At 39.6% G+C, this 54,353-nt stretch overlaps 1 protein-coding gene across 1 annotated transcript; it reads right to left on the bottom strand.

Moving 5' to 3' along the window:
* Positions 1-11,532: 11,532 nt before the first annotated feature.
* On the bottom strand, positions 11,533-50,514 carry LOC119904997 (fibronectin type III domain-containing protein 5-like). The gene is made up of 7 exons (XM_038721654.1): positions 49,711-50,514; positions 27,082-27,197; positions 22,013-22,114; positions 20,077-20,179; positions 18,015-18,104; positions 17,674-17,840; positions 11,533-14,811 (listed from the first exon to the last, which is right to left on the bottom strand). Exons 1-7 carry the CDS (start codon positions 49,796-49,798, stop codon positions 14,770-14,772), a joined length of 708 nt encoding a protein of 235 aa, XP_038577582.1. The 5' UTR covers positions 49,799-50,514; the 3' UTR covers positions 11,533-14,769.
* Between the last annotated feature and the right edge of the window lie 3,839 nt (positions 50,515-54,353).

The following is a 54,353-nucleotide window of genomic DNA, read 5'->3' as shown; positions in this document are numbered from 1 at the left end:
CTTAGAATGTCCTCTGTCTGGAGACACTGGGGAAATGCAAAAGCGTCCGTAGGTTGATGAACACCGAAACACAAACACTGCAGCACATGCTGTAATGTGAGCCTGAAAAACTGTTGCTGCAGAATCCATTTGTTGAAGAGAGAGATATGGATCTTAATTGCATTTCTGTCACTAGATCCTCAGAAATATTACACACTGAACCTTTAAGATCCACTTTCTTGCTCAGAGTTACAGAAAAGATTGAGACCACTTGTGTCTGTACGTTAAATATGTAGCTGGAAGCAGCGGCCAGTTTGCTTACCTTAGCATAAAAACTGGAAACATGGGGAAACCACATGTCTACCAGCACGTAGCAGTCTAGCACATAATTGTTGTTTTTACGGATTTAACAAATGTGATATATTGTGTTAACAGTGAGCTTTAGAGGTGCTGGTAGGTGAATTTTGTTGCCTTTAGACAGAGTTAAGATAGCTGTTTCCCTGTTTCCAGTCTTTATGCTAAGCTAAGCTAAGCGGCTGCTAGTTGATGCTACATATTTTACCGTACAGTCATGAATGCTCTCGATCTTCTCACGGATTATATGCAAGAAAACAAATAAGTGTTCTTCCCAAAATATTGAAGTATTACTTTAGGAAGCTCTTGTCTTAAGTTACAATGTTTTAGGAAACGCCTCTTCAGCTTAGGAAGGTTTGTTAGGTTTAATTTGCAACCATGTTACTGTCACGATGCAGCTGAACATCCAAAAAAAAGGCACACAATTTAGACACAATTTACACAAACTAGACTGAATGAAGAATAATTGAAAAATTATTGATTTACTTGGTTTAAATGGAGCTGTTCTTTCAAGGAAAAACTGTTTTACTTGCGATTAGAAACAATTTACGAGTTCTTTCCAGGAAACTTCCTGTGAACTAGTTAATAAATGATGGACCTCTAAAATAAAGCCTCACCGAGCTGAGTTTTTTCTGATCTTCGCGTGTTACGAGCACTAGTCAGGTAATGTTAATGGTCTTTAAAGCACTCTGATATGTTTCTCAGGCCTGTTCTTATCCCAGAAACATTATTTTTAAGCTGATCTGGGATAAGGGTGGGAGCAATCTTACATCGTCCTGTCTACTGTGTTTTCCATAAATTGCACTACCAACAAATTACTGATGATTCTGTGGTTTACATTACAAGGTCTCCAGCTTTAACGTTACTATAGCGAATCACTGCTACTTATATTATATATTATATTTTTAATTATTTATTCTCTTTGCTCGTGTCACTGCAGCCGTTTACAGACAGAAATACATTTTAATATATTGCATCACAAAAGCAGGATTGTTGGCTATGTTTGAGTAATTTCTATTAGATGGATCTCATGCTACATGTTAACTATATTCTCTAAATAATGCAAAGCAAAATGTTTATTTTTTACAACTTGTGCTTGAAGTGGACTTTTTTATTTTTATTTCTGTGCTTGTGGAGAGATCTGAAAATGCTGTAAACGCACATAACATGTCAGAATATGTAACCCTGCATGCTGTTAGCTGATGATATTATTGTTTATATGACAAAAAGTAAGAGATTTTTAATCCAGCATGGGCATTTTATCATGTCATAGCAGGTTTTATCTTCAGCTTTTGTATGATGTGTAGGAGTGAAATTTAAAACACAATGCACTGTATGAATGTATGATATGTGCCTTGATGTGCCTAAGATTGATACTTAATCATTTACCCTCTTTTTCACGATGCTACACTCCATGTTTAACAAATACGGATTTTATGTTAATGTAAAGATATGTATATAACAGTTGTTATATAAAGAATAGTATTTATGTAATGTATGCCAATTTTTTTTTTTGAACAGAGGTCTCTTAGAAAAGGGCATGCTGCCATGTTGGAGGGGTTAACGACCAAAATTTGGCCAGCGGGAGGTTTGTAGGGCAGGAGTTATATTTTTAGTTTGGTAATTTGAACTGTGGAAGTCAAAAGGCACACACATTTTGTAGGGCTGGGTGTCGAACCACAATATCTTTTGGACTGAGTAAATACCCTTTAGAAATGTAAACGTGTTCACTTATTTTATGATCAGATAGTACCTCTTTTAAATCAACATTATTCAGGCTTTAGAGTATTTTATTGAGGCAAAGTTCTTGTGGAGTTCAACATAAATAAACACTGTCTGCCAATACTTTTGGATACTTTACAGAGATTTTCAGTATTTTTTGTGTTTGTCTGAGCTATTCTTACTGCAATCAGGATTGGGCAACATATATCAATATGTGATGACAATTTGAAAGAAATTGTTTAGTGGTTACATTCTTGTAACAACGTGGTCAGACCGACTCGAGCCCTGCGTGGAGCACATTCCTGCTAGATTACTTTCCAACATGAATAGAATACTTCTGCTCTGTGCCTTGCAACTGTTGCGACAAAAAGATAAAATATTTGCTGTGGGAATTTGTAGTAAAACATAGTATTGTGCTGAGGTTTTGATCTCTTGCTCAAACTGGACTTCCAGCACACCACTATAGTCGTGTGTTTTTAACACACAGCTGCTATCAAAAATGTAAAAAAGGTGAAATTGCTGTATTAGTAATACCAGAGTTTTTGGTACTGTAAGTCAGTTAATGTATCAGAACCAGTGTCAAAAAATAACCAAAAGACAAAAACCCAGTACTTTTTATTTAGTTTTTGTACTATGCCAGTTTAGAAACAGCATTCCGACCATCATATGACACTAAAATTTCTGAGTCCCAAATAATGCAATCATTTTTCTGTTACTGCTGGTGCTCCCACCCTGAACAGAAAAATAAATAAATTCTCATTGTTGTTTTTATTCCTCCGACATGGCAGACCTCCCTCTTCCTCAATACAGGCCCCTGTTGAAGGTTTTATATTGTAAAATAAGTGTGGGCAGACTGTGCTTCCTTATTGCCTTCATGTTATGATTTATATTCAGATTTTCTGTGGACGTGCAGTAAATAGAATCATTCCATAGGTTTCCTCCCATGTACCAGCACTGTAACTGTTACTGTAAGTGTGTGTGTATCAGTGTGTGGTCACAAGGGGGTTTGGCTACAATACCGCCAACACTGAGGACCCAAACTGCCAACGCCGGCCTGTCAAGAATAGCTCATGGGCAGAACGACTTAAATCGCGATGTTTGATTGTCTTCTTCAGATGAAATTACAGCTTTATCCACGCTCAAAGGGAATCATATTCCTCGTTCTTTTTTCTTTTCCAACAGTACTGTTAGAAAACTTTGAGTCAGTCTTCAGGTAAAAAAGAAAACAAAAGCAATTATCTAATTAAATGTATCTGGTTACTTGCAAAGCTTTGTGTTGTTTTTTTTTTGTTGTGTTTTCTTGTCATTTATACCTGGCGTGATCACAGTGGAGAAAAGTCAACAACAGGACAGAAAAGACATGGACGTGTTTACTGTGTGAAGAGGTTTTTTATTTTTATTTTATGTATTTGTTTGAATCTATTTTAAAATTATGAAATTATTTCTTTTCTAAAATTGGATCTGTAGGATTTAAAAATAAACAGGTAAATTAATTTACAGGTAAAGTTTTATTTTGGGGTGGGAATAATATATAATATGCTTAATTGCATTCTTGCCAAGATTAGGTATAAAGATTTATACCGCTGTCATATCTGTATGTTACATATGGAGCTAGAGCGAGCAGACAGCTTAGCAGAAAGACTATAGCCTGTCTCTGTCTCAAGGTAATAAAGTGCCATGTTTGCACTTTGGTAATGATTAAACAAACAAGATAAAACAAATTAATAATTGAGCTTACGAGGTGCTGGTAGGATGATTTTAGCACTATTGTTTCAGAGCCAGGCTAGCTGTTTTCCCCTGTTTCAAGGACTTATGCTAATCTAAGCTAACAGTGTCCCGGCCGTAGTTTCATATTTAATGGACATGGGAGCAGTATCAATATTCTCATCTTACTCTCCAGCCAACAAGTACATTTCCCAAAATGTCGCATTATTTCTATAAGGCAAGGTTAGAACATAAATGATTGATGTGGATAGAACATTTGTTTATCCTGACCCCAATTCTAACAATAACCTCAAACTGAGGTCCATTTAGTAGCTGTTGTGGTGATCACATCACACACGTCTTCATCAGAAAATGGCGATTGATGTAATGTTCAAATTTCAATTTTTTTATTGAGCACTTTAAGGACTTCTTGTTCACACTGAGTTGGTCTTCACTTAAAAGATGATGATGAAGTAATGTAACATGATTGAAAGCACCTGAAAGCTACTTAATGGACCTTGTAGTGAGATATTTTAAACCTAATGTGAAAGGAACTCACTGCTGACCTCCATTGTTTAGAGTGAAAACAACAGCTACTGTAAATGAAATTAGTGATGAACCTTTAGTTTACGGTTTATATAATGATGCAGGTGGATTTACTATCCTGTTAAGTGCTACCTGTCTTTAATTGTAAAACATTGGCTCAGGTTGCATCTGGTAAAAATATCCTCACTCAGATTGGTTCTCACAAGGGTAGAAGTACACACACAAATGTGCTAAACTTCATCCAGTCGGCTCCCTGCAAACTGGGTGAAAAACAGCCTTTTCTCCCAAAAGGTCACAGTGAAATTTGAGTGACAGCTTTAAGTCCTCCGCTCATATTACAATTTGCAGTGAAGACGTCCACAGAGCGGTGCCTTCCTGGGAAAAGGCCGGCAGTACGGGGAAGCAATTAATAGTAATGAATAATGGGACAAATCTGGTTGGCATATGACCGCTAATGCTCTTTTTCCCTCTCTCTAGAGGATTAGGACAGTGATGCCAGCTACGCCGAGGTGTCTGCCTGCACACTAATTGAATAGTGTGGGGATGATGGGAGGGGGGTATCAGCTACTGTCTTCCTCCATTTCTTCCTTTACTTTTTCAAAGGGAATTTCTGATCAGAATGCATCAAATTTGTCTTCTTTGTTTTGGAGGAATTGTTCAGGTCCCCTGGCTAAGCCTGCAAATATATTATAAGCCTATATCATGCTGTTTCAGAGCCAAGAGAAGAAATGTGAAATCCAAAAAATACAACAATATTTTGGGGGGGACTAAAATGGTCAAATTTAAAGAATTGAGCCTGAAAAGTGTAACTTGTTCGCTAAAAGCCCATTCCCCCAAAACTACTCTCACTACAACTGTCAAGCTTTTAATTGGATTAAAAATTCTGCAGTTTACAATAATAACTAGCTAGATTTTTCACTTTCTACACCTTGTGCATGTGTAGTAATTTTGGAAACACAGAGACATGTTTTAGATTGATTGTGTAAAATGATCATTGGTCATGAAGATTACTGTTATCTGAGCACTATGAATCACTCAGAATCAGGTAGTTGTAGTCTATTATTTGCATTTGATTACGGAAGGGATTACTTCCTTTTCTTTTCCTCTGGTTTAGCATTTACAACAACAAACACAACACAACAAACAAAGCTTCTTTGCTTTTGTATGTTTAAACAAGTTTTTTAGCTGGATACGACAGGTCATAAATTGTGTGGGGGGATACTTTGTAACCCCATGACTCCCCTCAACGACTAATCCGGCATGCCCTGCATCCGCTAGCAGTGTTAGCACCTTCCCCAGCCCATGAGCTCGAGTGCCAGTGTTAGAGATTAGAAACTGGTGAGTGGAAATGATCAGCCATTCTGATGGTTTCAATAAACAAGTTGTTGCAGAAATAATGATGTTTTGATGAGTTTTAATTAGAAGTGTGAGGAAGAGCGCTGGGACCAGACAGTCCCGCAACGACTCATCAAACCCTACACTTATTCAGCTAATAATTATGGTAAATAAGATGATAATTAACTGGAGAAAATTAATCACATTGACCTCTTGCAAACAAGTAAAAGTTCAAATATTGATATGGGAGAGGGCAGGTGAGGGAACTGACTAATTTAATAAATCATTATTTGGTGTTATTTGTGCCTTTAAAACTAATTGCAAGTGAAAATCATTAAATAAGGATTTTTTTAAATACGAAGCACTACCTGTAGTCTAAAAGTGGTTCTCCGGGGTACTGTTTCAGACTTTGTGATGGCTGAAGGTTTGTAAGGTTTCAGAAGTAAGGGGGAAAAGCATAACGAAACTGGTGAACCTTGAGAAATCTCCACTTTATGGGGGGAAATAATGGTTCAAACCTTTCTGGGCCACTCTTGAACGTCCTCCAGTCGAACAAAAAGACATTTTATAAAGGTGTCCTGACATTTACCTGGGTCATTCACAGGCTTTGTGCCTATCAGTGTGTGGACAGGAAGCTCTTTCAGCTGCATTTCAATGGACACCTGCCAATCAACCCAAACAGGGAGAGAATCTTAAATTGCTGTTCTTCCTCAAACCCAAGAAGATGAATATTAACATCAATAAATCAGTAAGATTCCTCTTTTCCTGTAAAACAGAGCCCGTTTGTTGTCCAGCTTGCGAGATCTTCATGAAAGGAATGTGTACAGCAGTTACAGTGTGTTTTGTGACGGCAGTAAATGTGCAACTCGTTCCGATTCCTCCTACGCAGGAAAGATTAAGCAGACTCTTCGTGAAATGCTTTCTCATTTCCGTCTTCCTCAGATTGTGGTGCAATGTTGTGTTTCTGCCTGGCAACAATGCTCCCTTTCACACCGCAATCTGTGCACATGAGTCATTCCCTTGAATGTCGCTGGCTGTGAGTGATTTTGAGTGGGCTGAGATATGAGAAATATCAGCTCTGTCTCTTTGGAAGAGTCTAAGTATGTACATATATAATGCTAGCACACTGATTATTATCGTATTTTATTCCACTTTATTTTTTAATATCTGGTTTTACATTTATTCATTTAGCTGACACTTTTTATCCAAAGCAACTTGCAATTGCTGTATATGTCAGAGGTTGCACGCCTCTGGAGCAACTAGGGGTTAAGTGTCTTGCTCAGGGACACAATAGCGTCTCACAGTAGATTCAAAACCAGGTCTCTCACACCAAAGGCATACGTCTTATCCACTGCGCCAAATCTGGGGAACAACAGTCCACCAGGTGGTGGGGGCAAGAAGAAAAAAGGGGAAGAAGGGAAAGGAGAAAAAAAGAGGAAAAAATTACTAAAGCACTTTGTAACTTTGTTTTGAAAAGATCTGTATACATAAGGTATTCATTATGTTTTTTATACTGCAATGTTAATGTTCTTAACAGATGGTATTCTCTGTTTCTTAGTGACTACAGATGTAAATTAGCTTATAGCTAACTCTGGTACAGCTAAGAAGCTATGCACCATTCCTGTCAAATAAACAAATAAATCCATCCATCCATCCATCATCAACCACTTATCCTGCGTACAGGGTGGTGGGGGGCTGGAGCCAATCCCAGTTGGGGGGAAAAAAGGGTACACCCTGGACAGGTCGCCAGTTAAACAAATAAATATGTAAAATAAATTATTATATTATATTAGGAGGGATTTCACTTGTGTACTACTAAGACTAATGCTAGCAGCTCTGTGAGGCTGTTCTTAGACATAGTTGTGCTTTAAGCTAAATGCTAACATTAGCTTGCTAACATGCATTCAATGACTAAATTGTTGATGTTTAGCTGGTGGTGAGCGTGCTAATATTGCTAATTTGCATGAAACACATGGAACACGAGGAAGCCGATTGGAATGTCATTAGTATTTTCTGCAGGTATTCAGTCATAAACCAAAGATAAAAAGGTCAGATGAACAGCAAAGTGATTACAATTCATCCCGAAGGTAATGCAAATGTCTGAACCAAACCACAACAATCCATCCAACACTTGTCAAGACATTTCAACCTTAATGGTGGCCCTAGAGGACAAGTGAGGGGCTCATTTGTGCACAATGTCATGAAAGTCTGACTGAAAAGCTTTAAAAATGAAACTTTCACTTGCTCGGTGGCTTCTGGTGTGAGCACACTCCTCCAAGATTATTAGGTTGTTTGCTGTGAATTTTCATTGCTAACACCCAGAAAGCCTGAAAAGCTGACACAGTGATGGATTTAGGGTCTCTGGCCCGGTGGCTCAAGCTGTTAGGTTCCTCTTCAGGTGGACATGGGTTTGATCACTGGACAGCTCAATTAATTAACCCAGAGTGGGGTCTCAAAGCGCTCAGAGAGCTCTTAAAAAAAGAACCAGCATGGTGGCTCAGTGTGTTAGAAGAATCAGCACAGTTCTGAGATTGTGGTTTAATGACTTTTAAAAGTCCAAAACTCAGAGGAAAGAGTGAAATCCTTTCAAAATTATTTCAGTGTGTCTGGTTCTGTTGCCCAGGTTGTTGGATTCCTCAATTGTGTTTGGAGGATGTGAGTTCAGTTCTCACTCTAATCAATCAATTTTAAAGTTGGACGTTCACAGAAAAAAGTGAAGAGTGGTGAGATGTCTCATGCCAAATAGCTTAGGGTGTTAGAGGACTAGTCAGAAGGTCTGAGGCTGTGGGGTCAATCCTTGTGAGACCCAGTGAATTTTAAAGTTGGATGTTTAAAGGAAAAGGTGAAATGCTCTAAGAGAAGTTAAGTGTCTCAGATGTGATAGTTCAGGGTGTTGGAAGACTGGTCAGACATTCTGAGGATGTGGGTTGTCCTTATTAGTCTCAGTGAATTTTAAAGTCCAACACCCAAAGTGAAGAGATAAAAGCGCCCAGAGAGAAAGTCCAAATGCAAAGGGGACTTGGTGTGGTGGGTTTGTTTGTGACCGTAAGGTGTGACAGCGTTGGAGTGTCTGGTTCAAATCCTGCCCATGGCCCGTACCTGGAGCATCAAAACCAGGTGATGGAGGAGCCGATGTTCTTAGAGAGATAGAAGCTGGGGGTTATGGGATGGTGAACCAAGACTGGCTTACATTTTACTGAAAGTTGTGATGATGCTTGTTTAGAAATGTTGCAAAAGTTTTACAACTACACTACTCACACATACTGCTGTAGCCACATTGTGCGCTCTGTTGGCAACAAGGATGGGGGCGCACGCATCAAACGCTCAGGTAACTGTGATTGGATATCAGTTAATGTATAAGATAAACATGTTTGTGTAGTTATTTCATTGGCTTGTAGATTATATACATACTGAACTAAGTTGTAATCAGATGTTAGCTACATTTGCATGCTTTAATCCCACTTGTTGACTGACACAAGTTTATTGTCCTGAACTGTTGTTTGTCATTCCAATTAGTTAAAACAGATGACATGTCTGCTTTCAAAATTCACTGTGATCCTAAGGCTACAGACCCAGACCCATTCAAAGGGTTGTTCTCAAAACTTTTCAGCCCTACTCTAACACTATATTCTGTAAACCTGACTTGATTGCAACTTAAGGTGATTTTGGACAGCGAAAGCAAACTGTGAATGTGGACATAAAATGAAGCCTGAGCGGAGCCTGTTCTTCTAACAGTGTCTAACAAAAAATGTCAGTCAACAAGTCCAGGGCCAAGTATGAACAAGTGGGACTAAGCATGCTTATTTAGACAGTATTTTTAACAGTTTAATGTATTTTCTGGTTAGTTCAGTGCATATAATGCATGTAATCTACAAGCCAATGAAACAACTAAACAAACACGTTCAATCATATGCATTTAGACATTCAAATTCCTCGATATCTAATCAGTTACCCAAATGTTTGTAGCATGTGCTCCCATCCTTATTGCCTCCAGGTAAAAGTGCCAACTGTCAAACAGGAAGTGGTGGAATCCAATTTGGTTTATGCAAGGGGGAACCCAGACTGTACTAAGTGGGATAGACAGCATTTAAACAACATTTATTTTAATGTCAAAACAGAATATTTTAAAATTTGTTTTCATTGCCACCATTGGGTTAGTTATGCACCTGCTTTAGCTCCACTGTTGTGGGAATTAGTATTGAGGGATGAAACACCATTCACCATTGTGTTAATTCAATCTTCACACTTTCATTGTACAAAAGTCAACAATTAGCCTACCTAATTAGCACTAAACTTAATCTGAGGGGGATATGCATCAAATTTCATGGCAATCCCACCAGTAGATGTTGAGATATTTCACGGGGTAAGTGAAAGCTTTGACCAAGAACGTCTAAAAACTGTGCAAAATACCTTTCTGCAAATTATAACACTTTCTGGCGGGTGGTGTGACACTTTAACCTTGTCGAAAATGTCTGTAATCATATTAGTGTACTTTCAATAGTGTGCACCTCGTTCTCACCCATCACCACTTAATGACTTCTTTAAATGTCACCGTGGAGGGTGCTGTTATATACGTCGGATTAAAATCTCATTAACTCAGAATGAGATCCTCCAGTACCTGCTGAGAGCCATGGTACACTATTTTCCTACTTGAAAGAAGAGCATTTACCCACAGTCAGTGATTCAGTCAGAACACTTGATCGATCTTGTTCTGCTAGCAGCAGCTCTCCCTCTTCCCCTCAATATTACCCCTGACTTGTCACAAACTCCCTCAGAGCATCAGAGACGATGACGAGCCCCGAGCAAGCGGTGATATTTCAGTCTGTCGGTGAGGATGACCTGCCCTTTACATCACCTCTTGCTAAGGATTCCTCCACTCCTCCATCCTTCATTTCCTGCCTTTTGTTTTCAGTGTGAATGAGCAAAGGAAAGAAGGGACTGAGACTGAGCCCAAAAAACAAAGACATAATATAGCAGAAACATTTTTTACTTTAAACTCTGAAGGTCAAGGAGTGCCCGCAGTGTCTCATCTGGACGTCCTTCCTGTGACCTCTGACCCAGGAAGCCCTACAGCTGCAACTATTCACTGTGGGGTGAACGGTGACATTTGCTTTTATTCAAATGAACCTGAAATATATGCAATGCTTGGAAAAATATGCTTAACTTATCCACTTCAGATTCCAGTGGTGCTGTTTTCCTGCTGACCACCTCCACCTGCAGGGTGCTCTTTTACTGTGAATACAAAAGGGGCCACAGCAGGGGGAATGTGGATGACCAGGGGAAAATATCAAGTAGAACTGATTTCTGTAGGAAAATAAGAGAAAAATGTAATCACTTTACATGGAACAAAAAAGTCTCACTTCATTCTATTTTCATGGATTGTTTTGACAAATAAAAACTGTTTCATTTGTGCAGGTAGTGTCTGTATGGTAAATATGTTGCTTAACTATAACAACTTAGCATAAGCTAGCATAAGCTAGCATAATAACTGCAAAGAGGATAGCACAGATAGAATTGTTGTTTTTACAATGAGTTTTGAACAGATTAAACAAACAATATATGAAGTGTTTATTGGTCATCTTTAGAGCTGCTGGTAGGCACGTTTTGTTCCAAAGATATTTCTTGCTTTTCTTCTTAATGCAGTCATGTTATTTCATAAATATTCATATTTTTTATGAGAAAGAAATAAGAGAAATTATGCTCTTAGTGCAAAGAGCCAATTAGATTAGTTAAGGATAAAAACTCATCACAATATAACATCATACACTTATTTTTAGATTCTGTATGACTTACACTAACACGAGTTCATAAATCCATTTAGAAATCATAGGAAACAACAAGCTCCTTATAAATGCAGAACGTGGTTAGGAATCACCACATTTTTAAGAATTCTTCAGTTTCAAAGTAATCCAGTGAAAGTTGTCTCTACATACATGGGTGCACTGCAAACTGGAAGTGATAATAGCTTATTTGGCGCACTTTTAATGGTGCCAATTCTCCACAATGTATACAAATAGTCTAAAATAAACTTGGTTCAAGTTGTAGCCCACAGCTACCTCAATGATACCATTGCAATACTATAGCTACTTCCTGCTTGCATTGCACAAAAACCCTAAAGGGAGGGAATAAGTGTATTTTCCCTTCAAGATATGCAACATCTCAACTACAATTTAACCTCTTAAATTCCGCTGACACATTTTCTTGACTTTCAAATGAACACAATCCATGTTTTCTATATATTATCTCCTTGCAGCACACAGCCTGCATCTGATGGAGTTCAGGCGCCATCTGTTGTCCAAACCACACCTTGACAGAAACAACACTGCTAAAAACTCTGATGTCCAGTATCATAGGTGTTATTGATAACACACAAGGTGCACTGTCCTATTGACAGTGTGACAGACAGTGCAGTTTCTTATTGCAATGGTGGCTGGTGATACTACTACTACAACAGTATTTGAGTTTTTATTGAACCTGGAGAATACAGCGAGTCAGAAATGATAATCACTTAATATCTTTGCTTAGTTTCGAATTACCATCCAAACTGAAGCAACACACAACAATAACAAATGTGTGACAGTGGAAAAAAGTCCTGACATTGTAACTCATATTTTCCCACCACTGGCACAATAACAATGAAGATCTCTTTATGACTTTTACCCATTATCTTGATACTGATGTTTTGTGCGATTATATGGCAAGACATACTCCTCCAAGATATACCCAAACTGGTTGATTATGACATTAGAGATAACAAATATAGTGTAGCTTAATGTACTTTGCATTTCTAAATACATGAGTTAGGTACCCGACTTGTATAAACTACAAAAAACTTGAGCAAGAGAAAAACAATATTTTTCTTCACACCAGAGACACACAGGTCTGAAAGGTGAGCAATGAATCAAAATCACAGAACCTCACTGTTGAACAACTTGAAGGTCAACATTGTACATTAAATACACTTAGTTAATCCATTCTGCAGCAGATTTGCACTGGTAGTTTGTAAATATCAACGTTTTTTTCTTCACTATAGTGGTATGGTATAACTGTAGTACATTCAAGAAACAGCTGTCAGTGATAATAACCTCATGACCCATAAATCATATCATATATATGAGAAACATCCTACCTCTTAAAGAATAATGTAGGTATTTGTAGACCTGGGCCCTGGGTGTCGAAATAACTTGTAGATTCTTTCAGGGAAATTGCGCTGGTCAAAATTATGTCCACAAAAAGTGTCTTTTTGCCACCAACAGACTCAGACTGTGATACCAGGAGTCTGACAACATCATGGAAATGATCCCTATCTGATTCCCGGTGACACCCTTTGTTTTTAACCAGTAAATTAGGGTCTCGCTCAATTCTCGCTCTGAAATCTCATGAGAGGAGAGTTGTTGCAAAGCTTTTTGTACCTAGTAAGTACAAAATGAAAATAGGGCTGCATTTGCTTCTTGTTTGTGAGTTGAACTTGTGTGAGGGGGCGGAAAAGACATCTCACTCAGGAAGTATTGATTGTTGCAGTTTTAGGATATCCCTGTGTGTGTAACTGCATTGGCTGAAAGAACTAAAGCAGCAGATATGCTTGTTTGCTTAGATTTAACATGGAAGTTTCAGTTAACCTGATCCTAAACACCAAGAATTCTGGTAATATATAATGTCTTTCCAGTTTATTACAACATTTAAATTAGTTAATTGTGACATCTACCAGCAACACTGCTAATTTTGTCAAACTGAGTTTGACAGGACAAGAAACAGGAATGGCCGGTATATAAAGTGTGTATGAGAGATGGATCTCTTGTGTTGTAGCCCCACTTTTTGTTTTACGTGAATAAATGTTACTGTTATAGCAGCTTTAATTTTTATAATCTGGTTAAATTGCTATTACACTTGTATTTTTATGTGATGTACAGTCCAAAAATACCATGCCAGCGTGGATAGCTGCAGTGATTTAAGTTAAACTGTTATTATTTCAACATAAAACAGGCTGTTTTACAGTTTGAGCTAATGAAGCCTTCAGTTATGTTGAAAGAATTTCAACAGGCTTGATTTATGGAGACTCTGAACTCAAATACAGCGGGAATTGAACAACTTAATTTGATGGGTTAAGCAAACAATCAGTTGGTCATTCAGTCATCAATTTGAGACTTTAACTCAAGTTCTGAAATGGTTCTGAAAGTGATAAACAAAAATTTGATTAACTTCATGGTAAAATTACGAGTTGATTTAATCAAATTGATGAAAGTTTACAGTGTAAATTCAACACCATCATCTCATACATTCAAATATTTGTTTGAATTACACTGAATTTGCTAATTCTTTTAAATTGACCTATGTACATATTCTAATTCCTTATAATATACTCTTTTAATTTCGTACAGTAGTTAGTACTCTACATTTTATTATGCACCCACGCGCACACACACACACACACACACACACACACACACACACACACACACACACACACACACACACACACACACACACACACACACAGGTCTTAATGTTAAACCAAAAGTTTTGATTCTGTAGTCACTAAAGGAGGTTGTCATTTAGTTTTGTAGCAAATATCAATAAAACGCCCTGGAAACCAACATAAAAGCAACATCCTCTTGACACACAGACCTTTTGAAATGACAGGACTTGGCACAACAGTTGGCTGACATGCTGGCAAATGTTCACAATTAGTCTCTGACATCAGAGAGAAGAGGAACTGAAATAAAAGACAGGAGAATGACTTTGGCCGCAGTTCAAAATGCGTTCTGTTCCGCAGAACTCTTCTACATTCACATGATTTCATATCAGCTCACTGAAAGCTCAAAAAACTGCAAGAGGCCGCTGTGCATCTGTATGCTGCAGTCTTCTGCCACTAGGGAGCAGTAGTCATCTACTTCTTCCACAGTGTAACTCCTCAATTTCGTTTCAATTAGATTTGCATGAAGTGCTTCTTCTTTTGCCCATATTTTACAATAAATTAGACTCTCAACTAGGTCTATAAATTCCCCATTTGTCACAATAATCCCATTGAAAGTTCCTCAGGCATATGTCACTTGCTGTTGCACATCATCAGCTCCACTCGTCCCGCACTGTAAGCTGCTGCCGAGTCCCAAAACCAAACATCCAAACTCACTAGACTCTAATAATGCTGATGGAGGAGGAGGCTCTGTGAAGCTGGAATAGAAAGAAGAAAACAGTGAGCAGGAGCTGGATTCATAAACACGAGTCATAAACAGAGAGGGTCACAAAAATGACTCATATACAGGAAGCCAGTGTGTGGGCCTGTTCACATGCGCTGCCACGTGCCATCATACACTTAATCTATGATGTATGTCAAAGACAGATTGGTAAATCTATGTGCATGTGTCTGTGAGAGCTTGACATTAAATGCACAAATCTAACTGCTCCGAACTGCTCCAAATGGGCTCCGCTAAAGTTCTCACTTAATTGCGTTCAGCTTTGGCTGAAAACGGTCAGCAATTTGAAATAATTCTCACTGTGGGGAGAAGATGAGGCTCCCTATGTTATGGAGGCAACCAGACAAATGATAAATAGTTTTAATTTTTAACCTCTTATGTCATTTTAAACTTGTGCTGTGTAGCCAAACTTTATTCAACTGGACAGAACATTATTAAAATTCAAGCAAAGATAGTAAGATACCAAGTTTCCAAAGATACTAAATATGTCAGACTTATTTTGGGTGAAATGTGTCTAAACTGATGTACAAAACATCTACAAGTCATTCATTTGATGGAATAATGTACAATTAAGAGTTGGATCAAGCAGATACAGAATACATATGATACTGTCTGACTGTTTGTGGAGTAAAATGACTCCTTCAACCTTAAAGCTACTTATAAAAATACTGTACGAGAGAAAAACTGGATGTTAATGGATTAAAAATCTCCTGTCCCAAATGTAGCTGATTACATTAGAGCTGAAGTGATTAGAGGAGTGACTGATTACAGCATCAAAAGAAAATTAGCAATCATTTTTGATAAGTGATTAATCATTTAGTAGGCTAATGTTTAAACAGAAATGCTGAACAAAATCTCTGGTTTCAGTTTCTTGAATGTGAATATTTTCTGATTTTGCCTACATGTCTGTCCTACTATAGTAAATTGAATACTTTAGACTGAACATACTAAACAATCATTAGATTAATTGATAATTAAAACAATCCTTAGTTGTAACTGTACTGTAACAGTATATTTGGTTATTAAACCTGCAATAAATTACATTTTGGCCACTTGGAGGCAGCAGAAACTATTTGTGAACGCAACAAGACAGCTTTGAAATTGATTTTGTGAACCTGTGAGCATAGCAGAACCAGTCGCCCATTTACACATCCATTGTTATTGTAAAAATAACACTGAGAGACTGTTCAGTATTTATGAGAAGAGGGGGAGCAAAACGGGGGAGGGATGTAAAATAGGCATGACTCATGTTTTTTATTTTGGCAATAGGGGAGAGACATACACCTTTAAATGGTTGTACTTTATGTTTATTTTAAATATGTTTTTCTTTTCAAAATACTAAACTTATCCGTGAAGTTGTCCGGATAATAAACAATCTTGCCTTCCTCACTGAGATCGGATCTCTGTCCTCCAGAGCAAAACCTGCATGTGAGGAATTTGAGGTTGTGGCAAATCCGCCCAGACTCCTTAGGAAAATCATATGGTTTTGTTAGCTGTTGAGTTAGGGGTAACTTTAGAAACTTTTTGAAATGCTGTCTATGATGAATTCTTAATTATTTCCCCCCATCCCCATATATACCTTCCACATCGAGGGGCACCGTCAGGGCCTATATTCCACAAAATAATATTATAAAAGTCATCAGTTCTAATTTTATTTTTAAGGCTGCCGTGCCAGCTGATATTATTCTGGCCACTGCTGCCAGTGTTGTGTACGTTCCATTATTGCAGTACTATAGGAGAGGACACAGTAAGTTGGGCTGGCAGTTTGCTTTTTTCCCCGCCGAGGAAATGTGGGCCAGAGGGCCAAGGTTTAACAGCCACTGTTTGCTATTACTTGTAATGGTTGGAAAAGGTCAGCCTTTACTTTATATTTTCTCCAACACTAGCTACCTTTGGTGTGAATATCATAAAAAGACGGTTATTTATGGTGGAGGCAGTGTCATTCATTTTCCCATAGTCACTCAGGAGGCTCAAGGAAAAATATTTGTAGCTCCGGGGAGGGAGGGTCAAGATCAAAAACAAACAAATAATGAGAAGTCCCTTATAGTTGCTATAAGTTTTACAATATACAGGTGGCTATAATTCCCCCACTTCACTCACTGACAGAATGATTACAACATTTTCCAAGATTGCCATAAAGAAAAGCAAAATTACCCAATTTTAAATATGGACATGCATTATGACTGCAAGTAGAAGAAATCAGTCTCATCTGCAAACATCATGGAGGACTGGAGGACTTTCTGTCATGCATTTAAAGGGATAAAAGAAAGTCCTTTAAGAAGTAACCCATTCATGATTTCTGTGTGATCCTGGCCTTGGTTTCAAGTGTTCTAAGTATTATAAAATACATTCTGCTGTTCACGTTGCTGGTCCTCAACTCTTAGGTAACAAAAGCTGCAAGCCCCTTTTCATCATGCATCTGACTGATTCTATGTTTGTACTGTAGCTAGCCGGCAGTCACAGCAAGACACTCAAAGCTTTTTAGACAGACAGAAGTAGTTTATCGTCTCATCTTCTCATCTTGTCGGAAACAAATCTACCACTTTTTCTGAGGTGAACTGATCCACAGCAGCAACCTGACAAGCATCTGCAGCTAGCTCTCTCTCTCTCTCTGTTTCCAGCCTGGCTGTTATATTTAGCCATGATGGCAGCAGCTCTGGTTGCTAGGAGATCCTCTGATGCAACTACAAAGGCTCTTCAGAAGAAACAAAATACTCCTGGCAGCAAAAGAATGATCATGCATTATAGAGAAGCACTGCTACAAATGAAATCTATGGAGAAGTTTAAAATGATGCAGTTTTCTTCATGAAGTTCAGGGCTGGGAGAAGAAATGAGTCACCCTGCTGCTGCGTACGGCTCCGTTGTGGTAGATGGGTGAGCTGCCGGCTGAAGTGTTGTAGTAGGAGGAAGTGGCGCGGACCAGCGGCCTCTTGGTTTTGTCCTTGGTGCTGTTGGAGTCGTTGTCTTTTATGATGTCATACTGTCGGCAGAAGAGGGCGATGACAGCTTGGGTTGGAGGATGACGAGGACGTGGGGAGGAGAAGAGAAAACAATGTGGAAGTGTCTTCGTTTGCATGTGGATATTATTACACATTCAGTCTTCAAATACATCCTTATCTGCACACAGTCAAATATTTGTACACCCACACACATGCACACAAATACACATCCAGGCCTGACCTGCCCACAGCAGCAGCACAGTGGTGATAATGAGGAGCTCTCCTGTCTGTAAGTGAGGAGTCATGCCCAGACCTTCCATCGCTGGTTCATCTGAGGACGAATAAAGACTCAGCAGTGTCAAACTTTATTAACAAGTACAAAAAACATGGGGGGGGGGGACAGAACCAGGCTAGCTGTTTCCCCCTGTTTACAGTCTGTGCTCCCAGGGGTCCTATTTTCCCCAGCCTTAAATCCTCTGACAGTTTCTCTCAGTTGTTCAACCACTAACACTGGTGACCACAACCTGTAATTCATCAAATAACCAGCTCTGCTAAAAGACCCATTTCCTGCTTTAAACTCAGACTTGCAGCTCTACACCACACTACACACAACTCTCTACATTTGGCACCATCTTCATGATAAATCTCTGATGTTCACACAGAGCACACTGCCATTCAGAATGCTCAACTTAAATTTCATGCTGTGCATTCTGAGTCCTCACGCGGGCAAACACTTGTTGCACATTTGTTCAATAGGCAATCAGCGCTTTAGCAATACAGTGAAGGGGCCACAGGTGAGCTCTTCTGTTTTGGAACAATATATGCTGACATAGGAGGGGCAGGCAAGTTGAGTGAGAGAGGAGGAGGAGGAGGAGGAGGAAGACCACAGAGAGTCATAATCTCTGATGAGATGAGACCATGGTCTAATAATGAGGCAGGTAGGCAGTAGCACCTTACCACCAAAGCAAATTCCTTGTGTAAAACACTACTTGGCAATAAAGCTCCTTCTTCTGATTCTGAGTACAACCACTACTCTCATTACAGTATTGTAGTACTGCATATCATTATAATACTTCATATACCACAGTACTGTAAACACAAACAGTTATTATTTATGCATGAGATTGGGAACTGCACAGTATTACAGTTTTTCTTGATTGCTTAAACACAACAAACTCTAAACACAAATCCGAACTTCTCACCCAATTCCCCAAATGTCCTATATTAAGGTCATAATGACGTATTCCACTGAAAACCATTCAATCTTGCTGAAAAACCAAAGTTTGCCCTCAGACATGACACACAAGCCCTCAAAAACACACACACTGCAACACAGTCTTACACACTGGTGACATCAATTCAAAGCAGTACCACAAAAACTGGTTATTAGTTATGTTGCCTGTGGATCTCCCCCTCAAAAACTTTTTCACATGATGAACACAACAAAATAAACAACAAATGTATATATATGTGCAGTTCAACACACCAAACAACTAATTATTCTGCTCCAGCATCCTGTCGTTGGTCTGGGAAGGCCAGAGATTCTCGTCTCTCCTCCACCTCCTCCCTACTTCTCCTCCTCATCCACCTCCTCCTCTACCTCCACCTCCTTGCTTTACTCCTCCACTTCCTCCTCTCCCTACTCCTACTCCACCTCCTCCTCCTCTTTGGTGCCTTCTACCGCTTCCTCCACATCTCTCTGGAACCATCATTCCAAAACTGAATGAAATGACTCTGGCCCTTTTATCTATCTATTGAAGCTTCTGATTGGTGTGCGATCAATTATGACTCTTTGTTTCCACCTGGGTAGCTGTGTGCTAATTGAGCTCAAGCTGTGCTGACTTGAGTGAACAATATTGAATATTGCTTTCTCAATGACCACATGGTGTAGGCAATGAGAAATTAAGGGATTTGTGTGTAGAGTTTAGGCTTTAGGGAAATGGGTGTGCTTTTTGAAAAATGGAGTTATGGTTTTGACATTTTAGTTCAAAAGCCTAGTTAGTGTTTAAGCAATTGAGAAAATCTGTACCTGCCTGGAGACAGAAGGTCTATGACCACGATCCCCATGTGTGCACCTCTGCTGCAAATTGTGGAAGATGCATGTGCAGATCCAGCTGTAGAAGGTTCTCAGGGCTGGACTCACCTTGCTAGGCAATACTTCTCCCTTTGATTATTCTATTTATCTTCCTTTTAAAATGTTCATTTTAAGTGATTACTTGGGAGTCATGGTGTTAAGCAATGTTAAAAGTATGTACATTTCCACCAACTTGCACTTTTTTGTGTGTGTATGTAGATCTATTTACGGTGGTCCAGGACTCCGGCTGGATAATGGTCACTCCTCTCCAGAGTCCTGAAGTGGACGGCGCGGCTGGGTTGGCTGTCACCATGCGGCCCAACAGACTGCACCTAAACCCCCAGAAGAAGATAGTTTCTTTAGGTGAAAAGCATGAATACCCCTCATGATATTGAGGAAAACTAAAGCTAAGGTGGAGTCATATCATCACATTCAGACACCTAGTTCTTTACAGCTGAACACAAAAACACTGGGTACATTCCAGCTGACATTAACGGAGGATGACATTATGTAACGATGACAAGATACTGGCTTGCGAGGGTATATTTAGCAAATGGTGCTTTGGGTTTTGGCCGGTATCCTGAATGATGGTTGGAGGACAAACAGTAAATGGAGAAGCAGACTAAAAGCTTGCAAGATAACTGGGGGAATATAAATTTGAGCTAAAGACTCATCTGGAGACTTTGGACTTCTTTGGAACACTTTCAGCAACCAAGGAGAGTGAACGTGCACCCCAAACTGAAGCTACTTGCAAAAAATAAACAAGTCAGATGATGTATTTCTCATTCAAACTGAACACAGAGATATTTCCAGCAGCTACAGTGGAGCTTGGTAACAGAAAATATTTAAGCTCAACAATCATACAGGGAGAGAAATCCATCACAGAGGCACAATTGCATTCACAAGAGGTCTCAGACGCCACTGTCGCCGCCTACGCATTGAACCCAAAGGTTGAATGCAAAGAGTTTTCTGTGCAGGTTGTTGCAAGTCATTCTAGGAAAATGACTAAGTGGGGCAGAAGTGGGTACAATATAAAAGGTTTGCAGCACTTCACAAATAAATCCTTGAATTAATGAAAAAGTATTCAAAGGTTTGTCTCTGCAAACTGTCCTTGAGCAAAACACCAAGCCCTGATCTACTAATCCACTCAGTCTGGATAATGATTAAACTCTTTACCTAACTCCACAGGGAAATTCTCTCTTTTTTTTTTTTTTACCTTCCTCTCCTCTACAGGAAGGTCAGAGGTGAGAAGTCCAAATATCAGCTCTCCCGCTGCTGGCCAGGCTTCTGTGCTTTGCTCAATGACACTTCTGCAGAACATCCGCCTGCTGACGAGCATTTTTAACAGAGTCCTCCAACTGAAGGACAATTTGTATCAGTCTATTAAGCTGTAATGGATTATAAAAAGTTTAATAGAGTCATGATGATGGAGTCACATTAGATACTCCTCCTTCAGCCAGTAGCTGTAATTTGTTCTGGTTCTTGATTTATGCAACTTTGAGCTATAATAACTGATAGATATGCCATAAAGAAAGTTTTACCAGTGTGTATTAATCACACACCGAGAGGGGGTTAATAAAAATAAGTCTTAATTTCTAATATGCAATATATCATCAAACTTCCTCAATTAAAGCTGCACCACAGACGACTGGAGAAAGTATCTCATTTCCAGTTTTGTGGTTGTCCTTTTTACACATTATTATATTATAAAGTGTACTAAAGTGTATTATTTACCATTTAGTCATTGTTAATGTAATGTTTACAAATGCTAATAACTAGATTATAAAGTGCTATAAAACAATAATCAGGGGCTGCTTATAAATATTTAAATAAGGCGGTAAAAAGTTTCCTACTTGATGAATTAGAATGACAAATGTTTATTAATAAGTCATTAGCACATTAACTTTGGCTTATTAGAAAGTGAAAAACATGTGAACCTTTCAGTAGTTGCAGTCTGAATGTTTTTTTGGGTGACAAGAAGACCACAACTGTTAATTAATGCCAACTTTTATAATCTATTAACCATTAATTAAGTTACGTTAGAATTTACAAATAAGATATTCCCATCAGACTTAACCTATGTGCTATTTTTTAAACAAGAAAACAAATCTTTTAGCTTTGTGAAGGGGGACAAGTGTGTGTGCGTGTGTGTTTGTACATCTCACCTGGACGCTGTAGTGTGTGTCCTCGTCCAGGTCCCACAGCACACACCAGCGGCTGGACGTGTTCACCTCTCGGATGGAGCGCTGCATTAGGCCGTCCTGCCTCTGGAGACACACACACACACACACACACACACACACACACACGCAATCACACACACACACACACACACACACACACACACACACACGCACACACACACACACACACACAAAGCAATAAAAGCACATGAATATTCACACTAATGCAGACCTAGTATTTAAATGGAAGGAATTTAAATTAAATTAAATCTTGGGATTGATTGCTGGACTTGTTTGACTACTTGGGTCTGGCAGATAATATGACGCCCTAGACGAAGCAGGGGTGTAAAAAGGGAAAACCTCACTAACCAGTACACCATCATGCCCAATTTAAATGTAGAACTCATTTGTTGAATGTATACATCATTATTTCATGATTTCAAGACAGACGTTATAAATGCAAACTAAAATCCCTGCTGTAACAAACAGCTTCACCTCATGTAAATTCAGCTCAGAGACTTACTGTCCCAATGGGGGAAATTAGGTCTGCAGGCAAGGCAGCGTTAGAAATCTTCATTTGGAAGAAACAGAGAAACACATGTACAGGCAGAGATGCTCTGCTGGTGCCGAAAGCAGCAGTTCAGCACCTGGTGAAAAACATTTTTAATAATAATCTCTTTTCCTGGTTTTAGGTTCACTCATGACATTTTAACTCTGGTGAAACCATGAGCCTTCTTATCTTCTTATTTTGGACAAGTCACCGTAGACGAAGACGCGTTAAACCTGCAATAACCTGACAGCAGAAACACGCTATGAATACAAAATTCAGTTATCATCACCTTTGAGTCAAAATTTTACACTTGCGACTTACACATCCAGCAGATACAGAGCAACATGTTGTCCACCTGATGAATGTAACCTCAATATTTGCTCCCTGTTAGCTATGTTTTTGGTCTCCACCAGCTTCAGAGGGAAATATCTGCCTCTTCAGCTGCTAAATGCTCCACTGTGTTGAGCAGCTTGTAGCTAACTTTGTCTGTCTGCTGTTTGGTGCTGGGCAGGAAGTGAAAAGTGAGGAGAGTGAATCAATACAAGTAGTCATTTGATCCATTGTTAATCTAAAAATACATTATTTCTTGAAAATAGCAATTATGAAAACCAAATATGAACAACAAAGGAATCATTAAATCTTTTAGTTTTTTGCTCAGACATCCTGATGAGTACAGATCAAAGTCCTTTTAAGGAGGATTTTCAGTCCCAAATGACTAGTTCGGAGTCGAAAAGCTGGGCCTGAACCATCTGAGTGATCTCACTTAGCGCTCTTATTTGTTGAGATCATTCCATAGATACTGAGACCAAAATGGTTCATTAAAACATACATATTTAAAAAGTTATTAATTATTGTAGATTAACACAAAAGCTTAGAGTTCAATTCAAAGTTGAAAGTATATTATGAAATGTTATCTCTAGCTTCTGCTAATATCCACCTGCTCAACACCAGAACTATTTATAGAGAGAAGATTTTCTAAAATCCACAATTGGTAAGCAATCCGTTTATCTTCACAAACTGTTCCGCTGGATAAAAGTCAATCTAGCCAATGGTGAGCGTTAAAGTCTTGTTCAGAATGAGATACAACTTCCCCAGCGAGTCAATGTGCCTGTTAAGCACTAAAGGCTGAGGAAGAGTCAATAAATAGAAGGCCGGCAGGACGCTCGAGGCTCTCCAGACGTCTGAGTCACCAGAGTCTTCTGCTTGTCTGGCAGACCTGTGAGCGACGGGTCAGTGAGGAAGGGTTTATTGTCCCACAGCTCTAAATCACCATCATATACAATGTCTTAAAAGGGTCGTTAATCTATCCTGACTGACTGAGCCATGATTTTAAAAGATTGTCAGATTTTGGAACCAAATGCTACTGTTTTGCACTTCTGCTGACCGAGCTGCTTCTTTAACGTTCCCTTTAAACTTTCCTTGAAACTTGTTGTGACAAACAACATCTGTAAACATTACATTTCATGCAATGTCAGTCATACACAGTGTCCCAGGAAGGTGAATAGTAATGAGACAAGTGTTTTTTCGGCCAAACATAAATGAAACATTTTGCAGGATGCTTGATTCCCATGGCTGTACAAGTGTTCATGACACTTTATACAAAGAAAAGATTGGTATTGCGAGACATGAAAAAACAAGAATTCACCCAGCTTTACTTTCAGTTAAACTGATTTAGCTTTCAGCTTGGTTGGTTACGTTTCATGCTGATGCCTGAGAGACCTTTAAAAAAGGGTGCAACCTCAGTAAATTGTTAATTCAGGGAGGACTGAACCTGAGGCCTGCAGGTGAAGACAACGTTTGGTTGCAGAGCTATTTTTAAGTCAGCAGCCTAATGCATTTCAGTGAAGTGTAGCAAATAAACAAATCTCTTCTCTCTTTTTGTCACAGGCTGGCAGTTTTCTTCTAGTAGCATTTTAAGAAACCTCAGAATACACCTACAGTTTAAAAAAGACACTATCTGCAGGCGCAGCATGGATTTATTTGATTAACATTCCACCCACATATACACATCAATCATCAATTAGCTTTGTGTTTGGGAGACTCTGGGATTTATGAATCAGAATAAGGATTATTAGGAGTATGTGCTTGTCAGATATACAATCTGAAATTGGGTCTTCTGTGTGCGTGTGTGTGTGTGTGTTTGAAAGCGCTGTTGCGTAATGTGTGAATCTCGGCAGCCGGAGCTCTGGGATTTGGAACAACTTCAGATGAGTGAAGAAACTCTTTTGTCTGAGCGGATTCACTCGTCCTGCTTCTCCTTCACAAACAGAAGGCTCAGCTTGTTACTGAAAGATAGTGTATATGAAATAATCTCCTAAAGCAGACAGTATGTGGGTCTAGATCATGCCTGAAGCCTGACATAGGATCATTGTTGCAGCGCAGCACCTTTTATATAACTGCATTTCTTTAGATTTTTTGCCCTTTTGCACATTTTCATCCTCATCCGGAGCAACGTTTGATGACTAATCGAAGAAAAAGAAAGAGCTCAGAAGATAAAACCTCCTGCATGGGTACCCACTGCATCTACCTGCTCCCATCACCTCCTCTATTAATATTTGAGTATGGTTTACATAAGTGGTCTCTGAGGTTGTGGCAGGAGATGTTTTACATCCAATTTCTCTGTTTTCTTCAAAATTTCACGACATTGATGGATTCTTAGTCAGATGTGAAGTGACTTTCAAAAAAAAGAAGTTGTTTGGCATCGCCGCCGCCGCCAATGCTCCTCCTGTGAGACGAGTCCCAGCCAAATAATTTCCACTAATGGAGACAACTCCCCCTCAGAGCTCAGCTAATGTCTGATTCTCTCTTCGCCAAACTGTGGGTGGTAAAAACTGATTAGAATGAAGCACACTGAGCAGCAGGCTGGATGTCAGGAGATGTGAGACGGACAAGATGTGGTGATAAATGTGAAGGATGTGAAATGTCTAGTGATTCATCTTAACAAGGGCCACTTGTACCCAGTGTTGGGCACTAATATTATTACTGTTCCCAGTAAGTAGTAGTGTAGCGGATTACTCTTTTCCATAGCAGTAATATTGTTGCAGTTACTAATCCAAGTAAAGCTGCGTTACTAAAAAGCAATTTTGTTGTCCTTGACATGAAAGCGCAACTGCACTGCAGGTCAGCGGCAGTTTAAGTCGAGAAGCCAGACTATATGTTGTTCTAGTGGGCCGTTAGCCGAAAAGCTAAAGGAAGAATAGAGAACGAGGGACGAAGGCATTCTTTAACATTGTCGTCTGTTGTAAACTTTCAACCGCAAACAAGTAAAAGTAGTATAGTAGCCTAACGTAACTACTTACTTTTAAAACCTAGTAATAAGTAAAGTAATTTACTTTAAAGTAACTTTTTTAAGGAATAATAAGTAACTAGTAATACAATACAACACTGCTTATAACACTTATAACACTGCTTCTAACCCAGGGAACAGTTACTTTGCTGGGGTGAATGTAGAAAGATTTTGTAGTTTTAAATATTAGAAATTATGTTTTGATTAAAAAAAAAACCAACATATTGAGTCAGCTGTAATATGTAAACAGTACATGTTGCTATCGAGAGTGGTAACAACCAGTTAGCAAGCGGGCAGAGAGGTCGAAGATGAAAACAATTGATAAGATGTTAAAATAGTTTCCGCGACCCTGTACGCAGGATCAACGATTGACGATGGATGGATGGATGGATTTTTCACAAATCTGTCAAAATCTGTCTTAGTGAGTACTTCTCCTTTGCCGAGATAATCCATCTCCCACATATCTCACATTTAAGTTGGAGGCCACTGGTCCATTACACTATGTTCTCTCCACTTATTTTCCTAGCTACATTTCTACCATCCATATCCAACATGTGTCTACCTTTTCTTACTAATTAGACACTTGGAAAGTTCCAGGTCTTCTTTTGGATGGAATCATTTGTAATCAGGAGATTAGTTTTTTATTAAAAACTACCTAAGCCAACCAGCAGACAGCTAGCCTTCCAACAAGTTAAATGTTTATGAGCAAATTCCCCTTTCATCCCCTGACATTTTCAAACTTTTAGAGGAGACACCCCTTGTGACTCAAAGTGTCTTTGGGCAAAATGCTGACTGCCTACTGGCCTCATGAATGACGCAGCGCTTTAAAAACCTTTGTGGACAGCAGGGGGAAGGAGAAAAAAAGAAAAGTATCCACTCCTCAACAGATAATGGCGATCCCAAATACGACATAACTCAACTTTGGAAAAGCTGTTTTCTAGTCCTAAGCAGAGCAGCGATCCAAGTTTTCTGGGCACTCAAATCATAATTTACTGTATATCCCTTCAAAAGTAATTGGCTTTAACCAAATGAGAGCACAGAGGGAGAAAGGGTTAGATCAGGTTTAATGAGCAGTCTGACTAATTATTTTTCAAGCTTTTTGAGGATTAAACCAATTAAGGAAAATCAATGTTTGAGCTCAGATGCCATGCATGCTCATAGTAAACATTAACACACACACACACACAGTGATGATACGAGGCTGCTGTACTGTACCTGCTGTGAGATGGCGTATCCAATGACAGTGTCTCCCTGAGGGACGTTCCATGTCACCATGGCCGAATGTGCCCTCAGCTGGGTCACCGATACATTCACCGGGGCTGCTGGCACAGCTGTTAAAACACACACACACACACACACACACATTAGGCTACTTGCTAGGGACAGTGAATTACATAAGAGTCTGCACATCAACTTTGGCGAGCATTCATGACCAGCAGATGCAAAGAAAGCCCAAATTCTAACTATACATTTTCCATCACCAATCATTTTCTGAGATCAAACTCTACTGCAGTTCCTGGAAATACACTGTCTGCATACATTTGGCCATATAGTGTGTGTGCATACAAAACCAATTGGACAAAAAACTCACATTCACTCCTTTTCAAACTGTCTGCAGAGACAAAAGGAAACCTTGTTATATAACCTTAGGCCAACACAAACAATGTTATTTCTCTATAAAGAAAATCATTTAAGATTTCAAGCTTTTATCCCTCCCAGGAAAATGAATATATTAAAGATGAATAAACTTTCATGAATTATGCATATGAGCCTCCTAGCCTAAAGACTCTTAACAAGTTTAACAATCCTGTCTTCTTTTTCTTTGTTACTGTTGCATTTTCTTCTATTTATTTATTATATTCTTCTATACATGTAACTTGTTGCAGTGAGAATTTTAATGCAATGCACATAACATTTAGTTTAAATGAAATGTGCTATATAAACAAAATTGCCTTGCCTTTAAAATGTTTGTGTTGGAGAACGTCCTGCAGCACTTCATATAAATGTTTTTGTACGGATTAAACAAATGAGAACATGTTAATTAATGAGGTTTAGAGTTGCTGGTATGCAGCTGGTAATTATATTATCTTTGGACAGTCTAGCTGTTTCCCTGTTTCCATTCATTATGCTGAGCTAAACTAAGCTGCTGCTGGCTTCAGCTACATATTTACCGCACAGATATGAGAAGACAGCTTCTTCACAAGAAAATGAATCGGTGCACTTCCTAAAATGTCAAACTACACCTTTAATGCCAGATGTCTGGAAAAACCTTCAATAAAATGCAAAGAAAATTATTTAAACCTCTTTCATATACACATTATGTAAAGGTTCAAAATCATAAATCCACTGCTTATACAATTTATACTGGTGTTCCGCAAGGATCTATACTTGGGCCACTGTTGTTCAGTCTTCATGTTAATGATTTGCCCTTGGTTTGTCCCGATGTAGAAATCCATCCATTATATGCTGATGATGCTGTTATTTATGTACACAGCAGCACAAAGCAGCAAGCTGCTTCAAAACTGACCAGTGCAATGAACTACATTACAACATGGCTTGACAGATCATGTCTTATGTTAAATGTTATAGCATATTCTAGCATGTTCTTTTCAAAGCAACCATGTAGCACTCCAGACCCAGACATAATAATATCACGTTAAAATTTGCACGTTGTGACTGAATCCAAGTATCTGGGTGTCTGGATTGATTTGAATCTCTCTTTTAGAACTCATGTAAAAATTATGTGCAAACGAGTTAGATTTAATTTAAGTAACTTTAGATTTGTTAGGCAATCACTCAGCTTTGAAACTGCTATGATATATATGAATGCCATGATTATCCCACATTTTATATATTGTTTGACAAGCTGGGCACAGGCTAACAAATCCACAATGAAGCCACTTGAAAGTCTTTTTAAACATACATACATATCAAAGTTTTAGATTAGAAACCTAATAGTTTTCACACCTTTCAAATCTTAAATACCCATTGGCTTCTAAGTTGGGAAAACTTGATCAATTATTGTAACCTCAGTCTAGTTTATAAGATATTGCACAGCACTGCCCAACCTCCACTGAAGAGATTTGTTATGCAGAGAGCAGGCACTCATGGTACCAGAGGTATCACAAGAGGGGATTGTATCATTCCCACTCGAAGAACGGTAGAAGAACCGTGCTTTTAGTCAGTCAGCGTTCTCTGTAACAGCATCTAAATAATGGAATCTATTGCCAATGCTGATAAGAGAAGCAAATACTTATTCTTTTACTGGTCAGCTTAAGAAGTGGCTAATTGATATAGATATGTGCACATTAGACTACTGACTACCTACTGAGATTTGTTGCTTGTTTGCAGATTGCCCCGGATGTTTTGACCGTAGCCCTGAATGTAACTCAACAACAACAACAAAAATATTTTCCATGTTAATATGCAATAATCTTCATGATGCAGCCTGTCTCGCAGGCCTTCAAAGAGCAGAGACTACTCGCAATAATATTGCTACATTTTCTTTACCGTTACTCAGCCCGCCTGCGTTTAGAATGAGCACGAGAGGATAGAGAGAGAGAGAGAGAGAGAGAGAGAGAGAGAGAGCAATGCTCACAGCTTCAGGGATTATTATGTTTTTGAAAAGTGCTCTACAAATAAGGATTATTATTATATTATTATTATCCGCGACTTCTGAATTGTCCCTGACAAAATTTTAATAAATACAATTAAATATAAATGTTGTCGGTCAATGTCTAGTCAGTGTAGGCCTATAGCTACACAAACGGTTAACAGTCGCCCAAAGTAGTGAGAGAACATCACGACACACCGCGACGCAGACACCTGTCGCGCTGTGTCCTGCTGTCTCTCTCCCACTCGCTCAGAGACACTTTGCTCTGTTTGACTATCTCTCTGCTCCAGGATGCTTCATTCCCTTTAAAGTGGATCTGTGATCTGCACTTTATTAGAAGTGCTGAAGTGAACATTAGTGTGGAATTGTGGTGATATTTCTGTCTGATCACAAGTATTTTCAGTTTCGGTTTTCTTTCTCTGATGAAGAGCAGTGCGCTCCTCTCGTTGAGTAGTCAAATTTTTTATTTATATTGGCCTAACTGTTTTTTAAAAAACGATCCGCTAATAAAGCATCATCCCTATACTGACATTGGGCTGGCCCAATCACATCTCTTATTAGCCCCCCTCTAGTTTAGTTAGCTAAGTTAATGAAGTTAAGTTATCCAGGTGTAGTTAGCCTGCATAGTTATTGCAGAAAGTTGGCTAACAGAGGGTCTTCATTTTATTTTTTAGTTTCCTCCTCTTGGTTTAGTGTGCTGTTCATTTTCATTATGGCATTTGTGCGTGCGGTGTTGGAGGACAGATGACGAAAACGAAAACGCGTCGCACTTTCACCTGCCACTGTCTTATTTACAGTCTGCAACATGCATTTTACTGACGGCCGTTTTACCAATGCATCGGCGGAGACACCCACCACATCCCCGCGGTAAAGTAAGCGCAGAATAAAACGTACTAGGAGTTATCGTGTGCGGTCCATGACAGGACCATCAATTGTATGATTGATAACAGCTGATACCCGCACATTAGTTTCTATCATGGGTAAGTAATAGCTACTCCTGCCAGACAGTAAAGTGTACTAAACTTTACAGTGTAGTGATGTTAACACAGCACATCATTAGTGAACACTCCAGCCGGTCAGTTTTGGTTGTCATGGTAGTGTATTACGTCCGACTATTGACCGCATCCTCATTCTCTGTTTGAGAAAGAACGTTAACCAAAAACGGCAGTTAAAACTGGCTGGAGGGGGGCTTTAAAGCCCAAATTTTTCAGGGGGAGGACACCCAGACCCCACAGTTGAATATTATCAGTGTTAATTATTATCATTATCAGTAGTAATTATAAAATTCATAATAAATGTAGGCTACATATATAATTTACTGTTGCTTTATAGACCTACTTTGGGTAGGCGGCAGTGGGGGGTGGGGGGTTAAAACATCAAAGATTTCTGGCTAAGCCCCCAATGTTTCAAGAGCCTGGAAACGCCCCTGCTTACTACTATTTTGTATATATTGTTATTACTTGTGGACTGTTATAAGTCATTTTATGTAATTTTAAATATTTATTTTAGGTTGCCCTCATAATAAATGGCCCTCATTTACAGTTATTTTACAGTTAATTAATGTGCACTATCCCTGTCAAATAAACATATATAAGTATAAGTATAAACAGCCACAGTGATACTCCATCATGCCCACGTGTGTTTTAGTCAGTGTGAGTTTCCATCAGCTGCCTATCCCAGTGTCCTTGAGAAAGACAATGGTGAGGACGACTTTCCCATCCACTCTGTCATGAAGAGTCAATGTGGATTAAAGTGTCAGCTAAATGGCTAAAGTGTAAATGTATGATCATGTGAGAAAGATGAGAAGCACACACACGTACTGTACTTACACACTCGAGTGCTCATATTAATGATTCTCTGGGGGCAGGTTAACATTGATGGGAAATCTGAAGTGTTCACTGGGCGAGTGTGAGAATTTTTTTATGTCACTCAATCACCAGTAATAGCTGTGACCTCTACTGAGAGGGAGGGAAAGAGAAGGTTAATAAATTCGCTTTGGTTTCTGTTTTGTTCACGAGGAAAACAGCTGGAATTAGGAGGGAAGCAAAGACGGAAAAGGGAAAGTAAAAAAAGAGAAGAAATAAACGGTTATAGAAACAGAGAAAGAGGAGAACTGTAGATATGACCCTTTTTCACAAAAGCTAAACAATTGGAAAGAAAGACAATGAAAAAAGACAGAAAGAAACAGAAAACCAGAAAGAAAGGCAATGAGGCAGAAAATATGACAAAATATGACAGAAAGACAGCAAGAAAGAAGAAAATAAAGACAGAAAAACATTAAATCAGACAAGACATAAAAAGACTAAAAAAAAGATAGAAAGAAAAAAATACAGACCAATAAATAAATAAAGACAATACAGAAAGAAAGAGACCGAAAAAAAGAGAAAAAATATTGACAAAATGAGACAAAAATAAAACAAAGAAAGAAAAAAGGAAAAATAAGAATGGCAGAAAGAAAGAAGGTCCAAAAGATTAAAAAATACAGACACAAGGAGAGACAGAAAAAAAGAGACAAAACAAAACAAAAAACATTTACCTAATGACATATAACCCAGAAAAAGAAAAAGGCAAGAGACAGACAGAAATAAGCAGGAAAGAGATGAGCAGGCATCCATCTATGACTTTCCTCTTACTGATGATTTATGATGAAATCTATAACCAGATTTTTACTGTGCACAAGGAGCTATTGATGAGTTCATTTCATCCACTCCAACTTCGTCTTCTTTAGTGCAGGACAAGAATAGCACTCCATATTCCTCATCAATTTCTCTGGCTGCAGAAGGCAATTAATATGTGCCCACTGGAACAGCATGCATGTCCTCATGTGTGTGTGTGTTTCTATGTGTGCATGTGGTTTATAAAAACACCATGAGATGGGAAGGAGTCTGCACAGCAGCCAATTAGGGCATCAAGGCTAAAAAAGGACTGAGGAGGATAAAGAATGTAAATGGATTAAAATGATGAGGTTTTGCATTATGGCCAATTAAAGTCACACTGAATTTGGAGTCTACATGTTTATCTACATGTTTTGTGAAATAAATGAAAATAATAAGGATATTGCAGGTATTGTGCATATTTCTTAAAAGTTTTTAAAAAGAGGATAAAACTGGTAAAACAGCTTTAAACGTTTATACAAGACCACCCCCCCATTTCATCAAACCAAATACAGTGTTGGTTGTACTGTTCAGCATTAATTGTCTCCTTGTCTAGGTGTACTAGTAAATGAACTAATATCAGATTATGATATTGATTTATTTGGTCTTACTGAAACCTGGCTGGGTGATGGAGAATATGTTAGCCTAAATGAATCCACCCCTCCCAGTCATATTAATACTCACATTCCTCGAGGCACAGGCCGAGGAGGTGGAGTTGCAGCTATCTTCGACTCTAGCCTATTAATCAGCTCTAAACCTAAACTAAACTATAACTCATTTGAAAGTCTTGTTCTTAGTCTTTCGCACCCAAGTTGGAAATCACTGCAACCAATTCTTTTTGTTATAGTGTACCGAGCACCTGGCCCGTATTCTGAATTCTTATCTGAATTTGCAGAGTTTTTGTCAACTTTAGTCCTTAAAACGGACAAAGTTATTATTGTAGGGGATTTTAATATTCATGTAGATGTTGAGAATGACAGCTTCAGTACTGCGTTTATCTCTTTGTTAGATTCCATCGGCTTCTCTCAGAGTGTTCATGAACCGACTCACTGTTTTAACCACACCCTTGACCTTGTTTTGGTGTATGGTATTGAAATTGAACATTTAGTGGTGTTCCCACAGAATCCCTCTTTATCCGACCACTGTTTGATAACTTTTGAGTTTGTATTGCTGAACTACTCGCCATTGGGCAAAAATTTCTATACAAGATGTCTGTCTGATAGTGCTATAGCTAAATTTAAGGATGCGATTCCATCAGCTCTAAATACATTATCTAGTCACAAAGTAACGGAGGACTCCTATGCTAATTTCAGTCCCTCCCAAATCGATCATCTTGTTGATAGTGCTGCTGGCTCGCTGCGAATGACACTCGACTCTGTAGCCCCTCTAAAAAAGAAAATACTAAAACAAAGACGGTTAGCTCCATGGTATAATACTGAAACTCGCAAATTAAAGCAAATATCACGGAAACTTGAGAGGAATTGGCGTTCCACCAAAGTGGAAAATTCTCGTTTAATTTGGCAAGATAGTCTTAAAACTTATAGGAAGGCCCTCCGTAATGCCAGAGCAGCGTACTACTCGTCATTAATAGAGGAAAATAGGAACAACCCCAGGTTTCTTTTCAGCACTGTAGCCAGGCTGACAGAGAGTCACAGCTCTATTGAGCCAAGTATTCCCATAGCTCTCAGTAGTTACGATTTCATGAGCTTCTTTAATGATAAAATTCTAGCTATTAGAGACAAAATTCACCAAGACCTGCCCTCAACTGGCACCGACTTATCTCTAAACTCAGGAACCTTAGAAACAGCTGTAGAACCAGATACATGTTTAGACTGTTTTGCTTCCCTCAATCTTTACCAACTAACTTCAATAATTTCTTCATCTAAACCATCAACCTGCCTCTTAGACCCCATCCCGACTAGGCTGCTTAAAGATGTTTTACCCTTAGTCAGCACCTCTATACTAGATATGATCAATCTATCTTTATCAACAGGCTATGTACCACAGTACTTTAAAGTAGCTGTAATTAAACCTCTTCTGAAAAAGCCCAAACTTGATCCGGATGTTTTATCAACTATAGACCTATATCTAACCTTCCATTTCTCTCTAAGGTTCTGGAGAAAGCAGTTGCTAAACAGCTGTGTGACTTTCTACAGAGCAATAGTTTATTTGAGGATTTTCAGTCAGGATTTAGAGCTCATCATAGCACAGAGACAGCACTGGTGAAAATTACTAATGACCTCCTTATTGCATCAGACAAAGGACTTGTCTCTGTACTGGTTTTATTAGATCTTAGTGCTGCATTTGATACCATTGACCATCAGATCCTATTGCAGAGACTGGAATATTTCATTGGCATTAAAGGAACCGCTCTAAGCTGGTTTAAGTCCTATTTATCAGATCGATTTCAGTTTGTACATGTTAACGATGAGTCCTCCATGCACGCCAAAGTTACTCATGGAGTTCCTCAAGGATCTGTCCTTGGACCAATCCTCTTCACTTTATATATGCTTCCTTTAGGCAATATTATCAGGAAACATTCCATAAGCTTTCATTGTTATGCAGATGATACTCAGTTATATCTATCGATCAAGCCAGATGAAACTCATCAGTTAGCTAAACTTCAAATGTGCCTTCAGGATGTTAAAACCTGGATGAGCTGTAATTTTCTTATGTTAAACTCAGATAAAACTGAAGTTATTGTTCTGGGGCCTAAGCACCTCCGTGACGCATTATCTAAAGATATAGTTTCCCTGGATGGCATCGCCTTGGCCTCCAGCACCACTGTGAGGAATCTTGGAGTTCTCTTTGATCAGGACATGTCGTTTAAGTCCCACATTAAGCAAATTTCAAGGATCGCCTTTTTTCACCTACGTAATATTGCGAAAATAAGGAACATCCTGTCTAAAAATGATGCAGAAAAACTAGTCCATGCATTTGTTACTTCTAGGCTGGATTACTGCAATTCCTTATTATCAGGCTGCTCGAAAAAGTCCATTAAGACTCTTCAGCTGATCCAGAATGCTGCAGCACGTGTTCTGACAGGAACCAGGAAAAGATATCACATTTCTCCTGTCTTAGCTTCTCTGCATTGGCTTCCAGTAAAATCCAGAATAGAATTTAAAATCATTCTTCTTACCTACAAAGCTCTTAAGAGCTCATAGTACCTTACTACCCCACCAGAGCACTGCGCTCCCAGAATGCAGGGTTACTTGTGGTTCCTAGAGTCTCCAAAAGTAGACTAGGAGCCAGAGCGTTCAGCTATCAAGCTCCTCTCCTGTGGAACCAGGTTCCAGTTTGGGTTCAGGAGGCAGACACCATCTCCACATTTAAGAGTAGGCTTAAGACTTTCCTCTTTGATAAAGCTTATAGTTAGGGCTGGCTCAGGTAGTCCTGAACCATCCCTTAGTTATGCTGCTATAGGCCTAGACTGCCGGGGGATTTCCCATGATGCACTGAGCTCCTCTCTCCTCTACTTTCTCTCCCTCTGTATGCAACCTTATCCCATTATTGCATGTTACTAACACAACTTCTCCCCTTTCTGGTAGTCTTGTGCTTTCTCGTCCCTCTCCTCTCCTCCTATCACTTCCTGCAGGTTTTCTGGCTCTGGAGCTGTGGAGTCTGGATCTGTGGCTGCGGGTCGCCTGCTGCCCCCGTGTTCCTGCTCGACACCCTCTACTGCAACGACTATTGTTGCTAGTCTTATTGTTATTATAATCATTAACATTACGATGGTTACCATTAACACTATTATAAATATCTGTACCATTTTTCATTTAGTTTATAGCAACATTACCTTCGCTGTCTGTACCTCTGTGTGTATATTGTGTAGGCTGCCTCCCTCCCTCTCTCTCCTCTCCTCTCTCTCTCTCTCTCTCTCTCTTTCTCTCTCTCTCTCTTTCTCTCTCTCTCTCTCTCTCTCTCTCTCTCTCTCACCCCAACCGGTCGAGGCAGATGGCCGCCCACCCTGAGCCATGGTTCTGCTCGAGGTTTCTGCCTCTTAAAAGGAAGTTTTTCCTTGCCTCTGTCGCCTAGTGCTTGCTCTTGGTGGGAACTGTTGGGCTTCTGTAAATATCATCACAGAGTACGGTCTAGACCTGCTCTTTTATGAAAAGCGCAGTGAGATAACTGTTGTTGTGATTTGGCGCTATATAAATAAAATTGAATTGAATTGAATTGAATTGTCTTGAGCTGGACATTGTAACCATTTATTCATGACTTTAAGTTAGCCATTTTAACAGTTTAATATGTTTAGCAAAGTCTTTCAACCATTTCTCTGATCTGGTTTAGCTATTTCTGTTTATCCATTAGGTTACTTTAAGCTAATCATTTCAGCTGTTCATTCATTACGTTTAGCCAATTTTTAGCTAACAATTTTCACTGTTTATCCATTAGGTTACTTTAAGCTAACCATTTCAACTGTTTATCCATTACTTTAACACTTTAAATTGTTAATCCATTTATTAATCCGATAGATTTGGCTAACAATTTCAACTGCCATTACTTTTAGGACATCATTTAGCTAACTGTTTCCCCATCAGTTTAGCTCTCTATTTCTACCATTGCCTTACCTTTAGCTAACTACTAACCTCAACCTCTCTACTCGATAACTAGTCTTCAGTAGGCTACTCTCAATTCCAAAAGGTGTTCAAGCGTTAACAGCTGACTCAGGGACTCAGGAAGGTCAGAGGGTTGGGCTACACAAATTACCCATGTGTGTGCATGTCATTTCCTCCTTCACTTATGTCTGCATGTTAAGAGTTTTTTAAAAGTTGAATAGGCCTATATCATACAAAGTAGGCCTGCATTATGATTCAAGTTCAATTTTATTTAGTGTCTTGTTATTCAAAAACAGAGTGGCTGCTGGAATATTAAAAAAATTCTAATCCTACTTCTAAGGTGGTGGCAATCACAAACATTATTATTCCATTAATATTAAGGTGTTAATTAGATCACCATCATTACACCAGTGTTGACTTAGCTAATAGTTAACCACCATATTAATCGTGGAACAAGTTGTACCACCTCTGTACTATATTTTTAGTCCCTTAACATGTGGAATTCTATTGGTTCCATTTTTTGAAATTGACCTGTCTTCAATCTTTTCTTTTCCTTTATTTTAATGAAGTATTCATTACGTTATTATAACTGCCACACTTCATAGTGGGGTTTTCTTGCCTTATGTTCTATTGATTTACATGATGACCAAAGGACATGATTTACATGTCCTTTGGTCTACAAAGGACTCCTGAATCCAATGCCATCTTGTTTGGAGCAGCATCAACCAAAACAAAAAATTACTCTGGAGGCAGACTAAAAAATAATCTAACTGAAAGCATCCATTCAGGCTCTGTGGAGTATGGCCATAAATGTCAAGCTCTATCTCACGCTAACAAGCTAACCACAGCGAATTATGCAAGCTACAACCTCTGCTCCTTGTAGGACATGCTGACCTGCCTGCCAAAACTGGTCCAGAGTCACTGAAAGGAAAATCCACCAACACTGTAATACGTGAGAGTGCATCAAGTTCATTCAGTCTGCCTTGTCTGCCTCAGTTTGTGGCTTCCTGTATTTCCCAGAATGCTGTTTGGCAGTGCACAGGGAAGGATTATGAACTTGTTGCCCTCAGCATGTGTAGGCAGAGTAAATGAAAGCATAGCAAGAGGGGGGGCGTTTTCTGAGATTAAAGCAAAAGTATGTTGACACCCAAACATTAAAACCATATGAGATTGTTGAACACCTTATTCTGAAACTTTAGGCATTAGTATATTGTTTTAACAGCCTCCACTCTTCTGTGAGGACTTTCCACAAGCTTGGCTGCAGGGACTTATTCCCATTCAGCTAGACCAATCACGGTGTGTTAAGACTGAATGTGAAGAGAATTTTAAAGGTGCATACAAAGTCAATAGAAGATGCGATGGATAAACAGAGATTCACTTTGTTGCACAAAGTGAGGTGAACGTGCAACCATGCAAGTTAAAAATGTTGCAGAGGATTTATGAACATCTAAAGAAAAATCTATTCCTGGTGAGGTCTGAGATCAGTCAGAGGCTTTGCTGTCACACGCACTTGCACAAACACATGATTAGTGCATAGGTTGCTAGCTCGCAGCTAACATCTTTACAGTGTGTACACTGGCTGTGAAAGCTATATTTTTACTGTTTACCTGATCATTGTTGCAAAAACTAATAACTTTTCAGAGTTGTAAAATCTATTATAAATGACTGCGTATTGTTCTGGCATTTGATAAGCCTTCTAATTCACAGATCTGTTAGTCAAACTGGACTTCCTGGGTAGTATTTCACATCTCACTGGTCCCTGAAACATGCTTTCACCAACGCAGGCTCCTGCATTTATTTAAAGCATGGCTGGTTTCAGTATTCAACAGTACTGACCCAATGGCAACATGTGCTTCACATTCTTTCTGAATACATTTTGATGTCGGCTGGTGTTGGGTGATAAAGCTTGGCTCACATTCGGTGTTCCAGTTCACCAAAATAATGAAATGCAAGTTTGTAGTCTCATCATGCTACACACACAGAACTTAACAGATAAGATATTGTAGATAGATTGTAGATAGATTATGTGTATTAATATATGGTAACGTAAAATAAATAAAATAAAATAAAACAATGAGCTTTATACTTAAGCAATAGCTTAACAGGCCGTGGTATACGTTCATTATATCACAGTTAAGGGGTGTTGTTTGGCCTGAAGTGAGCTATTGCTTTTATAAAACGGTTACCAAGTATGGCAAAAAGAAGGTAGGCTAACAGACGCACTACAATTTGACTTTATTTCATCAACAGACATTTCTTTATGAATACAAAAAGTAGTCCCACCAGGCTTCTGGTAGGCTACAAATGACAGGTGCTAAGCAACATACATCAAAGGCAAGAATTATTAGAACTATTTATTTATATCTATTTGCACGTTGCCGTTTGTTGTGCAGCGACTTACAGTTCTTGTTTCTCTGTAGCCCCTATGCTATATGAGCAATAGTCTTTTAAACAGGCTGTTGAAAGTTAAACTTTGTTGGAATATCACAGACATCTGGGGCAAGTAGTGGACTGCTGTGTGTGTGTTTGTGCGTTTTCGTGTGTGAGAGAGGGAAATGTTGAATCACGTAATAAGTCTCTCTCTCTCTCTCACTCACTCTCTCATTATTTTATTTATTTATCTCCGCTGGTAAAATGCAGATCTGTATCAGATCACATTTTAATACCAGGTGTAGGCTAAATGGGGCGTGAGAACCCCATGAAGCTCGGATTATAACTCAAACCCTGTTCGTGGTGGAGTGATACAGATCTGTGCGAAGGAATTCGACGTCATAGCCATTGTATACGCTCATTATATCACTACTATGAACCAATCAGATTGCTGATTACATATACAAAGGCTATATACATACACGTATACACCCAGAGCATTCTGCAGGGCATTTTTTTATTTGCCTCTGGGGAAAATGTAAACAGCAGCAACAAGACGATAATATGGTTTCATCTTCACATTAAAAAGTCTAAAATTAGGTTCACAGAGTCCATCTTGAGCACCAACACAGAGTCTGTCTCCTTTCATATTGCCAGAGTCTTGCACTGACAGTTCTGAACATGGACCACCAAGTGCTAGATCCTGGAAGTTGATGGAGCAGGTCTATGGCTGTGTTCAAAACGGAAGGCAGTTGCCTCGCTGCCTTGCTACCGTAGAAGACAGCTGCCTCAGAAGGCATAACTTTCAAGTGAAGGCATCTCTGTTTACATTGATTTCGAACAGCCTTCTTGGGCAGCGCTTAAGGCAACATGTGACGTCAGCACACCACCTCTAGCCTTAGCATCAGCTATAGCCAAATGCCTAACAGACGCCTCAGAAATCATACTGAACAAACTTTTTTGGTTACAGTCATGGGCTAATATGATAGTTCAGTGTTTAGTTCTCGCTAGCTTTTCAAAAATCAAAGCGAGAAAACTTCTAAAAACGTTTAAAAACGTATATTTGTATACAAATTTGACATGTTTGTCTGCCATGTTGACCAGTTTTTGAAAGCTACCATGGCAGCAGCAGCGCTGGTTTATGGGTAATAGGCAGCATCAAGCACCATCGATGCTGCTTTCAAAACTGGCCGTTACGGGGGCAAATTGAAGGCATCTTACGACAGGAAGAGATGTTCGAGCCATTTGGAACAGCACTGGATGCCTCGCTATCCACCTTCTGAGACAGGAGTTTAACCCATTTCGAACACAGCCTCTGTGAAGATGTGGATACAACAGTCTCTGATTTCCGTTGCTTCGCCAACATGAGTACCACTTTGTCCAGACCTTTACAAGCAGCCTTTAGTCCAAACTGGGCCAACATGACTCCAATCCCAGCTATCTTTCCTCTCCTCTGGGCGGTCACTGCACACGCCTTGGTGCCTGCTCCAGTTGTTTGGGCTGGGTGGATCATGGTCCGCTGCTCTTTAATCCAAAAACCCTGTCATAGAACACGTGTTTCGGCAATAAAGCCGGAAAAAACAGATGAAAAACAAAAGTGTAGCAAAGTTTTGCGACACACACTCATATCTAAATGACAAAATAGGTCGATTGACATGTGTCCCAAAATGACTTACATGAAAAGTACCAGTCCAGCAACAGGTGTACTGAATACTTATTCCATGTTATATATTGCACCTACTGGAGGTAAGTTTGTGGTATTGCACATTGTGTGTATGTGGGATCAGGTAGTGGTCAGTAAGGAGTGAGGTGTTTCTGTCCCTCCTTAATGTCCTGTGCCACGAGCCTGACAGTGGCTGGAGTTTGTGGAAACGGGCTTTGTAAGGTTCAAATACATGACATACATCATGTGACATAAGTATGTAAGTTCACTTCACTGATCCATCCATCCCACCACCCTCCTTACACAGACTTTGTCGTTCTTTATACTACATCACCTGACTTCTTCTGCCACAAGAGGTTACAAAAAGTCCCCCCCAAATACGTAAATATGCGTTGTAATGAGCTGCTGCATAAATACGGCCGTTTTTCTGGTGAGGGCGGGCTGAATATAACGTATTTACACATTATACCGCAGGAGGACGTTTAGGAGGATTTTAAGGAGGCAATTTTCCTTTATGAAGGGAAGAGAATAGAGTACATCCAAAAAACAAACATAAGCACAAATAGTAAAAACATGCCGAAAAAACCCATCCTCCACCTACACACGCTCCACAGAGAAAAACACATGAAAAGCTGTGTTCCCTTGTCTCTGCCAATGACAGCCAAGATTCCCCTGAAGTCCCATCGCGTTACGGCTGCTAAATCCCCACCGCTTTCATCTGCCAGGGCTGCGATGGAGTGCACACACGGTGAATAGACTTCTGCAATTACCTTATATACACCAGGACAGGAGATGAAAGGGGAGGCTTAGATAGAGTCAGGAAGACAGAGGAAAAGAGATGGAGATATGAGAGAGAGAGAGAGAGAGAGAGAGAGGATGACAGAGGAATATGACAGAACAAGGGATGAATGAGTCAGAGCAAAAAATAAAAGATGAAGAGAAAGCAATTATCTCAGGCAGATATCAAGAGATGGCAAGTGAATTTTCAGTCTTTTCGGTTTTGAGAGAAAAGACAGACGAAGGGCAAAGTGAGATGGATGGACGGAGCGGGAGGAAAAAAGATCAATTATGGTGGGAAAGGTAGCGGGAAAAAAGCAAGTGATGGAGAGAGGGCGGAGGGAAAACAGTAGGAGGAGGAGTAGAATGTGGATATTGATTAAATGATGAAATATAGCAGTCCAGGTGGATGTAAGAGCGTGCACACACAATTTTTGAATGTCCTCGTTTGTACATCATGTTTTTGGCTGGTTTGTCCAATTATTTATGCCCATTTACATTTTTTTTTTAAGATTTCAGGATGCATTAAGCCTCTTTCCAAGTCTATAATTTTACATATAAATGAGCGTCCATTACATCCAAGCCATCGCCAAACAAGCTCAAACCATACTGATTAAGGCTATCACAGCCAGGTAATTCTCTGTGTATTCACAGTATACTAAAGCTTTTACATCTGGTATCTGTGGTTACATTCCTGCACTGGCGCACCACTAATGATGCATTTTACACCAGCCAGCAATGACTGGTTTTTCCAGAGATGAAGCGGGGGGAGCAACCCAGAGCCATGTAGGGAGCTCCACGATCCACTGTTGGACAAAATGTTTGTTATTGAGAATTTCTTATTGTTTATTTATGTGCATTATGATTACATAGTTGGTGTTATGATTTGGCAATGTTGCATCGTATGTATGCATGCCTGTCAAGCCACTTGAACTGAAATTACAGTAAAATGAGATGACACAACTGTCTCTCTATATGTATGCCTATGGAGCAATCAGGGCAATGGAGTAGGCTACAGCAACTAGAAGTATGGCAGAGCCTAAGGCGGAAAAACTTAAGACAAGAAAATTTTTGATGTTCTAGATAAAAAAATAAAGGGTTACAGTCAAAAAAAGTAGGCAATGGACAAATACCAAAAACCACTTGTGTAGGGACGTCAGTAAGCTATGTAGCTATTACATTGACCTAAATCATGGATTGTTGTGCTGGTACTGTGGAAATGTCTCATGAGCCTGGGGCAAGCAGGCATACATCATGAGCATGCACTGACAGTCTTTGTAATTAAGTGGGCAAAATGTTCTGCACTGCAGGTTTAATACTCTTGAATACTCAGTTATCTAACAACATTTTCACAAGATGTCACAGCTGAAGCTTACAGTGATAAAAGTGCATCATCTATAGGTTCAGCAAACAAGACAAGAGTGGAAACTCAGATTAAACCATATTATCCTTCCACTTCATTAGAAATTTTAAGAAGAACATAAACACAATGTTTAGGAGATAACATCTGTTCTCTGGGGCGGACTGGGCCAAAAAATTCAGCCCTGGCACTGTAGCCACGCCAGCCGACCTTACCACGCATCCCCACAAACACACATTCACTACTTAGTCTACATTTGTATAGAGATGGTGAGATAATATAAGCAGTAGGCCTACTGTATGTAACAGCAAGGGCTTCAGTTTGTGTTGTAAAGAGTTGGTGACAAAGTCTGAGATTAGGGGTGAGATGAAAGACTTTGGTCATTAGAATAAGACGAGAAGATATTTTAACACTATTTTGAAGAAATATTCGACGATAAAATGTATGAGTGGGGATCTGGGGGATCCTCCCCCAGAAGATTTTGAGCATTAAACTCCTAATTTCTTAACTTTCTTGGACAATGTGTAGCAGGACGAGGGTGAGATTCTATTTAAATATGTAATAACAACTTAAATAAGTTGCCAACAATGCCACCTGGGGAATTTCACCCTAGGAAATAATATTAAAAGATAGGTCACACAGGTTTGCATGAAATAAGGCCAGGGCAGAGAGTGTTTCACATTTAAACAAATAATTTTATTAACAAAATACTAATTAGAAACAACCAAACCAAAAGTAACTTAACAAAAAAAAAAAAAAAAAAACATACCAACTACATATACTGATGAAGAAGGCATGCCATTACTGGATAAAATTAAAGTATGGGCCTAATAATTTAAAATACAATATACTATTTAAAATACAGTGGCTAAAAGATAAAGCAAAACACACCAAAAATGAATCAAAACGTGCAAATCAAACAAAATGCCAAATGTATAACTAAATATACAATAACTACACCCAACCAACAAAGAAATGCTAAAACCGGCAAGCCCGCTTAGAGCCAAGACGGAGCCGGAACTGGGCCGACCAGGCAGAGGGCAATCCCACAGGGGGAGAGAGAGCGACACCCAAAGCTGAGGCATGAAAAAGACAGACCGAGCCTCCGTTCAAACCCCCGCCGAGGCAGCAGTGCAGCAGATCACTGGAGGGAGGGGAAGATTTAGCACCATTATATTATATTATATTTCGCATGGTATATATTCAATCAAATGGGATTCAATACAAGAGACATGCATACATAATCAGCCACAGGCCAGATCGAGACACAGCAAACGATTCGCTCTAAAACAATCAAGGGAGCATTGTGTTTACTAACCACACACAGCAGACAGTTCCATTGGCATGCAAGCAGACAGCACACTTACCACACGGACCGAGAGCAAGTTGAGGCGTTTTGTATGCACGCGACGTGCATACAGAACGCCGACCGGTGACTCCGCAGGTTTAGGGGTATTAACCACCAGCTAAACTGTTGCGCTGCAGTCCATAACAGCTGTGACATCACCATCGCCAACAGCCGAGACGCCCAACCCAGGTAAGAAAGAGACTGACACAGGTGCATCATCACCTATACTTATAGACCACGGCAGTGGCATCCGGTTGTCAGAGCACCAGTGCAGTGCCATATAGTGGCGGGAGGGAGAAAAACCCTCAACTTGCCACAATTGCACATTTGTTTCTTCTGTATTCAAAATGCATTGCATGTTTCTTATTGTGCAAGTAAACCTTTCTCAAAGCATTTTCATTCAGCCTACAAGAAGACTGGGGGTCCCTATCTGTACCGATTCCAGCAACGTCCATGAACACAGTAGCCGATTTTAACATTGCAGAAAAATGTTTTCTCACACACTGCTGTCAACATTGGAATACACATGAATAAAAACATTACTCACTAGCCTACTTAATTCTGCTCTCCTTGCCTTCACTTCTAATATTTCCACACAAGCAAGGAGCATACACCTCTGCTGCAAACACAGCAGCTTGCCCTACCTCTTTCTTTTTCTCTCTCCCTGTATTTGTCAGCCCTCTTGACTTTCTCCATCAGCAGTGGGCTGTTTTATGAAGTGGCCGAAATGACACAGCACTTGCGATTTTCACCCGCGATACCGTTTTCACCCGTGGGTGCGCGGAGGAGGCTTGTTAATGAGGAAGCCAATCGAAACCGAAACCAACATTGTACCCAGTTGCACCTGCACCAAAGTGTTCACTGTTGCTTTACCTGGTCCGTGCTTGTGAAATATTGTGAGGATCGTTTCTCTGAGTGTTTCTCTGCAAAATGCTTAAATGGGTCGCCAAATATTTTGGGCAGTCCTTAAAATACCTCAATGGCTGCCCAAGTAGAGCTGATGTGTGGGAAACACTGATATTAATATCAATCTGACCAGCCCACCCCAAAACAAATAGTCCGGCCCCTCTGGCATATGCCAGAATTGCCAGGTGGCCAATCCCTGTCTGTTCTTCTTCTTTACCCTAAACTGGGAAAATTTACATTTGTTACACTTTTTACAGTTAAAAAATGTTGACAGGTTTACGCAGCAATGGAAACAGTGTGAACCACTCACATGTGTACATGTGTAAGATAAAAGTTAAAGCTCAGATAAATACATCTGCATTAAACTTCATATACGCTCTTTGCTGGAAACTGGCTCTCCTGGACCTCTGGTGAGAAATTATAGCTGAACCTAAACTGTTGTTTTGAGTCTGTGTTCCTTCAGAAACAGTCTAAGAACGTTTTTATTGTGGGCACAGAAGCATTCATGACAAAAGGTATTGAGGTTTTCCCTCATCTTTCTGTTCTTATTTGGTCCTCAGAAGTTCAGGAAAAACATGGATGCATACGCACCACGCACGCACCCAGTGGTCTGATCCTTCTCATATTGTAGTATACATGACGGATAAACGCTTCCACCAAGCTTACATTTCTTGTTTCTCTGAAGCCCCTTTCAACACTACAATGACTGTGTCTGTCATAAACAACAACAAGCCTCGTGACAGCCGTTGTTTAAATAATTTCTCCTGGAGTAGTCTGTGACGTACGACCCAGCCCCGAGAGCTAACAGTAAATCACAGTAAAGTAACAGTTTGCTAATAGACTCATGCAGTCTAATCTGGCTAATGGCTTCCCACCACTCTGTTTGTGTGTGTGTGCTTCAGGCTTTTATAACCCGGTGGGGACTTCAATCTGAATGCACACTTACTGATAGGGACTCGTGTCACTACGGGGACAAAATTTGAGGACCCCACTTTTGAGGGTTAAGACTTGGTATTAGGGTTCAGGTTACAATAAGGTCAAGGAACAAACGTCTGTGTGTTTGTGCTCGCAACCTCGAGATACAGTAACAACCTTTACATAATGATTAAGATACAGTATCATCATGGACGGATAATGAGACAATAAGCATAGACATGTTAAAGGCCCCAATCCCTCCTTTTATCTCTCTTTTAGGTCATTTTGTCTCTGTTGTTATTTGATGTCTTTTTGTGGTCATGGTGTGCCTCTTTATGGTTGTTTTCTCTCTCTCTTCAGTCATTTTGCATCTCTTAGTGGCCGCATGTTTCTCTCTGTGGTCATTTTAGGTCTTTCTGTAATCGTTTTGAGTCCGTTTATACTTATTTTCTCTCTCTCTGTAGTCGTTTGATTGTTGATTGATTCAACAAATGTTAACTGTCACTTCAAACAGAGGGGCTAGAAAAGCTCTGGCCCAGGGGTCCCTGATACCTCTGGCCCCTGGGCCTGTTCAGAAAGATAACCACGAATATGATAATATAAAAGTAAGACATGATATGATATATAAGATTTGTATTTCTTGTGCAACTTTCTGTCATCCAAATGTTGTTAATCCTTTTCTGGTTAATGACCACATTATGCAACAGCATTTTTGAACTGGATAATGACTGGAAATGTCAGCAATTAACTGTGCATTTTAATTAGACCTCTGCCGGTCAGGAAGAGTTACGTCTCACAAGAACCCATCAAAGTGAGTTCTGCTGAATGTTTGAGCAGCAACATGGCAGTGATGATGCAAAACTAAAACAACCCAGATAGAATAAAAAAAGGAGATACAGGAATCATTGAAATCGTCAGGTTACCAGGGAAGATCAGAGTGAGCAAAGAGAATAAATAACAACCAACAATGAGCAGAGCAGTGCAGACTGAGACTCTTCCCTGCATGAATAAGGAAGCACTTTACCTTGCTCCTATTTAAATAAGAACTCCTGTGGCCGCAGTTGGTGCATTTTTATGATCCCTATCGTGCTGCAAAAGGTTCAGCTTCATTCTTTGAGTTCTTTTCCAAAAACCCTTGTAGGATTTTTAGGCTGACATTGAACAGCTTTTCATCCACTTCCAAGGTTTCCATCTGGGAGCAGCGAGATACAACACAAGAAAACACAACTCAGTCTGGCCTCAGTCCAAACAGATCTTACAAAAATGTATCTTCTCGAGCATGGAGATTCATTCTTGACCTGAAAATACCAGTGCAGATGTTGTGACGCACATCTTACATCGCCTGAGCCCTAAAACCTAATTTTCAGTTGGTAGGGACTGAAAATCCCTACCGACTGAACACACTCAACACACTCAACTCCAAGATTTTAAAAGTCTTTGATTTGTCAAAAGAAACACTAAGGGCACGTGTGACTTCAGGGTCAAGCTCATATAATATAATTCAATATCAGCAACATAACTGGTCCAAAATTCAGCCACGGGTCTTTGTTACAGCTCTCTCTCTCATTTCATGTCCTCTTTCCACTAATGCTATATAAAGGAGGAATAAAATGCCCCAAGAAATAACAAAAACACACCACTGAAACACACAAAAGCTAGAATTTTAGGTGTTTAAATGGATGCTCTGAGCCTAAAGACTAAATCTAATGGCTTAAAAAGTTGAAACTGAACTTTTATTCTTGTATGTTTTACACGTTTTAAATGTACTATCTTGACATGACAACTGGAGCAAACACCTGTGGTGCAACCGAAAGCTCCAGAACAGCTACTAAATGGACCTGAACATTCAACTACCCACATTTTCCATCTTTGCATCCTCAAATATTGGATATTATTTATGTGTGCATAAATCTTTTCTTCCTGTCATCGGTAACATTTTGTACTGATTTATGTTGATGCTAATGCTGAACAGGTTGTTTTTCATGAATGAAAATCCTCAGCAGCATGCAGCGTGGTTGATGAGCTCCTGTGAAGATGAGATGTTTATGTCATGAGAGGAGAAGGTGAGGGCCATGTGGGAGAAACATAAAAGGCACAATTCATTGGCCAAATCAATACAGGGCCTCATAAATGCAGATTACTTCCCTCTTGGTAATCAGCTAAGGGGAAGCACGTCGATTTGGTTTTGTTTGCCGAAGGCAGCTTTGATTTTAACCTTGTATGAAGGTAAAGAGCCAAAGAGAGCAGGACTCTGACTTGTGGTTTGGGTGATTTCAGTGCCTGTGCATCCCTACTACAGCTAATTAAACAGGTCAGAGAGAGTAAAGTCAAAGATTGCTGTGAAATTTCAGTTCCCTGATAGACATTCAATTAGGGGGTAGACAGTTTTACAATAGCTGTTTGTCTAGTTGAATCCCCCCACTCACCCCAAATCAAACAGCTGAAGCAACACGTTAATGTAAGGCTGTGCTGCTGTCATGTACCTGGATGAAGCACCTTCCTATTTTAACACAGTGTGCAACATACAGATACTCTTTTGTTGCTTTAAGTGGCTTTAAGTTTGGCTTTAAGTTTGTTAAAAGGATCTTATTCCCCACCGTTTTAGAGTCTCACATATACATCAGCTAATCTAACTCTTCATTGAAGCTATACAGTATGATGATGCTTACACTGAGGGAAATACTCAAACCCAAGACACATGGGTGTGTTTTTTTATAGTTTTATACAGGTTTCTCCAAGATTCAGCCTGACACGTTTAGTTTCTTTGGAAATGTCGGCATCCCTCCTAGAATTTAAAATAGCGTTATCTAGTTTTGAGCAATGTTTGCCTGCACATGACGAGTTTGTACTGGCTGGACCACAGCAGGTGTTGGGGTAAAATTAATCAATGCAAAGAAAAATACACAGATAGGAGATGTTTGCACTGAGAAACATAATTTTGTCCTTTTTTCCCCAAGAGACAATATACATTGTAATTTTTCATGCCTATGCTTTATATATATATATTTTATACATATTTTCTGATGAAAACCAAGAAATAAAAATGACTATACACAAAGAAAAAGATCAAGCAACGTGCACCATGAACACTGAAAATTAGGATTTTTTTGTCCAAAATGCAGTATATTTTATTGTCTAATTTTGTTTGCTGGAGAAAAAAGAATTAGATGGTCAATAACAACAAAAACACACTCATCATAGAAAGATCAAGTATCTTGAAGTGATGAAGTCACAGTGTCCCCTTAGAAACACCTGACCTACCATCATACTGGTGTTATTGCCTATTTGTTCTGTTATTGCTGCTAATTTTACACAGAAAGGATAATTCCTCTTTCCATCAGGCATGCTTATACCTTATTTTTGAGTGAGGTTGTTGGAGAGACAAATAAATTTACACAGAAGCATGGTGCAATTTCATAATAAATATTGTGTTTTTACAATGTAATCTTGAATGTTCTCTCATGCTTAGTTCTGTCATTTTAGTTGGTTTATTGAATTTGCTTTCAGAATGAAAGAGCTTGTATTTGATGCCAATAACGCACCTTTTACACACACACACACACACACACACACACACACAAATACATCACAACCAGGTACAAAACATGCATCATTACATGCATAATATGTTTTGTATTAACATTGACAGTGAAACACAAACACACACACACAGACTTACTTGCTCCGACCATCCCCGGTGTTTGCCAGCAGGCCAGCAGCAGCAGCAGCAGCAGCAGCCCGAGGTCCAGGTGAGGAGACGCGGTCATAACCTTCTCTGTCTCCGCGCACACTCACGCACCCCTCTGGCTCTTCAGCACGCGGTCTGTTCTTCCTTTCCCCTCCTTAACTCTCCTGCGTTTTACTGGAAGTTTCCCCACAGGGTCACCACTGTTTCCACATCATCTCCATCTTCTTATGAAAAGAACCTGCGCCGCTTCCTCTCCTGCGTTGGTTTTACCCCCAACTTGGACAAAGTAGGTCAGTAGGTATGCAGCATTTCAAATACGCTAAATGAAAATGAAGCGACACTCAGTCCCTTTGCCTGGGTGTCAGATGCGCAGCAGAGCCCGCATAATCCCGCAGTCTGGAGAGAAGCTAACAGGTAGTTGACCCTTTCCGCCAGCCGGCAAATTTGCGTGAAATTGTCAGCCGGAGACGCAGAAATTCGCCTTTCTCCGCGGCAGGCGGGTCCGGCTGACGAAGAAGAGGGAAGAAAAATCGGCGTTGGTTGAGGATTTCAATAAATAATGACTGAAAGAAGCAGAGAAAATGGTGATGTTTAGGCGCCCGAGGAGGCTTGAGATGCAGGAGCGCAAAAGTGGTCTGTCTCACCCAGAGGGCTGGTTTAATCTGACAGATTATGGGAAGCACGGTGGATCAGAAAATGTCTGTCTGCAGGAGCTTCGTGGTAACTCCTCCAGCCAACCACGCACACACACACACACACACACACACACAGGAGGCAGGCACGGCGCTTCCTTCAGCACCGAGACTGACGTTACAAATCCTGTCACTACAGAGAGGATGGAGGAGGAGGACGATGAAGGAGGGAGAGAAACGATGGGGGTGCCAATTTAATCACTCTGAATTACCTGCATGTTATTAGGCGGCAGCTGTTGATTTTGAAAATCGATTACAAATACATTCCTTTGCAGTATTAGATTAAAATAATCTTTTAATTTACAATAGTGTGATACCACACAATATACCTAAAAGATAGTAACCATAAACTGAGAATCAATGTTCATGTTTTACCTTAGAGAAAGTTGCAAACAATTCCCATAACCAGCTTTGATTCAGACTGAAATATCAGAACCATTTGAATGATTGTGATTACATTTTGTGCTGACCAAGAGGATGAATATGAAAGAGGTCAAAGTTTTCACCGTTTCACTGAAATATCTTCTTGATGGTGTTCATGTAATTTAGTAGAGACATTCATGGTACCCAGAAGATGACCTGTAATAACTTTTGTGACTATCTAGTACCATCATCAGGTCAACCTTTCATTTTGTCCAATATCTTCAAACCGACTGCCTCAGCTGCACTTTGTGTTTAATGTAAAGCTAATTAGCAAATGTTAGCATGCTAACATGCTAAACCAAGATGAACCAACATTGTAACCATTTCAATAGCCTTACATATCATCCATGTTAGCGCAAGACACTAGAAGCTGTGCATAAGTCCAGCCTTACAGGAAGTAGGATTATTGTACCTAAGTAAAAGTACTTTTACAATGATGAATTTTTAATTAAGTACAAGTGAAGTAACTTGTGTAAAAATCTAATTTAAAATTTACTCAGAGTAAACGTTACTTTTTTAACCTCATAAAATAACTTAATTTTACTATGCTATTTTATATTTACTATACTTATTTAATTAAATCGCAGTTTTTTGCACACAAGGGGCACAAAGGCACATTTTAGTTTGTTTGACAGATACTTTAACAAAGAAATGGCACAAAACAATGTTAGAGACCTTTTATATTATTATGAGAAGTTTTGTGAATGTTTTTGCTTCATAATGAAATTGTGGTGAAACAGATTAGACTGAAGGGCCACACTGGGCTGGGAAAATGGGAAACACTGGACTGTATATGAAGTCATATCCCCGTTTAGGTTACATTCTAACAGGTGGTCATTTTAATAGGACTTTATAGGCGAGAGCATAATACATTTTGTATTAACATAGGTCTAAGCATAATTAAGTAGTTACCAGCAGGTTGCTAATGCACCGATGTCTTTTGGCTAATTTGAGCAAAGCCTCTTATTAAACTATTAAAAACTTCTTTTACCAACTACTCTTGATACAAGCAGGGTGCGAACTACAGGGGAGCTTGGCTCTTCTTAAAAAGACATGTCATGCTATTTTTGCCATTCGTTTCTAAATCTTCCGTATAATCATGGATAATGCGTAAAACAGAAGTGTCGAACTTCAGAGGGAGGGTACAATCACCGTCCACAGCGCGACTGCCCCCTCCGCGACGTCCTCTCCCTGGCCCTGTCCACTACCTCTTGCTGCGGACGGTCTGTGATCGTTTCCTCTGGCTAGATGAAGTCTGATGCTCCTGTGTTACGCATGATCCATGTGACTCTCCGCAGCAAGAGTCATAGTCAGTCCTTTCTTTGAGCCACGCACAAACAGGCTTTTTACATTTAAAATGTAGCAAAGAACAATACTTCAAAACATACTTAAGTAAAAAGTAAAATTACAGATTATAAAAACTAAAAAAGTACACACTCAATTACAGTAACACGAGTAACTGTAATTCGTTACTTTCCACCTCTGGTCTTACAGAGCTGCTGGCATGGCTGTGTTTATTTAAACTTGCAGTAACCGTTTTCTTCTGGCCACTTCTGCCTCCCCCGCGCAAATTCATCATGTGTCTATAAAATTGGGGATATTGACCTTGCTTGTAAACCTACTCTATAAATAAAGGATATGGCTCCCGACCTTCTGTTAAGCCTTTTCCATGGTGTAAACTGGCATTTGTCCCAGTAACGGTATTAAAATAAAATACTATGCTGCACTATACCCGTTTAATAAAGTCCTTGTGAAGACCTGTGGGGCAGCATTGACTGTTTTCAACAACATTAATCTTGGGTTGAAGCTTTCGTTTCAGCCTCTGATTTCTTTGTACCCATTTATAGTACCACACTTGTTATTTCACTGAAAATCATACAGTTTGACATTTCTGACACTACATATTGATTCAAAATCAAAGGCAGTGCAAGTTTCTTCTGTTGGCTTTCTGGGATCAAATGGGACCAAAATGTCTTTACATTCTTCAAAGGGGTGAACTGGAAATCAAATTTTCATGTTGAAAGAACACTTGTTTTTAACATTTCTGTAGCGAAGCTGCAACAGAATTCTGTGACAATCTCGAAATGCAGCAGATTTATCATCCTGTGTCAAAATATATGTATGGATTGTGTCAGGAAAGGGTGTCTAATGCATATACAGTGTTACAGGTGTAGGTATGAAATACTCCTGTCAGCTGCAAAAGAATGCTGTATCCAGAGAAATGTCTCAGTGGATGAACCTCCAAAGACATTCAGAAACTCAAAAAGAACACACATTAACTTTTTAACGAGTGCAGTTTACAATATTGTTTGAGTAATAAAGTCCCTCACAACATTTAAAATACACAGTATAGTTTATAAAACAGGCCAGGTCCCAATTCCATACTGCATACAAATTCTAAGCAGGGTTTAAGTGTGTGTACAGTATGCTGTTTTGAGTTTGCATGTTCTCCCCGTGTCCACGTGACTTTTCTGCGGTTGTGTCCGGCTTCGTCCCATAGTCCAAAGACATGCGGGTTAATTAGTCACTCTAAATTGCCGGTAGGCATAAATATGAGCATAAGGGTTGTTTGTCATGTCACAGCCTGGCTCATGGACTGGACAAAAACGGGAGACACATGGGTAGACAAAATAACAAAGTAATTTATTAAGAAAGTAAGCGAAACCAATGAGTAGGAAGAATCTGTAAAGTCAGTAGTTTAGGGAGTGGATGAGTGAATATGTGCTGCATGGATGTTGTGCTGTAAAAACAAAGACAAGAAACCAAACAAACAAAGGTAGCCATGAGATGAGGAGGTCCAACAAGACTGAGTGCTGCTCTGGCTTATATGCATGGGGCACACTGGGCCATGCCACTGATTACCCGGTCTCCAGGTCTGCAGCCCTGGAGACCTGAAAGCACACCAACAGCTGTATGAACCCTGCAGAGGGGCCGTCACCCCCCCCATAAAAAAAACGGGGTCCCACCGGAACCCCGGCCGGAAAACACCAATTTAACTATAAACATTTAACAAATTTTGCCCTTATCAAAAATACTGAAACTGATACCATTCCCATTGGTCTCTCCAAGGCAAGTCCGCACCGCCCTCAACTGGAGAAGCAACTTTAAGAGCTTGAAGGGAAGCTAAGAGGAAATGGAAGACCAACAGGTTGGAAACACAAACACATTAAAAGCATGAGGCTCTAAACCCAGCGGCAGACCCCAAATACTGGCACTAGTGCACAACTTTGCTAACAAACCCGTGTGCATAACAAGGCTTCACAATAGCCTGTGTTTCATTTTGGTCTTGTGGAGGAATCTTGCGACGTTCAGACTTGTACCAGTGTTTCAATTTCTTGTGAGGTTTATGGAACTCAGATGTTTGTGCTGCTCTGGTTGTAGACCACTCACCACCAGTAGCTGTGGACAACATGGGGTATGACTGAACACATCCAGATGGTTCTGAAAGAGAGGGTGAGGTTACAAACAAGGAAGGAATCCCAAACGCGACTACCAGCCAGATCATTCCCTAGAATGACA

The sequence above is a fragment of the Micropterus salmoides genome, unplaced genomic scaffold (assembly GCF_014851395.1).
Source record: "Micropterus salmoides isolate LMB-PRFRI ecotype aquatic unplaced genomic scaffold, ASM1485139v1 Ms_hic_scaffold_1, whole genome shotgun sequence".
In the NCBI taxonomy this organism is placed as follows: domain Eukaryota; kingdom Metazoa; phylum Chordata; class Actinopteri; order Centrarchiformes; family Centrarchidae; genus Micropterus; species Micropterus salmoides.
The sequence above is the reverse complement of the archived record's forward strand: the minus strand, read 5'-3'. Positions and strand labels throughout refer to the sequence as shown.

Excerpts from the sequence above, each read along its gene's own strand:
- LOC119904997 (XM_038721654.1), bottom strand. The coding sequence starts at position 49,798 with ATGACCGCGTCTCCTCACCTGGACCTCGGGCTGCTGCTGCTGCTGCTG. Across the intron at positions 18,105-20,076 it reads AGCCGGAGTCCTGGACCACC|ATGAACCAGCGATGGAAGGT; the intron begins GTAAATAGATCT and ends ATTCGTCCTCAG. Across the intron at positions 17,841-18,014 it reads TGTGCTGCTGCTGTGGGCAG|CTGTCATCGCCCTCTTCTGC; the intron begins GTCAGGCCTGGA and ends CTCCAACCCAAG.